The sequence below is a fragment of the Montipora capricornis genome, chromosome 6, assembly GCF_036669925.1.
Source record: "Montipora capricornis isolate CH-2021 chromosome 6, ASM3666992v2, whole genome shotgun sequence".
Taxonomy (NCBI): Eukaryota; Metazoa; Cnidaria; class Anthozoa; order Scleractinia; family Acroporidae; genus Montipora; species Montipora capricornis.
This window is the reverse complement of record NC_090888.1, coordinates 18,905,730-18,977,818: the sequence shown is the minus strand read 5'-3', so window position 1 is coordinate 18,977,818 and position 72,089 is coordinate 18,905,730. Positions and strand designations below refer to the sequence as shown.

At 39.3% G+C, this 72,089-nt stretch overlaps 1 protein-coding gene and 2 long non-coding RNA genes across 5 annotated transcripts in view; 2 read left to right on the top strand and 1 right to left on the bottom strand.

Annotated features, from left to right (window-relative positions):
- Nucleotides 1–25,644: 25,644 nt before the first annotated feature.
- On the top strand, nucleotides 25,645–31,165 carry LOC138051712 (uncharacterized). Its single transcript, XR_011132888.1, has 2 exons — nucleotides 25,645–25,932; nucleotides 30,878–31,165. It is a non-coding gene; the product is annotated as an uncharacterized lncRNA (long non-coding RNA).
- Nucleotides 31,166–34,108: 2,943 nt separating this feature from the next.
- On the bottom strand, nucleotides 34,109–70,067 carry LOC138051710 (coatomer subunit beta'-like). 2 transcript variants are annotated; one of them, XM_068897967.1, is made up of 29 exons: nucleotides 69,955–70,067; nucleotides 69,703–69,723; nucleotides 63,605–63,758; nucleotides 62,424–62,473; nucleotides 61,956–62,000; nucleotides 61,489–61,570; nucleotides 59,254–59,402; nucleotides 57,784–57,837; nucleotides 56,872–56,964; nucleotides 54,882–54,981; nucleotides 54,349–54,491; nucleotides 53,957–54,056; nucleotides 53,205–53,304; nucleotides 52,114–52,224; nucleotides 51,204–51,289; nucleotides 50,946–51,052; nucleotides 49,976–50,119; nucleotides 49,120–49,250; nucleotides 47,475–47,622; nucleotides 46,592–46,698; nucleotides 45,471–45,534; nucleotides 44,651–44,865; nucleotides 43,912–44,004; nucleotides 43,120–43,243; nucleotides 40,730–40,786; nucleotides 40,036–40,107; nucleotides 39,748–39,951; nucleotides 38,849–38,929; nucleotides 34,109–34,367 (listed from the first exon to the last, which is right to left on the bottom strand). In XM_068897967.1, exons 1-29 carry the CDS (start codon nucleotides 69,955–69,957, stop codon nucleotides 34,302–34,304), a joined length of 2,904 nt encoding a protein of 967 aa, XP_068754068.1. In that variant the 5' UTR covers nucleotides 69,958–70,067; the 3' UTR covers nucleotides 34,109–34,301. The 2 variants fall into 2 exon arrangements, with proteins under 2 accessions (XP_068754068.1, XP_068754069.1); XM_068897968.1 differs by having other exon boundaries at nucleotides 38,849–38,896.
- Nucleotides 70,068–71,442: 1,375 nt separating this feature from the next.
- The window catches only part of LOC138051709 (uncharacterized), a 10,666-nt gene continuing 10,019 nt past the window's right edge, over nucleotides 71,443–72,089 (top strand). For both annotated transcript variants that reach the window (XR_011132885.1, XR_011132886.1), the window contains exon 1: nucleotides 71,443–71,723. This is a non-coding gene — a long non-coding RNA (uncharacterized lncRNA). The remainder of the gene's footprint in view (nucleotides 71,724–72,089) is intronic.

Below are 72,089 nucleotides of genomic sequence, written 5' to 3'. Positions count from 1 at the left end.
TAGTAGACAGTTTCGGAAGTGAGAGAACGTCTGTTCCTCTTAAAGAATATGATGAAGACCGTAGTTTAAACGTATCTTTCAAATAGGTGGGATAATTACAAAAGTGCAGGCATTTCAAAACGAATAGAACCATGTTCTGAATTCGCCTATTAGTAAGAGATTGGTTGATTGATTGATTTATTTATTTATTTCTAAGTAAATTTACCGAAGGTAATATTTAAGTAAAGTATAGTACTTTTCAGGATAAAATCCACACTGTTGAAGATGGCGCAAAAGACTGCCACCTACCTTGCATCTCACAATTGAAAAGATTTACTTATCAATGATGACTCGAGGACACTCGCAAAAAGTCCGATTGCACCTAAACAGGATTTATGGCCGCCGCGTCCTTCTGGTTTCTATTTACGATGCTCCGCAAATGAGGGGGAACAAGGTGCGAGCACTCCCTTTCCACAAGTGTTTAATTCCCTGGGTTCGATTTCGTGACTGGTGACGTCATATGTGGCATTTGTTTGCTGCTTTTCTACTCTGCTCTGAGAGGTTTTTCTCCAGGTACTCCGGTCACGTTTTCCCCTCTACTCACAAACCAACGTTTGATTTGCCAATTGAGTTATTTGAGTTGATTTCAATGTATGGGGTCTCCATTTAGTTTTCCAACCCAAGAAGACTCGGACTTGACACTTAAATAAAGTCCAACACTAAAAAGTTGACCAGGGTTTTCAATTTTAGCAGGCGACCGAGGCAAGTCACCGCCTACTTTAAATGTTTGCGCCGCGTGCTTTTCTGTATTCATGTTTGGAAGTAAACTTGGTAAAACTAAATAATAAAGATCCACAAGGAAAAACTAAATACGCGGTGTTATCACACTAAGTTTCTACCTTCAAAGTAAGAGCAATATTTGGCGGAAATATTTCACGGCCATTTCAATGCAATAAATTCTCATTTCTCTTCACATGAACATAGTTAGTGGAGGGCCTCAAGAAGTGCATCCAAATCATCTCCAAAAAGAAAAAGGTCGCCATATTCCCCCATATAGTTTTGAAATGCTGCTCGAATGATTGCACTGTCATTGTCACGTGACCGCCCGTATTAACCTCAAAATCTAAACAATAACCTCTCCCTTGTCAAGGTGATCCTGAACCATCTTCTTTGGGAATCCGGCGGGTCTAAAACACAGGTCACAGGTCCAGGTCAGATCACAGGTCAGGTTGCAGGTCAGGTTAGGTCAGGGCAATAGGAAGAATATTTTCCTGCCAACAAAATTTACTATTTTCAGCATCCCATAATGGGGTTGGGGGGGGGGGGGGGTATCATGCTTCAGGGAACTGAACATCCATCGTTTTAATGCAAATACCCTCTCCCCAAATGACCTGTATTATGGGAACGGTGAAAAAAGCGAATAACGAGAATAAAAATTAAATAAGTAAAATAAATGATGACAGCACTCCACCCGATGAGGTACAGTCATTTCATCTACAACACTTACCCCATCCTCACAGCGGCTAATTTTACCTCGGACCCAAGCTCCGTGTCATCACCGGTTATCAACAGCTGTTAAATTCATCAGCTATCGTGGAATCGAAGCAGAAAATGCTCATTTCCAGCCAAGTGCGTGGGGATTTTTGACTACGAAACATTCACGGAGGTTCGCAAATGATGTGGCTTTAGCTTTGCGTGAAAAAATCGCGGCTGGGATGGATTTTTGAGTCGCAAACCGACTCTGAGCTGACAACGGTCGAAATCTTAGTGTGCAGCCTTGACTTCGTCTCAGAACATTGAAAACATTGAAAATACAGAATTCCCGAAGCGGTGTAATAAGCTCCAAAAGGCACAAGAATACACCAGAGGTGAGTAATTTTTATTCATTTTATTGAATGAACGTTAAATTGAGCGTTTTTAGGCTTCATAATCGACGGTATTTTATTTACCATACAAAGTCTTATAACGCGTTTAAATTCTCAACGGCTGTCTGTAGTGACGCGAGCTTGGGCTGCCTATGTATCCACGAGTTAATGTGCTCGCCAGTGACGAAAGAAATTATGCGCGGTAATTCAAAACCAGGCAAATCTCGTTCCCAGAGCCACGATCCTTTTGGCCAGCGTCGCGGATCGAGAGCTCTGGGGAAATCAATTTGCTAAAAACTGGGCTTCAGGTTTTAGTGCGCATGTTATATTTACAATGTGGCGAGGATCGAAAATTTTCATAATGCAATCCAGTTTGCGTTAAAAAAAACTCGGAAAACCTGAATCGTTTGTGCTCAAAGAGCAACAGTATGAAATTCTGAAGGCAGTCGTTATATAAACGTTATCCCTAGGTTTCATTTTCGATGCTAATGAGCGTGGAATGGAAACCGTGTTCATGGCGAATTTCCAACTTTTCTTCTGTGGTGCTTGTGATATCTCCTTTAAATGCGCTGATGGGGGATCAAGTTAAGAAGTTGAAGACTTTCAAAAGAGTTGATGTACTAAAATACACAGACGCTGATACAACAGATCAACAAATTACAACACCAAGGGTGGAATCGAACTTTCACATTGTTTTTGCACATCGAGAATTTAATTATTAACAACCAGCTGTTTGGTCGGAACAAGGAGTTTGGGTTTCCAGTGATTTTGATATTTTTACCTACTACTCTGGAATTTCCAAGCACAATACAGTTATTGGTGCTAAAATGAGCCTAAGTCATTGGCAGCCATTTTGGAATAAGGATAAACGTTATTTCCGATCCGACAACCTGTACCAAATCAAACTATTGCTATAGCTAGGTGATCCATTAAATTTATTTGTAAACGCTAAGCGATGTTCACCAATGCTAAAACGCTAAGTGATGTTCACCGATGATCACCATGTTCACCGATGTTCACCATTATCCGTTGTCATGAGCCCTTCAGACTTCAAATGGCTGCAGAAATATGCATACAGAAACATTTACTTCTTTTTTTCTTTTATTTCGTACTTGGTAATTTTGGATATCAAAAGTAAGCATCGCTTTAGTCTACTCATTACTTGCAGTTTGCTTCTAACACTTTCAGAATGTATCACCCTACTTCTGCCCAACATAGTATTCTGAGTAAATGCTTTAAAAAGCATCTTGTTTCTCCTAAACGTGGGCAATTAATTTTATGTTTCGAAAGATTTCAAGGCATCCGTCTTGTCATTTGACATAAAAGAGGTTGAATCAATCATAAAGGAAATCGACCCTATTCCAACTCTCTTCCGCCATCTTTGATTTTTATTTTTTAAGTGAGGGTAATTTTCTCTTTGCTTAAGGTCAGCCATTTTGTATTTTGTAAATCTTAGTTTTCTTTTTTGTTTCTTTTGAATTTTGTGCGAGGGAATTAGTAGGAAATCAAGTGACCGGTGGTCAGTGTTTCGTACTATAGCCCACTAAATTGTGGCTTCGAATGTTCCAAATCGAGCAATTAGGCACGTTTATCGCATGCTTTTCAATGTTTGGACATCGTAAATTTATCTAGAGCAAAGATGTCAATGTCCACTCGTATCCGTGTGTGAAAAGAGTGAAATGAACGGCCTTGATGCGCAGTTACAAGCCGCAAAAGCGGCATATATTCACTGGATTTCTCTAGTAGAGCCCAGTACTTATCTCCTTTATTCACGGTAGTTATCCACCATCTTGAAGTGGGAGAAAAAGAAGATTGTCCGCACTGGTGTCGCAGGAGTCATGGGGTGGAAAAAAAGCTACCTTCACGATTGAAATTAATGTGGCTTTGAATCCCCTCCATGCAGAGAACTGTTGCAACCTTCAACTTTGCAATTGGTGTTTCATATGGTACCACGATATTGCAATCCATGTAACTCTGCTTGTAAATCTCTTCCAAATTGTTCAAACGGTTTTACGCAAAGTTGGAGCCAAGAACATAATTGTTACATTATCTACGTTGAAATCCTTTTATTTTAATCTTTGCACTTATTTTTACTAGCATTCGTAATAGATATTAAATGAAAGGTGTTACAACTGAACTGTGTTAAACATTCTCTCACATTTCATTCGTAATAGATTTGTCGGAAAGCAAATACATATTTTAAGCATACAATGTCTTGCTTTAATTAATCCTCCAGTTTCTTCTAATTGTCTTGCTTTGGTTTCTTTGTCCTTCTTTATTTTTTTTTCACGTCAGTGAAGGCAGCAGATCTCAAACTTGAACCGCTAGCCTCTTCCATCTCATTGGGCAGCTCTCTTGAAAAGCTTGTTTCGCAAGTACTTCATCTGAAAAAAAAATAATAATAATTTTTGTTAATAACAATAATAATTTTATTGACCATAATTCAATATTATCATCAATACAATATTAGTTTCAAAAAGAAAAAAATATTGATCGCATTTAATGTAGCTTACCGAATTTAAAAAATACATTTACATGTGTCCTCTTTTTGAAAACAACTTCAGCAAAAATGCACTCACTCTTATTATTATAAAACTGATATATAAAGGAAAGAATTTGTGAATAAATATTATAAAAGTTCGACCGGGACTTCTAACTCTAGATCAGTCTCCTGTATATTTAGAGTAGTTCTCCTCCGAGTGCGCGAGCCTTGCAGGCAAACCAATTGAGACCTCAAAATAGCAAATGAGACTCGAGTCCTGATCCATGCGATTGTGAAAGCGTAGCTCTCCGTTTCTTTACTGCCAGTAGCTCAGCGAGACTGCTGTGGTAACGTTGACATTCGTCAGACATGCCTCCAGTAGTAGTAAAAGCCAGTCGTGTGAAATGCCCGGTTCGACTTCAAGAACTGTGGACGAGTAAAGTCGCTTTTTATCATTCTCGTTTAGCTTGTAAATCTGCTTCGAGGTGAGATTCTGGCATGAGTCTGCGTTAGGGTGGCATACCCTAACATCAAAGAACGCAGACTGTTCTCTCGTCCAGAAGCCCGGCGCACGAACATCCAGCCGCCCGTTGGAGGGCGCCCCTCGGCAGCACTTCCCCAGTAACTTCTTGCCAAATACAACCTTCCGGCTCCATCGCAACGTCAGTAAACACCACTTACAAAATTTCAGCCTCGAGACCTCGAATTTCGTTGAACCGCTGAATAATAAATCCCCCACGCATGCAGATCATGGCATGGTCAGCGTCAAACAAGTCCTCGCAGACATACGTTGGCATGCCATTGAATTCCCAACCATATCTCAATTTAATTGCGTCCCTAAACTCCCTCTTGTTAAGAGTGAAGTTCATTTCTTTTAACGGTATAACTCTGAGCCAACTAGAGACACCTTTCTCCTTTATAAACTCAACAGCCCACTGGGTTTTCTAGGGCAGAGACTTAATCACATATTCTAGCTCACGCAGCGCACTGTCAGCTTTTTCTTGGCGCGTGCATCGCTGCGCGCTAGCAACATCCTCGTCGTTAGATGACCGTACTGATCTCTTTTCAATCCGTTTCACAAGGGGGCCGGTTGCTTTGATGGACGCGTCATATTCCTGTCGGGACTGGTTGACGGGATTTACCCAGACCTAGGCAGCGCGAGGAGGTCACGCTCTGTTTCGGTGACTTGATGCTACAAAAGGGCTGGAATCAGAATATCAGAGATGGCACGTTCTAAGGGTTCTAGCAAGTCGGCGATGTCGGGACGTTTTCAGTCTTAGAACTACGTCCACCGGTGCCGTGGACCGAACGCAAAAACCGCATAGCTTGCCTGGGGCTGAGACACCGCGAATTCAGCCAACTTTGTAACCTAGCTAACCCAGTCCTTAACTTTTTCACCAACATATTCTTCAAAGTAGGATGATGATAATAATAATAATAATAATAATAATAATAATAATAATAATAATAATAATAATAATAATAATAATAATAATAATAATAGAACTACCCGACGACCAGCATATCTGGGAAATAGAGGAGGAAGGCTACAAATACCTTGGCATTTTACAGTTGGACCAGACTCTCAACACCAAGATGAAAAGCAAGATAACATCGGTGTATATCAGAAGAGTGGAGACAACGGAGGAGGTAGCCAAGATGTATAGAAAAAAACTAGGAAGATCTTGGCAATGAATGGCTGTCTGCACACCGGGAGTAATGTTGCGAGGCTGCGCCTTCCGAGAAAGAAAGGGGGAAGAGGACTGATCGGCATCGAGGAGTGTGTAAGAAGGGAGAGCAAATGGCTACGTAAGAGAGAGCACAGAGTGGATGCTTCAAGGTGCGTTGAAGGAGAAAGTGATTGTTGAAGAAGAGAGTCTGCAGGGCTATGAGAGGAGGAGGAAAGACGAGAAAGTTAAAAACTGGAAAGAGAAAGCCCTACATGGTGCGTTTGTCCAACAAATATCAGATTAAGCTGGAGAGGAATCTTGGAGATGGCTCAGGAATGGATTCTTAAAAAAAGGAGACAGAAGGTTTGATGCTTGCTGCTCAGGAACAAGCTTTAAGAACAAACTCGATCAAGTACAGCATAGATAAGACCTCAGAGACACCACTGTGTAGATTGAGTGGAGATGCCACTAAAACTGTACGACATATTGTCAGTGGATGCTAGAAGCTTGCCCAGAGAGAGTATAGGAAGCGCCACCACAAGGTGGCCCTGCGGGTACACTGGTAGATGTGCAGGAAGTATGTGATAGAGTGTAATGACAAGTGGTATGACCATCAACCCTTGCCAACCGCAGAAAATGGAGAAGTGAGGATTACCTGGGACATGACTATCTACACAGACAAAGTGCTGAAACATAATCGGACCAGAACATCACCAGAACTGAAAAGGAGAAGGTTGAAAAGTACCAGGAACTAGCATTTGAAATCAGAAGGATTCATGGAGCCTCGAAAGTCACAATAATACCTATCGTGATTGGTGCTCTTGGAAGCATATCAAAAGGTGCAAAGACCTGGTTTGGCAAGCTAGATGTACCTGACTTTCTTGGAAGTGTACAATTATCGTCCATCCTTGGAACTGCTCATCTGTTACGGAAAGTGTTGTGTCTCTAAGCTACGGGGAGTGTCTGAGACACAATAAACATTACCAGTGGAACAACTGGAGAGAATCGAATCGATAACAAGATTAGAGATTGTAAAGCCCAAGATCAAGCGTTAAGAACAAATTATGTTAAGGCCAGAATAGACAGATCAGCAGAATCTCCCTTGGGCTTAGTTTGTGGGATAAAAAGGTTGAACTGTGACCCATGTTTTGTGTGAATGCCCAAAGTTGGCACAGGAGCAGTACAAGCGAAGACATGACGGAAGCTGTGTTTTAAGTATAATCTGGAAAGATATTATATATGGTATGACCACGAACCGGAAAGAGTTTTTGAAAATGATGAAGTTGAAGATTTTATGTGATGTAGCAATGCAGTGTGACCACCTAATAAAAGCAATGAGACCACACATTGCAGTGATTGAGAATAAGGAAAAGGCCTGTAAGAATATTGATATTGCCGTCCTTGGTGATTGCAGGTAAAGAAAATAAAAAAGTATCAGGATCTAAAACAAGAAGTAGCAAGAGTGTGAGACATGAGAAAGGTGCTTGTCATTCCTGTTGTGGTGTGTGCGCTTGGCTTTGTCACAAAAGACTTGGGTAAATGGACACACAGGCTAGGGATTAAAGTAAGCACGGCATCTCTGCAAAAGACAACACTACTGCAGAGGGCATTGCTAGGATACTAACGAGAGTGCTAGACATGTGAGAATCGAGGAATGAACCCCAAGGATCCAAGGTCATTTGTTAGCACCCACTCCGCTGGGGGAATTATCGGTATAATAAGATGTTCCTGAAAGACGAAGGTAATAATAATAATAATAATAATAATAATATTATTATTATTATTATTATTATTATTATTATTATTATTATTATTAATGGATTCCTTGATTTTCAATTGGAAGCTTGTGGAAGCAGAATCGAGAATTTTGAAACAATTTTCTCAACAAAGGGAGCGACAATTTTCAGAACTTCTCTGGTGTTTAAAACTGTGGGAATGTTTGCCAGAGGGAAGACGGTTCGCTTATGCGAGTGGCCAAGTGTCTGTTGGTTTCACCAACATAACAGGCACTACAGCCTACACGTGAAAACCTAGAAATGAATCGCGATCGTAAGTCCGTAGGGTTTTACCAAGTTAATGAGAATTTTTGTATCGGGAATCACGTGATTTCGAGCGCAATTTGGTATAAAATAAGCATACGAGGAAATTTTTCAGACAAACAAAATTGCAGGAAGCAATGGAGCGAGTGCGATTAGTGTCTGAAATTTACTTAGCTCTTATTAACCGAGCAGGAGGTCTGTATGGGAGAATCTTGACCGAGGTCGTGAGTACAGATCGAACGCAGTGAGGTCTGTACACACGACCGAGGTCAAGAAAAAGATGTTTATTATAGATCGTTTTCACGTGACGTCATCATTTTCTAAAATCCAAAACTAAAGAGCCACGAAAGTTTTTATCCCCATCAGGCATAAGAGGCTGTAAATTTGTATCCATTTGCAATTTTGAAGCTCAACAGCGTGCTTCGTTTGGAAACCAGAGCATTTTGAATTTCTGAGTTATAGCGGTGCGTGACACAAAGCGACGATCGAGTTTGTTGAGAAATATATATTTATCTCCAGGTTTTGAGCCTTTTTAGAATTTAAAGCATTAGGAAAAGTGCTTAGGTAAATAGCTGTCTGTTCAGTACAGATGATCACTCGCCTAGATAGCCAAAGTAAGTAACAGATGTTGACACTATTTTCCGGCCGCCATATTGGTGCACCACAGATGTGCACCAACATGGCGTTTTCATACTGGGCTCTGTAAATTTCTGCGAAACATTTCGACGAATATCTGAAGTTTGGGGAAACGCACAGGCCTAAAACTTGGAGAAGTGACTTCTTCATTTATCTTCTACAACATCACGAATTCTTGACTTTTTCCACTGGATGGTTTTCGATTTATTTTTTTATTGCGTGACAGTGAAAACGATCTATATGGCAAACAAGAACAATTTAATTCGTTTAATTAACTGGTTTGTACTAACTGACATTTTGCTTGCGAACGGCGATGAGTGGCGATGAGCTGAACTTAATTCTATCAAAGTTTGCTCGTCATCCTCTCTTTTGTCATCATGCTGTTTGGCACTCCCATAAATAAATATTGTTAGAAGAAAATACTCAATATTTTTGCATTTTACTTTGCATCTTTTCACCGCAAAACTTTACCGGTCTAGATGTCGGTCTAGATGGGAAAATCTAGACCGCGGTCAATATGGATTTCAGCCAATCAAATTCGTGAACTTGGTAGTTCCCAGTCCTTGTGAGACAAAGCCATATAATAAAGGTGCTTATTGCACGAGCTAGTTTCAGTTCGATGCAACTCTGAAGCATGTTTCTCGCGTGTACAGTTAGGATAAAATCGCTAAGATTTCAGAATGGATCATTGTGTGCGTAAACTCAGATCGCGGTTTCAACTCTAAAGATTATCCTACGCGAAGCATTCAGTGAATGAGGCGACTGAGTGAAATCTGCTCCACCACCACGCCGTTTTTATAATCGGCCTAAAAATCACTTACTTTATTGAATTTTCCAAACCATGGACGGCATAAATGAGAGTCCACAGGACATTCGACGCCCGGAATGTCGTTCCTTGATGAATCCCTGAAAATTCCAGCATTACCAATGCTGAGATCCTTGTTATCTGCGTATTCAATCTCTCTTCTTTCACCAAAAGCTAAAGATAGTACTGTCATGATAGTCAAAGCTACAACAACCTTCATACCATTCATTTTCAGTTTTTTTAAAAAAAAAAAATTCTGCTTTTGTACCGGCCTAAACCAAGCCTAAGAAATCTCAATAACGTGACCTCTAGCTGTAAGGTGCCACAAAAATTAAATAGTACCGAAATATATATGTTTTCAGAAGTAGCGTCCGGATGTTTTTGCGCAAGAACGAAACCTAAGACTCGGAAGTTTTTAAGGACGTGAAAGACCATTTGCGGTGCTGAAATTGCAATAAATAACATCCATGTTTATCTTAAAACGTCTTCCAACTGGGAAGATTCCTAATTAGGTAGACAAAACGAGACTATTCGAATTTTCACGGGATTAAAGACACATTTGATAACAACATTTCACGAAATAAAATGTCGGTGAATTACGCTTCTAGGTTAGGAAATAAATCCCTTCTTCCCTTCCAATTCTACTGAGGACACACGAAATATTACTTTATTGAATTTTCCAATCCATGAACAGCAAAAATAAGAGATCACACCACATTGGAAGCCCTGCGTGTGGATCGTTGATGAATCCCTGAAATTTCCAGGATGACCAATGATGAGGTCCTTGTTATCTGAGTGTTCGATTTCCCTTCTTCCGCCGAAATTTAAAGCACTGCTGTCATGATAGCCAAAGCTGTAACAACCTTCATGCCATTCATTTTGTTGTTTTATTTTTCTTTTCTGCTTTTCTACCGGCCAAAACCAAGCCTAAGAAATCTCAATGAAATGAACTCGAGCTGTAAGGTCCCACAGAAATTATATAGTACCGCATTAAGTCAGCAAAATAAATAAAGTTTTTTTTTAGAAGTAGCGTCCAGATGTTTCTGCGCAAGAACGAAACTTTAGACTCGGAAGCTTTTAAGGAAGTGAATGACCATTTGCAGTGCTGCAATTGCAACAAATAACATCCAAGTTTATCTTAAAACGTCTTCCAACTGGGAAGATTCCTAATTAGGTAGACAAAACGAGGGTATTCGAATTTTCTCGGCATTAAAGACAGATTTGATAACAACATTTCACAAAATAAATGTCGATGAATTACGCTTCTTGGTTAGGAAATAAATCCCTTCTTCTCCCTTCCAATTCTACTGAGGACATCAGACCTTACGGTGGTTGAAAGTACTTCGTTAATCTAGATCTTGGTCCTTTTGACTAAATAGAAACGTGACTTTTTGTTATCTGATAAGTGAGGTCAGACTCTTACAAGAAGTTCGAGTTGAGAATACCTATGATTCATACCGTCCCCTGAAAACGGCTGTTTTTTAGAGAGGGAAGTTCCAAGTTTCCAGAGAAAAATTTGAGCAATGGCGAATATAATCGTGAAACCCCGAATTAATTATTACATTGGCTGGAAACGTTTTTACCAAACAGTTGGCATTTCCATGCTTTTAAACACAATTACACTGCTATTAACTTCCGACAAAAATTGTTTATTTTTTGTTTCATGTTTGGGCATGTGCTTACGAACAACGCAATCTCAATAACATTATCGACGGTTATTCTGAAAGAATCCGGTCTCAAAATGAACAAGTCTGTGGCTAAGATCTCTGAAACCTAGATCAGGGAAAGACGAACCCTTTGGGATTTCATGGCCGCAGCAGTACGTCTTAAATCTGGGTGTTGCTTTTGCTTACGAAGAGCACATTGACACAATGAACTTTGATGATCGACTTGCAAAAAAAGTACTAAACGTGTGGTCCAGTTGACATTTAACCATCTTAGGAACAATTGCAATTGTTAAATGCGCCCTCTGGTTTTGCAAAGAAAGTTAATTCGCACTCTTTCTCTTTTGTATGGAACTTTAAACCTTACAATATTAAAAGGAAGACCTTAACTGGCCAAGTCGACAAAGGTGGCCTTTAAATGGTGAATTTTATAGATGTAGAAAAACCTCTCAAAGCCGCCTGTGTAAATTGTTACAGCAAATCGGCCGAAAGCCACTAATGTGCTCTGAATGATTCAAACTTAAAGGAACATTGTCACCGGTGGCGCATGCGTGACAGCATGCCAAAATTTGTGAAAAAGTTTGCCAAATTTTTAAAGAAGTGTGTGGGGTGTGAATATCTTACACAATCAAAGCCATCTGTGGTCACTTTAGTAAACAAAATGTCCTGTGGCTTTCAGAAACAAATTCACTATATTTTCGTTGTTGTTCTTTGCTCCTTTTTGCTTTGATTTTGTTGTTTGGAAGGGGTTTTGATCGTGTGTTACCGTGTCAAGTCGTGCGGCCATCGAGCTGGAAGCGGACAAATAGTGATTCAGTATACTCAAGAAAGCAAAAGAAGAGCAGTCAAAATACCAATAAAGCATCTACAACAAAGAAAAACTTTTTAAGACGTGAATTCATCAGAAATCGACTTATGGTGTAACTGTGATCGAAGTGCAAGCTCGATCATGCTGGCATCGTCGCTGCAGTTCCTAAAGAATGGAAGAATATTTTCTCAGGCTTAGACTAGCGCCAACGAACCACCCGATACCTCATTATGTATTCAGAAGGTGTCCGCTAAACGAGTACGCCTACTGCTCGCTAAGAAGTCCTTCTGCCCTCCAGTCACCGTGGCAAGGCCCTAGTTGTGTATGAACTCCCTTTTAAAATTACCGCCGAAAATAAATTGAGCACCTTTTAGTTCAAACTCTTGCATAACATCTTTCTCCCACTAATCAACTCCTTTGTAGCCGAGCACTATAGTTTAGAAAATATGGTAACCCATCGATGCGAGAAATATAGCCATGACGTAATCGACCGTACGTCCGTACGTTCGTACGCACGTCCACTAGCTCATGTATGCCAATGTGACCAGTATCATGCCAGTTTACAGCATACATCTTTCATATTGGACATGTTTTGTACATGTTTTGATCAATTCACACCTGTCAAAACAAGGTATCTGCTGGCCAGTATCACGTGACCATATCGCAGGATCAAGCTTAGAGCTCACTAAGGTGGTTGTTAATAGGCGCCAATATGGCTGCCACGAGGATTTTAGCTCCTCTTCTTCTGTTAATTTATCTCCATTTAGACAATCATAGAAATACGTCAGTCTCTGTCCCTACGATCCACACTGACAGATTCAAGAACGTTTTTAGTAACAGAATAATTTTTAAATATGATATGTAAATAGTTTCTAGAGTTTATATATCTAGATGATCTTATGAAAACCGGGTCCTTCCCACGTATCTTAATTTGTCTTTAAATTAGACTAGAATAGCTGGGACGGTTATATATTGTCAGTAACTAGACTCTAACCTTTCCATTGACAACATCTTTTAATTTAAGAAGTCAGTGTCATTGCCATTTAGCAACTTGTGACTTGGACCTGGAAATTTAAACAAAAAATGTATATGTGTGAGAAAAAGGCTAATATCATCAGCCATTAACGCAGTTAAGGCTATTAATATGTCTGCTATATTTCGAACTAATCTTTCAAACATCACTAAGGTGACTTCAGAAGAAGTAATATTTCATATCCCATGGAAGCCTTGTTGCCTTACCAACACGTGGAGATTTCCTTCCGTCACCCTCCCATAGAGAGGTTTAGTGACTTGTTTTGGCTATGGACTAACACCTCATACTTGTTAGACTTGCATGCGACAAGCCATGACGCAGCCCCCCCTAGGAATTTAAAGCTCACCGTCAGTGCAACTGCTGCCAAAGGCAGCAGTTGCACTTTGGATTTTGCAGCCAAGTTTGACCTTGTTTTCAAAACTTCAGCCATATATCTCACATAAATCAGACATCTTGTTTTAGCATGGGATATCTTTAACCGTTTTTCAGACCCTATAGGTCATCATTTACTTTTCTCACCCTCCCATAGAGAGGTCTCGTGACTTGTTTTGGCTATGGACTAACACCTCATACTTGTTAGACTTGCATGCGACAAGCCATGACGCAAAGGCAGCAGTTGCACTTTGGATTTTGCAGCCAAGTTTGACCTTGTTTTCAAAACTTCAACTATATATATATATTTTTTTTCTTTCTTATTGATTCTTATTGCTTAGGATATGTATTTTTATCTTAAGAAATAAAGATTATTATTATTATTATTATTATTATGAGGTCAGCTTTTTTAAGTTGACCACTGACCAGGTACTAGTTTTCGATTGGATTGCAGGCTCAACCCAGGTTAACTCACCTAAACATAAGCGAGGCTTCATTTTTCACGCGCTTTCTGTGGCTCGACGCGGCTACACGGCAATACTACGTCAGCTATAGTTCTTAAAGAGTCAACTCTTCGTGTTCAGGTGGAAAACGGTTTGGAAAATGTTTTCTTTCTGCATTTTTCGCTGGTTTAAATCACGTTTGACATATCATGATAGCTGTGGTCCACACTGGTGGCATCGGAGGTATATAAGATTAAAGCTGAGTTTTTATTTTTAATTTGAGCTGCTTTTTCCTCTGTATTGCAATTTTTGGCATATCTTTAGAAGCTCTGATAACGTTACATGATGCGTGGAAGACCTATGACTAGAACAGAAACGAAAGGAGAGCGAAAGAGAACGACAACGACAAAACAGAATACCAGTAATAGCTCATACAAAGTGGAAAAAAGTACTCCACAATTTCTTTCCTTGGGCACTAAAGCGCTTGTTATTTTCAAAAAGTGGTTTAATCGGTTCTTCCTTTGTTCAGGAAGGAAACTCGAATTTTCATTGTCAACTGGAATTAAATAACAATTCTCTGTACTCTTTTGGACGTATAGCAAAAGTTTATTTGTGTTTGTTTTGCTCTAAAATGCGAGCGAGCAAGTGCTTTTTAATCCGTTTCCCAACTGGTTTTCGATGTGCGTCGACAGTGACACGAAAATTTTGCCCTTATGTTATAAACACGTAATCGCATTGAGTTCTCGTAAAATAAGGGGAAAATTTCACTAGCTTATGTTGTCAAAAATTTGTGTAAAGCACCTAATTGTTATTTAAGTGATGGGGCGAATCTTGTTTGAAGTTCGTCCTTTCTTGGTTGCATTGCCGTATTTTGCCGATTCTTGTTCCAAGCCAACCTGGCGTGTTTCAACGAAATACATCAAAATGTGAATGATCTCGTTTTCAGAGATAAAGTGGAATAAAGTACATCAGTAAAACCTTGAACTGACAAAGTGTTTTTTTTATGGCTTCTAATTTTAGCGTGATTTCTATTCGCTGGCTATTGACAGTTGACTCTGAAATGGCTTTTTTCCTTTTGCATTCGCTCGCTGAGGGTTTGCTTGTTTTCTTATTAAAACTCATGCAGTTCAAGAAAAATTCATTGCCAAACTGGTGAATTCCAAAGTAAATTTCACTCGAAAAACCGATATCGTACTCATCGTTTCGTGATTCATGCGATATCGGTTTTTAGCGTAAAATGTACCGTAGAATTCACTAGTTAGGCAATGAATTTTTCTATAGAAGAAAGCAAAGAAGATGATTTCATTATTAAAGCAGCAACCGGAAACATCAAAACGTGGACAATTCGAAACCTTTTTATTATTTACTAACCCCACAGGCAGTAAGAATAAATAACCAGGGAGCTCCGCTTTTAGGCTTGGCTAAATCTATATGTTAAAATGAATATCAAACCATCCTCTCAATGTGAATATTGCAATTCTGTTAATGAAACACTTATTCATATGTTTTGTGAGTGTACCGTTGTCCGGGCCAGCTGTCCTGGAGAGATGTCCCGAATTGGTGGAACTTGAAGCGATCTGACAACTTAACTCCTAGCCCAAACGAGATCCTCTATGGCTACAAACCTGAATTTCTGAAAAGCGTCTGGTCAAGCTACTATCTCAGAGCAATTACCACACCATTTTCGAAGTATTGAAACAGAACATTAAAATGTAAATTATCCTCAATTTAATTTCCTGACCGCTGTAAAGTGCTGCAACACTTACATTATAGGCTACCATAAACTTCACTCCGAATTGTCTGGCCATTATTCCAGTATCGGGAGTCATAATTCTGCGTCCAACTGCGTGTGCTCCATCTTAGTCTCCGCGTGGTCACAAAATTCGTAACAATGCTTTACCTCAAAGAGCTTTGAGGGACTGATTTAAAGAGAAATAAATTCCTCTTTAGCCCTCGCGGCAGGATTAAACAATTAAGAGTCGCCAGATTTGTGACTCCACCTATACTACTTAATTTGTTAATGCTCTACAAACCTTTGTAACACCATTAAAAACCTTCTTGCCAAATTAAAAACGTTTTTCTGTCGTTAATATGGCGGAGGCATGCAAATGTTGTTTCCGATGCGTGATAGTCTGCCTTTTTTTAATGGGAAAGAAAGAAAAAATCCCAAAATGCGTCTTCTCTAGCAGAAAAGCGACAAATGGCTAAATGTAGCAAAATGATTGGTGGCGCAGAAATGGGTGCAATCAATGTTGGATAAATCGCCCATTGAAAACGAAAAGCGACATTCTCACAGAAAAATCCTCTTAATTTTACGAAAGTATATGTGCCATCGCACTCATGGGATTCATTACTTGGGCCACTTGCTAAAGTATATTTCGAGAAAAAGGATTCTGAAATAGTTTCGGTGATACAGTTTTTTGGGCATCCATGAAAAACCAATTAAAGCAAGACATGACACAATTTAAAATTCAACTGAGAATTAATTCCTCGAACATAAAGCACAAAGCCCCTTGGGGAGTCTTATGATTATTCACTGAATTTTCAACAAAGCCTTCAAGTTGTAGGCTAGCCAACACCAGAACGTCTTCAGTCAAACCTGAGAAGGTCCAGTTGGTAGAAAAAGACATTTGCTGTGACCACGGCCAAGTGAGAATTTAAGAAATACAAAAAGAGAGCAAATTAAATTAGAGAGAGAATTTTGTCACAAACAGCCATCAGACGCGTGGGCTATTTCGCTTGAACTCGGTTAGACCTGCGCGAAATCTGAGTGAAAGAAAACTAAAAAAAATTAAACCAGTGCCCAGCAGTGAATTATGCCCTCGAATAATGGAAAAATGGTCTGGTAATTCTGGAATAAAACTTATGTATTGTGTAAGAGAACAAATGTAGTGGTAATTGCTCTGAGAAAGCAGCCTGACCAGGCGTTTTTCAGAATGTTATTGACTTTGAGTCGGTGGTATTAAGCACAAAAACACACCAGTTTTTGGCGACAGTTAAAAGCAGTGCAATTGTGTTTAAAGGGAGGGAAACTGATGCCGAATGTTGGTGGCGAAAACCATTTCCAACCAATTTAAAAACCGTTTCAGGGTTTTCCGATATTCGCAGGTGATATCAAATTTCAGTCTAAGAACTTGAAACTTGCCTTGTTCGAGCTTGGAAGTGTTTGGTCTTATTAGGTAGTAAGCTCATGTCCCTGTCTAGTTAAAAGGAACACGATTAAGTTATTTTCAATTGGCATTAGGTCTGATTGCTTAAGTCGTAAATTTAAGGCGAAGGAAGATTTTTCCTCAACCTCAGGCATAGTTTGGCATCAACGTTTTGCTTGGTTATAAATAAATGTTATCATCACATCTGTCTGTAATTCGGTGGCTTTCGGTAAGTTAGATTTCGGCTATTCTCGTTTTGTCAACCTAATTAGGACCCATTCCAATAAGTAAACTTCTTCTGAAAACAAACTTGAATGTTATTTTGCAATTGCAGCTCCACTGCCACCCACTTCATTATAAACGTCTACAGTTCTGGATGTTCTAGAGCTAGAGTTTCCTTGCTCCACAAAAACACCTGGACGCTACTTTTGAAAAGACCCTAAATTACTCCTGACTCTGTATGGTACCATTTAATTTTTGTGGCAACTTACAGCTCGCGAAAAGTCCGTAAATTTCGCTGAGTTTATGTGGTACGATTTAGTATTAGTAATTACTGTTGCGTATTACAACTCGAGCTCATTTTACTGCGATGATTTCTCAATTTTGGTCAAGTTGCAAAAACAAAAGAAAATTAACACAAAAGGATTGGTATGAAAGTTGTTCTTGCTCTGACTATAATGATTGCAGTAGCTTAAGCTTTCGATGAAAGAAGCGAGATCCGCCGAATAGACACTTAACGCGTTCTCCATGTACGACATCCTGGAAATCTGAGACTTTCATCTGCGAAGTACGTGAAATGCACATGTCGTTTTACCTCTCCTTTATACTGTTTTGACAATGGCAATTTGTTAGGGTGAAAGATTTTTCGGGCTGCCAGCAAAAAAAAATTAGTTGATGTTAGGATATTTCACTCGGTCTTGTGATTCAATCAGCTTCGTGGAGTATAATCATAATTTTTATAACTACAAAATAAATAAGAACCCAATGTAGTAGAGTGAGTTTCAATCGAGTGTCGTAAAACCAAAACCAAAGTAATTACTTTGGCCAATCAAAAAGGACGGAGACAATCCAGTAAACCAATCAAAACTCGAAATAATTACACGTAGCCGACACAAAGCGCGGGAAAATGTGCACGCGCGAGCCACGATTGGTTTTGGTTTCACTTTTGATTGAATGAAAATGTGGCGCGAGGACTTTGAACCAATCACTGAGTGAAGTAATGCAAAATCAAAGAAATTCGCTAATTACTTTCGACACTTAATTAAAACCGCTCTAATCAATGTACTATGCAGACGATTGACTGGCTGAATATAAATTTTAAACCTCTCATTGTTGTCGCGAAAATTATTTGTTAAGCAGTTCCAAAATGCTTTCTTATTTCTCGTAAAAGTTAACTCTCCCCAAAGGCTGTGGTGGACACGAATTATGCAAAGTGAGCCTTAGGGAAAGCTAGACTTCCGACAGGAATCAACGTCAACACGTCTCGCGTGCCTCCGCACAATTAGAAGAACAATGGAAAGTAAAAATAACGGTTCGTGTCGGAGTGAGTTGGGAAGGTTGACGTTTCCCTTTCCGCTCTCTGAAACATTGCAACGTGAAATGACAAACGTTTTACGGGAAAGGTGAGCCCATGGTGTTTTAATTTGCACAAATTCGAATAAGACCTGTGTGAATCGACGATAACATGTGCATTTAATTTTAGAAAAGTTGTTAATGACTGACGTTGCCGTCCTACCCCATAAGGGATCTTTCTGTTCAGCAAAACAAAATTCCCGTTTCACAACCTTTTAATTCTCTTTCTACTTTTGCCGAACTAGGGAGAGTTTTGAACGCTTCAATTTGATGCGACACTTGCTTGAATAAACGTCAAGTGCTTTGCATTCACCGTTTTTACCATTTAGTTTATTTTTTTCTTTCATCACCAATCCATATACTTTCATATCTGCCGAGGCAATTTGCTGCCGGTATTTTTTTCTAGTGAGTGCTTGGCCTTGTATTAAGTGTTGAAGGTGCAATATTAGGGAGTTTAAGCAAATCACTACGGATGGTGCTACTACGGCTGCCGTGACTGAAAAGGTCTGGGGAGACTACGTCTCGGTGGTCTGCTAAATTTTAAGTTTAGCAAAGCAAAATACAAGGAAACATGGGCTAAAGGTGTTTAAAATCTCTTTTACTTAGTTTCTTACCTTCAAATGGCTTCGCTGAAAGGACGATGGCCGTTGTTCGCCATGCTAGGACGAACAGATTATTTCTGAGCAAAAGCAAATGCTATACACCTTGTACAATAACAACAATTTGATGGATGAAATATACAATTTCAGAGACAAATATCTCAAAGAATATCAAGTGAAAAAGACACATGTATCTATACTCAAAGAAGCAAAATAGCATCGTATAGTATCCAGATATAAAACATCTTCGCTAAATCCTCAAAGCAAACTTAACCGAAGAGAAACAACCGCGTGCTGAACTCACTTCGCCATTCCAACACCTTTGCCAAAACTTATCGTAAGTTTATAATACGGATTTACAAGCTTATGAGAGGCAACCTTGACACAATCCTTGACTTAAATTGACTTTAAAGGATATAGTATCCAACAGAATTCTTAAAATGCCGAGATGTCCGTTGAAAAGGGCCAGAGAAGCGAAATAAACCCGACGTAGTAGCTACTACGGCAAAACATCGCGACTTCACACTACAGCTGGATGCAACCGACGTACATGCGCAGTGTTTCATTTTGGGAGAAATTTACTTCCGGCAGCCGTACTAGCGCCAGCCGTAGCGATTTGCTTAAAGTCCCTATTATAACTTACAGAACGGATCGACAAAACAAAAAAACCTTGTCGTGTATAAACAGCCTGTTGAATTTACTATTTAGGGGACGAAGGCTAAACTTTTTGCTGCTTGCTTCTCAAATGTGGAATTAGTGCAGTCAAAGGCTGTCGGTTAGTATCTCATGACATTTTATTTTTTTACAAACTTACATCGTACGCTAAAACAAACGACATTGACTGATAGATTGATATAATTTCTCCGCTAAGGTCACATTTAGATGGTTTTCATCTGACGGCACTGCAGCCATTTTGGTCCAAAGAATAATAGAGAAAAAACTTGAATCTTCTAGGATTTTGACTCTATTATAGTGCAAAACATGAGCCATAATTTCTTATTGTTTTGTGCACAAACATGGCCCTGTCATCACGTGATTGAAAACCACCTATTCTCTACTTTCTCAAATCCCATAATACACCTCTTTCTCCTCCCAAAGTTTGCATAATCATTGTTTGCAATTTCTCCTGGGATATGAAGAAGTTCTAAGAGACATCGAAAACAATTATTATGCTTTTTTTTTTTTTAGGAGGGTTGAGAAAATAGGGAATATAACTTTTCGCGATAAAATCGCCACGTTGAAAAGGCAGGCCATGACTGCCACCTATGAGTCACCTATATTTGATTTGAAAATGGATGCTCCACGGCTGATCTTAAGGAAACTCTAATGACGTTGGCTATAAACAATGTTCGGGCACCATACATGCTTTGAATACTGCTCGGTCAGGAATGTGAAAATTGTTGGAAAACAGCTGATTTCCACTTAACAGAGCTAGTTTCATTTCGTTTGAGGCCGGACGATACGTCCGGTTGTTAACCAATTTATGTTAGGTACTTTGGTGCTACAAATTTTCTAAATTTGTTAGTGTTTTTTTTTTTTTTTTTTTTGTCGATTTTGCCTTGCAATGAAAAATTTCCAACAGATGAGAAATGCAATGCAGCTTGGAGTTTCATCCGTGGATTAGGTGGTTTCAGGTGCCAATTTCAGATACGGTACAGGGGCCCGTTTCTCGAAAGTCCCGAAACTTTACGGGCCATTTTCAGGTGACACAATTTCCTCTGTATCTCAAGAACGGAGAGGATTTGAGTAGTTAATTTTAACAGTCAGTTTGCTCTTTTTACCTTAAAATCATGTTGTAAGATCGGTTTTCCTGAACAAGCGGTTGCCAGGTTCACAAATGGCTTTTCGGGCCCGAAATGTTTTCGGTTGACTCAATGGGTCAATTCGTACGGAAGCTCAATTCAATTCCATTCAATTCAATATCTTTATTAAAGAGGGAGACGTAATAACCTGTTACAGTTTTCTAACTTACGGCCCTCTCCGAGCATTAACTCTCCCAACCATGATACACCATAGAAGACAGACCACAACACCGGGAACTACATGCCCTCCTCTTTACGACAAGTGTGCTTGTTCTTTTACGTCCCACAAGATTGTGAACATTGAAGGGCTGTGAGACGAGACCTCCGGCTTATCGTCCTTATCCGAGAAGACTAGAGCGTATACCCATTTGCAGATGTAATTACAAAGGCAGCACTTTCTCCTCGGTTATTTCAAGACCCTGAGTGTTGGTCCGGCCGGACTTGAACACACGACCTCCCGCGTAATAGCGCGGTACTCAACCAACTGAGACACCGGTGCGCGGTCAGTGAAGCTACTCCTAGTGTGGTGATGTCTCTCTTTAGCTCGGTTTGTTCGTTCGTCATCCGGCAGTTGCACACAGCCTCTCTTGAGGTTGATTGAAAACCTCCTACAGACCCATTCCCCTCTTTAGTTCGACCTTGGGAACTCAAGGTAGTTTTGTAAACTTTGCATAACTAGGTGGTGGCTAGAGCGTCGGAGTGACAGATATGTGGCGAAAAAGTGAGTATATGTTTACTTAACGATGCAGGGCCCGGCTGTTCAAAAGCCGATGATTAAAATAAACCAAGGAGTTTATTTCTCTACTCCCAAATGCTGTTCAACGCTGATATTCGGCAAAACTTTACAGAGGGGGACATGGGGGGGGGCCCTAAACACCGCAACACCGCAAAAAAAAATTAACGATCACCGCATCACCGCAAGAAAAGTCGACGAAACACCGTCACCGTAACAACTATTTTTAGCTACATGATTTTAACGTCTACACTTGACATAACACTTTTTTACCTAAACAATTTTCCACAAAATAAACACAACAAAATGTACTCTTGTCAATGCATGCCTACGCGTCGATACTGTTGATACCCGTTAATCAGTTTTCTTGTACTTACCCGGAGAGGTCGTTTGTATGAAGTTCCATGAACATTACTGAGAAGTTAACCCGAAAAGCTGCCAAGAGATAAAACAACATTTCCAGAGTGTGGAGCGTCCTCTTAGTAACAAGTATTGTTACATCAATAAACTTCGGCGTTCAGTTTCTTTGATCTCTAGAGTATTTTGAAAGATCAAAAAAGAAACCACAGCACCGCAAATAATTTCATTTCACCGAACATCGTAGCTTGCGAAACACAAACATCGCACACCGTTGGGTTTGCGATCACCGCAACACCGCAAATTGAGATCATTTATTCACCGCATCGCCGCATTGAAAAAACCATCAACACCGCAAATCCCCATGTCCCCCTCTTTACATTAGAAGAAGTCAATCTTGAAAAACAAAAATAAGGAAAAGAAACTCTAACCAAAAAGTTGACAACATGAAACAAAAGTTTACGCTAATCCTGGATTAAGTTAATCGGCTTTCGAACAACCGGGCCCAGGACATCAGGAAAGCCTGATTTCACGCAGATGAGAAAGTAGGTTCTCGAGTAGGTGTAAGGCATGGGGAAACAAAGATCTTCACGATTAGATTCTAAATATTTGCTCACATCTTTTCTACCCACGACCGAGCGTGGACAGCTATTCTTAGAGTTATTTTCATAGAGTTATGTCGAAGAGTTAGAGAGTTAAGTTTCCAAAATCCTGAATTCAAGATTTTGGATTGCCAAAATCCTGAATTCAAGATTTTGCAATTTAAGATTTTGGACTTTCAAAATCTTGAATCTATTGTTTTCAATAGATTTTAAAATCTATTTCTAGGCAATCCTAACATTGAAATTACCGAAAATGTGTTAATTCCGTCAAACAATACATTTCAGTATTAAAACTACCTAAAATGCCATCTGCCAACGCTATTTAAAGATACTTTGAAAATTATTGAAACTAAGGCGCAGTAACTAGAAGAACTAAGTTGAACAATTCTAAGAATTAAAATCCTAGAAACTGAACTTGTGATCTCAGTTAATTTTTATAAGGAAACAGGAATTGCCTCTTTAATTAATTATACGTCATAAAGACCTTGTCTAGATTCTTATACATTGTTCATGGGGTCACGGCGGATTGAGTTCACGATCTCCAAGATCTAATGCTCTTTTGACCATAGGTAGTAGACTATGTTTTGACAATGCGAATGTCTCAACAAAGAGATTTACAATACATGCCCAGTTATTTGTTCAGTAAGGGTGAAATAAAATCACAGCTGCATGATTAAGAAACGGTTCCTGTCGATTTCACTCTAATGGCTGATTCACGTATAGATACGAGAAATATAGTTCATTTTACTTTTTTGTTCTTTTCAGAGTTACACACAACAAAAAAAACAAACAATTAGCGCAGCACGTATGTAGAAAATACTCTGTAAACATTGCCTCGAGGTAGATGGAATTGAACGTGGAAATTAAAGGATGCGTTCGATTGACCGCAATCCGAAATAGGAATACATGGAATAGAAGTTGGAAATCCTTCGTTTTTACGGGGATTCACATTAAAATTGCCAAACACCTACTGAAATGCTATTTTAAACATATCTTTATTATCCTTGTTGCTTAAAACGCCAGAGATACCGTTTTAAATCATCACTCCACGTATTCTTGTTCAAGAATAGGCTCAATCGAACGCATCTTAAATGTTGCTTTATCACACACCTACCGTCAAAACAAGTTATTTCTTCATTAAATCACTGGAAAATGTATGACTCCTTTTCAATTTTAAGAAGCGATTTTGTCGTAGAAGTTTAAACTTCCAGGAAAAAAAATTGTTCCAGAGAAAAAAAAAGATCCTGCAAGATATTTTGACAAAGAAGGATGCAACCTGTGAAAACTAACGGGGGAAAGGCGAAGAGAAGAAACAGAGACTTAACTGAGTTGGAATGTTTCATGCGATATTCATTTATTTTCATCAAAATGTCATTTTAGTGCAAAATCTGCAAATAACAAGGTTTGTTTTTCAAGACCAGGTTTATCAGACTAATATATTCTATCTTTCAAACATTGTTTTAAGTCTGTATGGAGACATTTTTCTCCAAAGAATTGAATTTTCCGATTGGATTGATTTTTCAATGTGTTACCTTGTAGTCACATAAAGTGCTCTTGAAATATAGCAAAGAGGAACTAAAGACCTCTTAAACTAAATTTCAATTATCGGACTCTTCTTTTGTAGAATCAGGTGATATGCATTACTTGAAATTCTTAAAAGGCCATCTTAATTTTAAGACTGTGGTCAGGATTTTCCAGTGTCATAAAGCAATAAAGTTTCCTTTTGCCTGTATAATATCGTTACGTTCATGCACAATTTTTTGTGAAGGTTACATTTTAAAAAGACATTCTTGAAAGCATTAAAAATCATGCCCAAATTAAAATATATTGCTCCTTGAGACTATTTATTTAAAGATGCCCTCTCAATTTCTTGTTTCCCATATTCTTTTTTTAATTTAATAAGGTAAAAGCTTTTAATTTTTTTCCGCCACATTTGAGAATTTGAAATTGGAAACCGAAATATCAACCAATTTCTCCAAAAACATTAATACTAAAAAAAATATACATTAAAAATGCTGTCTCTCCAACAAGCAGAATGAATGCCCAATTTATCCTCTCTCCTTGACTTCCCGTATCTCACCCAGCTTCCTTCTTATGCAAAATCCCACCTGCCTCAGGATTTTCGTCAATGTACTTTGGACCGTTTTTCCCCCCTACAAATCTTCCTAACCTTTTCAAAGAAACTTCCAAACCCGATCATTCAGTGAAAACTATTTTTACTGAATTTAATTTTCGTTTAAATAACGATCCGTTAACAGTGAAAAAAAAATGCTTACAACTTTGGCTGAAATTTTCAGCAAAATTACCAGTTTATACTTGAAGTGTTTAAGGCCAAGTTCTAATGACCTTCCATTTAACTCTCTGCGTGTTTCCCTCAAGTTGTTCATATCAAGTTTCGTTAGCAAATAGTAAACATTGGCGAAATACACGCCATATAAACCGGAAATGTCATTGCTTTGATTTACTTTTATGTCGTTTCAATCAATTTAGCAGTCTCTATTTCCGCCGTCTTTTCACCAAACCGGTGAGATTAAAAATGTGCCGTTTTAATAGCTCTTAGGCACGGAAAACCATCACCATCTAAAAGGAAAATGGAATCAGATTTGCCTTTAATTGTCATTTGGGTTTGCACAATTCATTTTGTTTAAATGTAGACAGAGATAAGGTTGAGCTAGAAAACAATACGTGCACAGCCTGCTAATTTTGACTGTTAGCATCGTATGGACACCACAAGGAATTAAATAATTAAAATCTCACTTCAATTTTTTACCACGCATTGCTGAACCTGTTCAATAAGGCTCTGAACTAATCTTTTGTCAATTTAGACAAGCAAGACCTTCTTTTGTTCAAAATGTCCAAGACATCCCGTAACACTTCCTCAATGAATTTCAAATCGCGCTTTTGTTCAAAACATATTTTTGAAGTGACCGGGGGTCTTTCATATTCATAGAAATTAATACGACACGGATGTTTCCGCTAGCCACGCCGAACGTCATCTCAAAGATCTTAAAAGGTTTGCATACTTCTATTAAATGGAGTGCGAATAGGTTGTTCGACACTCTTGACCTAACGAACCTAACCTTAAACATCCCTTGAGGTTTTGGTAGAACAGACCACCATGTGCCAGACAAAACGTTACCTAATTTTCGCTGTTTTACTACTGTTCCAAACATCCATATTGGCTGGAAATGTAGACGGTGATAATGAATGGACCATAGATGATAGTACTTACTATAAATTGCAGAGTGATCAAAGGGAATCAACGCTTACGCCACGATGTATTTGTGGATTCTCGTCATGGAGCTGCTGTTTGAAACAAAAGGTGAGGTGATTTAGTACGGCGGAAAGCTCTATCTGGTTGATTTCAATGCAATTTAGTCATTTTTTTCACGTGGAAAATGTGAGGTTGCAAACTTTCTTCTGGATTTACTAGGCAAACTCAAACTGCATGATATCACCGGTGTGTGTGTGAGGCAGTGTAGCGTAATCGCACGTTACTGGGTTCGAGTCCTGTTCAATCCTGGATTTAAGTTGCTTTCATATGCGATGATCAATACTAGTCTCGCTTAGAAACATTCTAACCAGTTTATCATATATGGCTTTCATGTATTTCATGATCTTTTAAATTCAAACTGCTTCTGCAGTCAGAATTTCGCCACAAATACAGCGAAGTGGAAATAAACGGCGTCGAGTTGTCAATAAAGTATTGTATTGTATTGTCTCCAACTAAGACACCGCGAAAATTCTTCACTGAGCATTGGATGCTTCGCGAAAATGTCACGCATCATTAGAGTAGGATCAGTTGGCGAAAACGTGTTCGCCTGAGAATTAAGAAAACCTCTGTTTCGTGCCAAAACTGCTAATAGACCTTTGTAAGCTCTAGATGTTCCTAGTCCAACTCGCTTCTTGACACAATAATGACAAGATCTCTTGAAAAACTTCAAGTACACGTCACGGTGGTAAAATTCTTTTCGCTTAAAACAGTTACTTTAGGCTATCCAAAATATTTAGCAGAGAATAACCCTTTTTGCATCCCGAATCTATTACATGAAAGAATTAGTAATTGTAACGATAATAATGAACTTGATGTAAGTGTTAATTGTACTTATCGCTGTGGCACAAATTAGGGACACTGCAAAATTAAATCACTCTCAAAAAAGAAACGACAGTTTTCAATTCACAATACATGTTTCGACATACTCATGTCATCTTCAGTTGCAAATGAGATTTTTTTAACGGTTGTACACTTGAATTTATATTAAGGCCGTAAAAAAACTTCCGTACAATTTGAATATGAAGTATGAAATGCGCAGGAAACAAAAATAGCGCACATAGTAATAAAATAAAAGACAAAAGAACAGCGTAATTAACTGAAAAGAAAGAGACAAATCTAAATGCTCAACTGCTGATTAAGAATGGAATTATGAGAACGAGTATGTCGAAACATGTATTGTAAATTGAAAACTGTCGTTCCTTTTTTGAGAGTTGTTACCCTGCTATCTTTACGTCCGTTTGGAAAAATTAAATCACCTCATATCAAATCGTAGGCTGGTTTTTGAGGAGAGGGAAAAATCGGAGTAACCGCGAAAACCTCTCGGAGCAGAGTCGAGAATCAACAAACTCAACCTACATGTGAAGTCTGGGAATCGAACCCAGGGCACATTGGTCCGAGGGGAGTGCTCACTCTAAATGACTGAATATAATGTAATGCCACTTATTCACTGATTAAGGTATGATAATACGAGCAACAAAAACGTTCAACATGTCTCGCAACATTGCTGCGAAACTAGTCGAAACGCGATGTTGCGCGTTTTACATCGAAAAACACAACCTGTCTCGCAACAAAAAGAACGAGATGCTTCTGTGAAGCATACACTGGGTTGCCTGTGGTACGTGCTACAGAAAATCAGAAGGCACTGAATTGTGTGGTATTGAAATACAGCATTCCAGTCTCTGAAGAATAACAAATAAAAGAGAAGCGAGAAACATTGGCTTCTGGGCTGACATGTTGATAATTTTCAAGTTCCCTCACAACTTCTTTTTACCACAAGTGTGCCCTCTGAGCATCTGAAGGCTTTCTAATACTAAAGTTCACTGAAGTTAAGCCCTGCCGGGCGGGGTTAGTGTTTGGATGGGAGACCGAAACAATGTACCCCTCTTAAAACAGAAGCATCGGACCGAAAATACTATTAACTCTAACAAATGCGAACTCAGCAAGGTACAGATCTTGTTAGCTTGCTTTATGCAAAACAAATATTGATGAAAAAGCAAATAACTATTGATACACAGTTTTCAGAAAGAGCAGAAGGAAGTTTCCGGGACGGTCGATCGAGAATAAAATATTTACGACATCAAAACAACATTAATTTTGAACCGTGAATATAGAATATAAAAAGTTACGATCAGCGACAAACATTTTGGGAGATTTTTGCTACGTTCAAGTAAATTGCAAAATCGAAAAGTGACATGGCCGGAATTCAGCGGGCGCCGTGATTACGTTACCGCTGCATGTTACTCGTCAAACAGTGAAGCATCTGTGTCAAATGATGGCAAGATACCGGGTTTTTAAAAAGTTTCTTTTTCTGTCAAGTGTTATAAAGTTTGACAATGAAATGAGCGAAGTCAAAACAAAGATCACAATCGCCCAACTCTTGTTTATGCAAAGTCAAAATTTACTCTCCAAGACGCGTACGACGTTATTATCACCAGGTAATTCCATCATTTTGGAAATAGCAGCTACTTTATTATTCATCTGCGTCACAAGTTTTCACTGATTTTGGGGCTCATTTTGTTGAAACTCGAGCACGCTTTCAACAGGCCTGTGAACCCTTCCCGCTTACAGAGCAAAACTAAAAAACTTCTCGCATATCACATTTCAACCTTAAGCTCGAAAATTCAATACACAACATGATATTATAATTCACAAAGGCAGAAAATACCACAGAATCCTTTTCCAGCGAAAGTTTTATTGAAACAAACAACATATTTGCTCTTAGAGGCGAAAACCTCTTCCTATTTCATTGCGTGCGTGAAGACAACAAACTCAATTGTGTCAAATTACCTTGTACTTCAGGTAAATACTGCTCACTTTGATTTCGTCTCCACGGGCGATAGATTGTTGTCGAAGTCCAGTACTCGTCGCTTTTGAGATTCATGCCAAGTTTATCCAACTGACTTTCCATTATTGAGCTCCATAAGGGTATATTTTGTTTAAGGATCCACTAAAACGCCATTCGCGTTGCATGACTTTCGACGCCATTGCAGGCTAAGTTAATGATTCTACTGTGTCCACCAGAGAAATCTACGCAGTTCCACTACCCTCTCGATCCTACGAAAATACGCGCAGAAGGCTCTATCCACAAAGACACCACTTACCAGGGGAGTGACAGGCAAGACTTTTACCGACACGGAAAAAAAAAAAAAAAAAAGAAAAAAAAGAAAAAAAAGAAAAAAAAAGAAAACAAACAAACTAAACGCAGACCTCGACTGGGTTTGCCTTTTAAGGCAACCCAGTAATGAGTTGCAAGTTGCTGAAGCGTGTTGCAAAAAGCCGGCATAACGGAGCTCTACTTTCTGAGACACCCTGCAGCCACTTGCGACACAGGTTGTGCGTGGGATGTAAAACGCGCAGCATTTGCTAAACCAGTTTCGCAACAATGTTGCAAGACAAATTGGACGTTTTTGTTGCTCGTGTTACCGTACCTTTAGTTATGGATAGCAAAATGGACCAGAGAAGTGAAGATGCGTTGCTGCGACGAAGTACACGCTTCAGAATTAAACTTAAAAGATAAACTTATGGCAGCTCTCAAATGAATTTGGTTCTTAAGAAGACTGAAACTTTTTAAGTCTGTAATAAGTGTGTTCACATAAAGCATCAGATAAACTCGGTAGGCTACTCACGTGACTATATCGGGTCGTAGTGGCCATGTTTCAACAGAGTGGTTCTTGTTCAACGCTTGATTCAATTTGCTGTGTTCGCTAATACATTCTACGTCCGTCCGAATTTTTCTAATTAAGTTTTAATACAAGCAGAAAAGTGATCCTTGCACTTACCTTGTTAATTTAGGCATTTGTCTCTTATAGACACCTGAAAAATCCAGGGCCCGGTTGTTCAAAGCCGATTAACGCTAATCCCAGATTAAAAATTAACCAAGGAGTTTATTTCTCTACTCCCAAGTGCTGTTCAACGCTGATATTCGGCAACTGAGCTGTGAAGCCACACAGTTGGACTCATTTGTTCCGGTGAAGGACTCTGAATGAAATGAATGCATATTTATCCCTTTGGAGCTCCAGCCACCAAATAGGTGGCATATGTAAGGTGCTTTAATCAGTCAGTGGCTATCCAGTGGACACCCTGCGAGCAGAGCCTCCTCTTGTCTTTTTCTTTACTGAGGAGGAGAAAAGTAGGCTCTGCCCGAATCGCGTCAACTCTTTGAAGCCGCCACGGCCTGCACTTCTGGACTAGTCAATCTTGCTTTCTTTCGTCAAAGCGGTTTTTCCAGAGCGAGCGTCAATTTAGTGACAAGATGGTTATAATTGAGCCCGCTGTACCATGGCGGCGAGATCTGGCATATTAGGCTTGGGTTCGAGACTACATCCTGGCAACATGCAGCGCATACGCAATAAAGATCTTACTCGATTCATGCAGTCTTTCTCGAGAACGCCAAAATCGAGCAAGCAAAAGAAAGGCTCTGCTAGCAGGGTGTCCAGTGGATAGCGCTACCCACCCTTTGAACAAGAAGGGCCTGAGGTCCATGTTTTGTACACGACCGTTTTAGCAACTGTAAAGAGTATTGGAGTCTTAACGATCCCGTTTGATCCTCCTCGAAGTACGATGGCAATTTCTTCCACCTTTTCATATGGAATATGGATAAAAACTGATTTAGCAAAGAAAATCGCACGATCGCGACTACAATTCGGAAAAGGTGCGATAGGTGTTTTGAAATTCTCAAAATTGGACAAGGCTTTAAGCCAATCTAATTCGAGAACCTTGAAAACAACACAACACCGACCCTTGCCTCAAGACTCATAGGTGACGGTGGTTGCCGTAGAAACTCGATTGGAGCACAATTTGGGATCAAATTGTACTGTTCTTATCTCGTCAAAATAGAGTAACTTTGTGTGCATTACGACGTAAGTGAACTTGGAATACCATTTTTGTGTAATGAAAGCGATGGTTCATCTCCGTGAACATATACCGATTGTTTCAGTAATTCAGTTATGGCTGCTGGTCACGTGAGTGACTCGTTTTTGATTTTCTTTTTCAGCCCCAAAGAGTACAGGGCATGCACAGCCGGATAGAAGACAGAGGCTATAGAAGATTACCCGAAAAAATTACGCAGCGTATGACTTACTCAAGACAGAAGCGAAAGGCAACGACATCGTTACAAGAAACAATGGGTAAACAACCAAAAATGAACTTTCTTTAAAAGATTTACCAAGATAGAAAAGAAGCGAACAAGTCGAGATTTTTTTTTCGTTATTTACAAGTTTTCATTTCGATAGGCGAACTTTCATTAAATTTAAAACAATAAAATAACACTTATCATTCGGTAGCTTGCTGGTGAATTGCACCCTTTAATAACCTTCGTTTAATTAACTGTACCTTTTAATTCACACTATTCATCGTGAAGGCTATTTCAAAAATATCCTTTTCTTTGCTCTTAAAGTCAGCAGTGTAGCGGCTCTCGTAACCTGCTTTTGTTTGGTATTGTAAGCAGCTTCTACTGTTTTCAAGCCTAAGTCATTGTTTCAATAGGCCATTTCCGAGTCCATGTCTGCTTCCTCTTTCAAAGCGAGTCAAAGTGCAAAGTTTTTCTTATGGAAATTAGCTTTCATTCATACGTAAAGAACAAAAAATTACCATCACAAAAACTTTGACTCAGCTCCTTGACTCGGAAATGGCCCCTTGTTTAGGTTGTTTACCGTTTAGCAAAAAAATCCGGTAATTTCGGTTGGAATGCAAACGGTAAGCCTATTTTGGTCTTCCCAAACGGAAAATTTCCGGAGAAAACGGGATTTCTTTAAAAGAAGTACAAAATTCCTAAACGGAATTTCCAAACGGAAAACGTGTTTACCATTTGCATTCCCCCATGATTTTGCCTCTCTCTAGACTCTCTCGGTAAACTTGAACGAATTGTGTAAATGGTACAGGCCGATCCCAACTGAATTTCCCATTCGGGAGTTTTTGCTTACAATTTGAACAACTTAGTACCAACCGGTTTCTGCTTGTAAATGGTAAACAACCTTAGTCTTTTGTTTTGGACTAGGGTAGCGAGCCAATCACATTATCTGTTATGAGAGCTACTAAATACCCCTTTTTGCCAAGTCCCCGAGGTCAAAGTTCAAAAGAATACCTTACCTTGAACGAATGCAGCCGGCAGCCAGATTGCTGAAAGATTGCCAACTGAATCTCCCCAAGTCGGGGAGTCAGGACGGTTTAGTGATTATCAACCGTGCCTTCCACCTCTGCGACCTGGGTTCAACCCTCGGCCCCGAGGTCGTATATGGGCAGAGTTTCAGTCGATCTGATTTTTCGGGTACTCCGGTTTTCCTCCCTCATCAAAAATCGACTCTTAGCAGAAACCCAAAAGAGTTGAAACGTGTAACGGCCCCTTGTTTTCTGGGAAACAAGCTTCTCAATATTCAATTTGCTAAGTACCATATTTGGAACAACAAGAGCGAGGGATTTCCAAATATGGTACTTAGCACTGAAAAATTCAACCAATCAGTTTCGCCCTGAATATTAGGAAGCTGTGAACGCGCGTTACACGTTTCAACCCTTATGGGTTTCTGCTCTTAGTCAATTACATCCAGCTGCGGGCGAAAACCCTCCAAAGGGTTTACAGGTGGTATCCTTCCCTTTCATTGAATTGAATGAATGAAGTTGAATAAATTTTTTATTTTAACTTTAACCCTCAACGACCCTACTGCAACTCTCTTATCGTTTTGCATGTTTATGAAAATCATTGCTGAGATCATTGTTTCGATGTTGTCGCATTGACGCACGATTTGTTTCTGGTAGGTAGCTTGCTTTAGTCAAATTGATTTCAAAAGTTGAATAAATCTCTCCCCTAGCCTTTACGCCTCGATAATCAGCCAAATGTATCAAAACTTGACAAATTAGTGTTAGGGCGCTGTTACACTGAAGTGTTTCGTGCAATTTGTCTCGCAATGTTTTGGCGACATTGTGGGGGGACAAGTTGCACGAAACATTCAACAGTGTAACATACCCTGCAACGGCCAAAATCGTTGCGAGACAAGCTGCACGAAAAGTAGAACTTAATTCTACTTCCGGCAACGACTCTTGCAACTTTTCTCGCAACGATTTTGGCCGTTGCAGGATATGTTACACTGTGAAATGTTTCGTGCAACTTTTCCCGCCAAAATGTCGCCAAAACATTGCGAGACAAGTTGCACAAAACATTTCACAGTGTAACAAGGCAAACGCGCTCTGATACACCCATAAATTTTTAATCCAATCTTCTTTAGTACAAACTTTGTCAACAGCCCTCAATTTTTTTTTTAACCCACACCAATAGGCCATTTCCGAGTTGCTGTTTTCCTCTGGTTCAAAACGAGTTACGGTGCTAAACCATTCTAATGATAACGAGTTTGATTTGCATGAAAATACACCCACATTTCCATTTGAATGGTTGTCCACCAGGACTCGCTTTGAAAACGAGGCAAACAGCAACTCGGAAATGGACTAATGTGCACGCCCTCTGTGGATGCCACAACAGGAAAACGGATCTAGTGTGACTCGCCAAAACTCCCCACTGAAAACCGATGGTACTGACAAAGAGATGCAATTCATTTGATTACCAGTTTTTACAGGCTGGAGGATCAAAAAACTGACCCACACGACAGTTTGCATAACTCGTAGCCCGATTTTGTGGGGGATGTCGACACCCTTTCACCCTTCTGTCATCAATTTGGCAAATAAAGTTGTCATAAATAAGTATGAGAAATCAAATGTTGACGAGTAAGATTAGGAAATAATTACACGCGCGTAGTTTCCAAAAGAACCTGTGGGGTGCGTCGGTGGGGAGTGAAAAACGAAAATTTGATTTTATTTAACAATTAGACCCGTAGGCTACGGGTCAATAGCCTATGACGCGAAGTCAACTAGTCGGACAGAAAAGGCAATTATAATAAAGTTAGCAGATGCAAGTTGAAAATATATTTATTTGGAAATAAAACGAAAGAGAGCGTCACGCTTTTCGCTACTCGATGACTATTACTAATAGTCCTCTAGTAGCGTAGCCAATCAAAATGCAGCATTTGCATTAGTCCACTACTTGGTTGATACTAACAGAAGTTAGCCCATCGACAGAGCGAATTCGATTCTCTCTGTCGAGGGGCTAACGTTAAGGTGCCTATAATTTACCTTCATAGACTCCCTTAACAAAACCGAGTTTTCGTGATTAAGGCCAGCAACATGCCGGTTTTTTTTTCCCGAACCACTACATTCTACAAACAACACAGTAAACCAAAAATGCATAAGGACATTTGTTATTGTTATAATTCTTATTGTGATCATTCCAAATCTACAATAACTCTCTCTCTCTCTCTGTCTCTCTCTCCAATTTATCTCTCCGGCAGTAAACAAAACAAAATTACTTTAACACTTTGACTCTACTTGCGATTCACAAATCAAGTCATACGCGATCATGGCAACTTTCACAATTGTTAATCGTTGAGAAGGTCGTCGTCATCATCATTTAAGAGGTCGTCATCATCCAAATTTAGGTCATCCTATGGGGAGAGAAAATTATTCCAAATCGAATACAGTATCTAGGATTCTAGAATTTTGCACTGCACCGCAGTTATATAAGAAACTTTATGACATCCATTTAGAAATCAATGGTGATCCTTGCAATCTGATTGGCTCTCAGCAGTGCGATTCACTCCCGAATCGCAATTTTTTTTTTTGCTCTAAACTGCACCATTTTCCCAGCCAATGAGAAAGAAACACTAAAACAAAACAAGCAATCAGATTTCAAGGCTTCTTAAGCTAACCAATCAAATTGCAGGCGAATTTTTCTATTTTTGTTCCCAACTGGATTAATAAAAAATTGGTACAATTGTACTCACTAAAATCCTGTATCTGAGAGAGTAAATAATTCTTGTGTGATTTCTAAATGGATGTAATAAAGTGGTAATTGAATTTCGTGTCGTGCAATTTTGATCTGAAATCAAAATTGTGATTTGAAATCGAACTCCCGCATCACATGTATGATTTCACACCAAATTGGACTCCACTCAGTCTAATTACCATTATTGATCAATAGCACATAAATAAAGAAAAAAATCCAGCCTTGAACGATACTGGAACCCATAGCCGTGCGAAAACGTTGCACAATAGTTCATATAGAGAGTTTTCACTCACGCGATCAGTAACCTTGTTTTTCCACCGAAACAAAAGAAAATATTATAAACAGAATTAACTGAAGAGAGTGTAGTGTAACGTGAAGTGCTAGATTTGTATAAACGTAACCTTTCCTTGTACTTGTAAAAGAAAATGTTTGCATGACAATAGAGCTCAATTTCCGGAGGAATAGTTGGGGACACGAACATCGCCGACGTTCTTTGTTTAGGGACACCAATACCGCCGCCGTGACGTCACGTGAAAACGCGTAATAGATGGACTGAGCGAGGACAGTACTGTCGCGCTTCACGTTAACTTGACCTTGACCATGCGCGACTGTTGGCTTTCTTTTGAAAAATGGGTGTGGTTTGTGCAAAACAACGGACAAAATTCAAAAACTTATGAGCGAAACAGCCAATCAGGTCATCGATAAAGCGTAACGTGCACGAGTATCTATTTTTAAACCAAGTTTGGCGGGAAAATAAACAAGACTAAATCGGTTATGTTATACCCACTTCAAACCCCCCAAGGGTAAAGTGCCCTGTGACCAAAAAATCAATTTTTATTTTTCTTTGGATTAAGTAAACACTAAAGGACCAAAGTCTTAAGCCTTGATTTCAAAAAGACAGCTGTTTATTTTAATTGCTCTTTTCCTATTTGATGGACCGCCATTACAAACTTTAAGTTCCTGAGAGAGGTGGATCGAGGAGAAAATGACACCAAAGGCTCACTAGTTTAAGAGTGAAATGCATGGCTGAGCCACAGAATTAATATGCAGCACCGGAGTTTTGCGCTTTCAGACTTTTTGAACGCGCGTTTTGCATATATAAATAAGCCGCATTCACACGCTAAACGTTTAAGCTAGTGAGCCTTTCACGTCGCTTTTCCCTGGATCCAACCCTCTGAGGTCCAACCGGTCAATTTTGAACGTGAGTAATGACGGACCGTGAAATCCAAAACTTACAATCAAAGTAAACGGCCTTAAGCAAACACACTTTCAAAATCTGAAGAAAAAAGGGAAGTTTTTTTTTAAATCACAGGGGCACTTTGAGATACTTTGAGTAATTGTACTTGCATTATAATGTAGCATCCTCATTTAAATGATATGGAAATACCTGGAATAAAACGTTTTATTCCCAAAGGGTTTGAATTGAGTACAACATTGAGTTATCTGATTCGCTTATTTTTTTCGCAAAACTTGGTTTAAAAATGGACAATTTCCTGACGCTGATGGGGACCTGGCCAATTTGGGTAAATCTTACTCTTGGTTAATGAACTATTGGTCATAACAGCTACTACAGGGAATGGTTCAGAAAATTGAACGAACACCGTCACGAATAAATTTACAACCCAAACAATGAACCCTAATCCCGAACAAAACTATAGAAGCGTGTACTATAACGATCCAATGAAAGACGACATTGTAAAGCTAAGTGGTATCTTCAATAAATATGAAATTTCTAATTAAAATGAACTAAGCATGACCAAATTGATAGTAAATGGATTAATCCATCTGCGAGAAAGATGATAAGCTATTAAGCTATTGTAGTTGCTTGGTAACGGGCAAAAGGACATCTGAAAAAGTCCAAGACGACCTTTTTAAGGACGGTGCCTACTAATTCAAAGGAATTTATTTTCCCGGTTTATGAATATGAGGGAAAAGCAGATCTTAACAAGTGTTATTGAAATCCAAAAGGGAAATTGTGGGTAACCACGCAGTTTTCAAAGATAATTAATTCACAGTATTTGTAAACGGTTTTACAATAACTTCTTACTAACCGAGCGCGAGGGCCGTACTGGGGAATATTGGCCCTCGGTCGTTTTTGTACGGACCTCGCTGCGCTTGGTCCTCACAGCCACGATCTCGGGCAAATATTCCCCAGTAGGGCCCTCGCGCTCGGTTAGTAAGAAGTTATTGTTTCGCTTCTCTACGTTCGTTTGGATAAAGTGTCTCAGGGGACTGCAGGCTTGACGTGTGTGTTTGGGAGGTCGAAGGTTCGAATCTTATATTGGACGTTTTCAACCAACCTCTAAGAGACACCCATAACAATAGACCTCTTTAGCTTGTACGTTTTGTTTTCCCATTTCAGCCACGTGATGCTGCTCTATGGAACTGTTTCTTTTAAATGTCGTCTTATGCACGTTCATATGTACGCGTAACTTATCAACAAACAAAAGGAAAATTCCCTTGAGAACATCACGTGGTCTGAAATGGGACAACGAAACGTGCAAGGTAAAGAGGTCTATAGTGAAATGTACGACTTCTGGTGGGCGAACAAAAGAAGCTAAGAGATCTTTTGTTTTCGTTCACCAACATGGTGGCGATGATATCACGTGATAATCTCCAATAGACCTCTTTCGTAATGGCGACCAAATAAAATCATTTGTTGTAATGCTAATAAGCCTTTCTAGCCTCGCTACAACGGGCAAATTTCAAAGAATATTTGTATCAAAAATCAGGCCAGTGGATCTAATTAACACACATCAGTACAAAAGAATGCAAAGGTGGTCGCCATTTACGAAAGTGGTCTGTTGGACACTGATTTTTCAGTTGTCCTTTCAACCGTTGGGAAGCAACTATTGTAGCTCATAAAGTTTCAAAAGCTGTGTTCACAGTGAAAGTGTGGGTTTGGCCACGGTGCTGCATGTTTACCGTGACACCCTTTGAATTAGTACTAATATGGTAGCATTGCAAATTAAACTTATGGTTTCAAATCTCCAACTGGCATGGCACAACCCACTGGCCATTGACAAAGTAAATGAAGTTAAATTCGGCAAAATAAAGAAACGACAAAGTTATTTTGTTTCTCGCCGTGAATTTTCTTTCAACCTGAGGATAGCGTAATTGTAGCGTAATTTAGCTGCGATGTTGCGCGCACAACTCCATTCCTTAGATTGTTCGCCATGTTTAGAGGTTTCTTTACACAAAACACAAAAGTATTGCGGGCTCATATTTTGTTTTGCTACACCGCTGACAACGCAATGAAGTGCAATGATTTTGCGACTAGATTTTCGTATCTCATCGCAATTTGTCACTAGATTTATGGTTAATTTCGAGCCCTGCTGATGAATGAAATAAATTGCATTTTTCAGGTGCCTATAAAGACAAATGCACAAATTGTCCATACAACTGCGAGGATCACATCTATCTTTTGTCCATAACCCGCGCTTTACATGTATACGTAACATGTCAAACAAGTGCGAGTGTTTCATCAGAGGTTCCAAATATCAAGAAACAGATGAAAGCACGACGCCGTAGGCGGGGTGCTTTTATTGTTTCGTGGTGTTCGAAACTCCCGATGAAACACAAAGCACGAGTTTTTGACATGACTTCTCAACCTCCTTTTTTTTTTTTTCAACTACGAGTGTAATGAGATGATCTTTTGTTTTAGCAGACAAGTGATAGTAACTTGCAAAGAAATGAATATTCAATATTTGGGTGAGTATGAAAGGTAGAACTTTTGAATAAATTTAGACGCTAATGATAAGAGGTACTGCGAAAGTTTCATATCGAATAATCGGGATATTTAAAATGCACTGTGTGCGATAAGTTGATTTCTATGTGTTTTTTCCGAATTTTGAAGGTTCATTGGCATAATGGTGGATTGATCAGTTTTTGAACTAACTCGGGCGTTTCTTGATCTGTAGGTTCATTCGGCATTCATGCACCTGACCAAAATGAGGCATTCCGATTGGCTAATGGCCTTATGAATTATTAATGAGTTTGAGAAATTTACTTCAAATTTGCCTCTATTAACTCTGCCTTTTGAAACTTTATACGCATTCATTCAGTCATAAATATCCTCATTTGCCCTTCTCTTTTAATAAAGCATTCACTGACTGGCAGAAACAGCTTCGCAAGACTTACGTCGTCGGAAGGCGAGCCGAAGTCGAAATCCTCGTCGTCCTCTTCATCCTGCAATGCAAGGCACAGCAGGAGTTTTTTCAACTGTTACAAAAGAAACGGATCGGAAATTAACCGATCAAGAGAAGCAGATAATAAAAGAATGTTCAAAGAGGCACTGGTATGGTCAGCGATCAAAATAAATGCGTATGGAAATATAAAACAAAGAGAGAGACTTAATACAGGGTTCGCGCTGGATTTTGTCTAAAATTCCAGGAGTATTCAAGGAGTTTTCAAGAACCAGGAATTTAGTTTTCAAGGAGTCTTTATAAGAAGAGTTCTACGCCATACAAAGTGTTTCAGTGTTTTCTTTGCTGAAAAAGCATACCTTGATATTCCTTACCACATCCTGCAAGTTAAGTACACGCACGGGCATTTTAATTCCTGGTTTTAATGTTTCCCTAGTAGTCAATTTGGGCTCAATTCTTGAAATGTCTCTTTAACTTGGCATGATGCAATTTTCACCCAAGCAAAACTTCAAGGAGTTTTCAAGCAGTTTTTCACAAAATCCTTTTTTTCAAGGGCTTTTCAAGCGTCCTTGAAGTCCAAAATTAAATTGCAGGGCTTTTCAACGACTTCAAGGAGTAGCACGAACCCTGTTAATAGCGAGTGAACAAATTGTACGTGCAGATTCTAGAAAAAAAACCCATGCTATCCGTGTCGCCTTATTTGAACTCAAGGAAGTGGTTCCCTCAGTCTTCAAAGCTGGCTGTCACTTATAAAATAAATCAACCGTCTTGTAGAACTGAGGTGGAAGAAGTGTAAGGACTTTAAAAAATAAAGTTTTGCATTCCAGAAGTCGTCATCAAACGTCAAGTGTCTCGTCACAAAAATGACTGATTTAAGCAACAAACTTAACTCACCTTATCGTCCTCTATGTTTGGCTTTTTATCGATATCTGGCGTTTTCCCTGCTGTCGGAGATGTCGCCGCTGGTGGTATCCCCGTGGGCGCTGAAGGTGGCGGGGATTTGGCCGACGAGGCAGACGAAGTAGTGAAAGTGGGTTTAGATGGCTCCATTGGCTTTGACGCAGACGGCTCATTGAACGTCAGGTTTTCCACAGCAGCCTGCAATTTAGAATGCACCTTCATCAACGATATAATTTACAAGTTGACCAGGTATACTGTGAGAAGCCAGTCAGAATATCTTACAAGAATAGAATCCAGGGAGCCCTCTTCCTTTGCCGCTTTCATTTCTTCAAACACCTCACGATCGGAGTTACTCTGAAAAGAAAGAACACAGCGGGAAATACATAAGTATGTTTTCCAGAAGAACACGCACCAGGAAAAGGAGCGAGGAGCGAGGAGCGAGGATGGCACATTCGGTTAGTGTGCGGCCTTGGTGCAAGAGGTCCTGAGTTCGATTCCCGGATCGCATATCCTTGTTTCGACTTCTTTCCGTTCTGTGTAGCTTAAGTAGCTTTAAATACCCGTAAAAAGGAGCACTGATGGAGAGTGGGGGAGTAAAATGAGCGCGTCGTCGACCTCAGGTTTGTCAGTTGAATTACTGTTACGAGTTATCGACGTTAAATATGGTTGCTTTACTTTACTTTAAAGACTCCAAAAGACACGACTGCCAGAACACAATTGCGAACGAAGTTAACAATACCCTTATACCATCTCGGAGCGTACTCTGTTGAATGTCGTCTGTCTTTCCTGCCATTTAAATAAAGAACCCCCGCGAGGACAGCGTAGCTTCTCTTCCTTGCGTTTGCGTCCTACGACTGAACGTTTGCATTCACAGGCTTAAAAGTCCTTTGTACTAGCAATGGTTACTAATGAACGAAATCTCAGTAATGAGTGTGTTGCTTGTAAATATGCTTGCATAGTGAAAACTACTACTCACCGGAATTTGCTTGTACTGGGAAGCAGGTCTCATCTGAACTCGTTCTCTTTTCAGAAACTGCAAAATTAAGGCAAGTTGAATTTCAATGAGACACTGGTAAATTTAGAGGGAACCGCTACTCCTCTAAAAGAATAAGTTTAAACCGGAGAAAATGTTTGGAATCACTTCTTTTTTAAATTTGTTAAAAAAATTGTTTGTGTCCGAGAAAAATGAATTTCTAATCGCTTATTTCCATTTCTAAAGATTTCGCGGCGCCGCCATTTTAATTAACCGTCATGCGTTAAAGGCCTGGCCAAACTATGAAATGTTAAACAATCTAACATGTTGATTGCATGTAGAATCGATCCAACATGATGAAGCTTATGGGGTGGCCGCACGATATCACACATCCTTTCACTTTGCTTGAGGGGCATTAGCACTGGCGCCGAACGAAACGGTGTCTATCAAAACCACCTCATTTGTAGTAACAACAGGCCATTTTCGAAATCAAATATTCAGCTTGATAGTGAGACAGTGACGACAAAAAATAAAAATAAAAACACGGAATGAATTTGAAAAATAGTGGCGTATCATCCACTTTAATTTGTCTTTGTCCTCAGAACCACCCTTTCAAGCTGAATTTGAATATATCGAAAAAAAGCCAATTCGCGCGCGCGTGCAACATGTCGGTTGAGACCGGCCAAAGGAAAATAAATTCACATATCCAACATGAGCACAAACGAAATGTTGGAAGATGTTGAATGAATGTCTGATGCTGTATCAGACATGTTCCAACATCATCTAATATGTTTAACGGTCGTCAAACACGGCGGCCAAACGCTAAAATATTGGTTCACACAACATGCTTGATCGTTCAACATTTATCGTTTAGCCGGGCCTTCACGGTAGACCCACTGTTCTGACACAAAGAAATTTTGAATGTTAACAATCGAGCAACCGTGACACGGTACAATGATTCAAAATGGCGGTGACCAGGCAATTTAAAATAAGAATAAGCTTTTCTGACATTCACCTATTTGCGATACAAATGCTTTCTTCGAAAAAAAAAAAGAAAATTCGACCAAATTCGGTAGTAAACTTTATTTCCTGTGGGTTAAAGTCATTTTTTTGTTGGGAGTGGTGCACCCTCGAACTGAAAGATACCTTTCCACGACACAAATATCAATGTTTGAATAACAATTCCGCTACTGCCATACACCAAATGTCGTTTTACCTACAACTTGTCAAATCACTGTCTGTGTCACACCCATCAAAGTCCTCCATGAACATATTGAAGCTCTATATTAGTGCCGGTTTATACAAAGTTCCATTTGATAATTATGTGAATAAACCTATTAGTTTAGACTAGTCTAATTCGTTGGTATAAGTAGTCTTGTGTCGCCCAGCAATGTACATGTATTATGAAATGTATCATCAAGCTGCCCTTAAGAACAGATACGATACAGACCTGCCATTATGTAGTGAGCTTTTGTTATTATGTTTTAGACACTTAAAGTTAACTGATTGATTTTTTCCAAGAGGTAAATTTTATTCCTGCGCCCCACCTCTCCCCCAAAAACAACGTTGAGGCACGGCTAGGTTACTTGCGTTTCGTTCTGAACAAGACTGCGTTGGGTGGGGTAGAGGTGTTGTTGGACGACTTCTGTGGTTATTGTCCAACCGAACGAAACATGCGGAAGGGCTCTACTCTTTTTAGTGTAGGATTAAGGCCACGGCATGAGACAGAAATGCTGTAGCAACTTTGTTTCGCTTCCTTTACCATCAACGCTGGTACGAAAGGCGACGAGCTGCAGTTTCTCTCTGCACTGTTTGTAGATAGGAGTCTGTGCGGATGGGAAACAAGCGACTGCAAACGCAAGTCCCAACCACAAGTGCATACCCTGGTGAATTAGAAGACCACGGCAAAAAGTCCATTCGAGTTTCGCAAAGTGCCACGCCCTTATCTACGCCCTTGCAGCAGAGATAAAAACTGGAATGTAAGAGAGATTTGCATATCTAGTTTTCATGACTTTTTCTTCATGTGCGTTTTTTTCCGATTTTGTTTCTGTAGTTTAACAAATTCGTTTACAGTATTGATTTGTTACGACGGCCAGTCACGCAAATTAAGAGCAACCCATGTGAACTCTCACGATTGGGTGTCTTTGTTACTGCTGCTCAGCTAATGGGAAGGCGTGTGAATTCCGTGTCAAAGAAATTCAAAACACAAATTTTGCTTATAACCGTTGCACGATTCTTGAAGAAAAGAAGTTAAATTTACAAAATGCGCTTGCTCTGGTAATTGCCAGGCAATTCTATTAAAAAAAAAAAACAAACAAATCCTTCGCTTCACAAAATAACGTCACAAATATACGGCTTTACACCCAAAGTCTATTGCAGCAAGACAGGAATACCTTTTCTGCTAGCAGAGCCTCCTGGAATTCAGGAAACAAGTTTTCATATTCCAAGGGATCTGCAAGTGAGTCTGCGGCCTTCTTGTTGACTTTTCCTAGATCTTCTTTCCATAATTTCACAATCCTGGAAAGAAAAATCACACAATGCTGTGATACTGCAGCTTCTGAATACGATTTGCGTACAAAAGCCGGGACAGACGGTAAATTTTTCAAAGGCATGCCGGGAAGCAAAGAAAGCGAAGTAGGCCAAAACGCGTTATTGGGCAATTTGACTCCTCACATCACCCTATACGTGATTAAGTCCCTTGACTGATAACGTAACTGCTTAAAAATTATTAATTCACAATAATTTGATCCTTTAGTTTATGGCGGCAACGATACAGAGGAAAGGTCCCTTCAGGCACAGTTGGTTGAGCACCGGGCTGTCACGAGGGAGGTCGTGAGTTCAACTCAACACTCAGGGTCTTTAAATAACTGAGGAGAAAGTGCTGCCTTTGTAACGACATCTGCAAATTTTTAGACTTTCAAGTCTTCTCGGATAAGGACTATAAGCCGGAGGTCCCGTCTCACAACCCTTGGGTATATACAAAATCTGTGGGATGTTAAAGAACCCACGCACTATTCGCAAAGAGTAGGGCATGGAGTCCCCGGTGTTGTGGTCTGATCTATGGATAGAGGGGTTAGGTGTCAATTGGGACGAAAAGTTCTGTTTCTCTCCTCTGCCACTCCATAAATTGTGGCTAATAAATTAAAGTTAAAGTTAACAAAGATTTTCGTTCATGTTCAACTCACTTGGACACATGACTTGGTAAATACGTGCGAGCCATAAATGCTGCTTCAGGATAGCGACCCGTGCTACAGAGTAACTCGATTCCCTCTTCCAGCCTTGTAAAACCAAACAAAAGAGTCAGAAATTAATCTCTTGATGAGCTGAATTTTAAGCTACAGTGTATGTAAATCGAAGATTCCCGCCAGATTCCAGCGCCTCAATCATAAAGAAGAATTTCAACTTCAAGAAGGTGGAGCAGTATCTGTAGTGTGTGAGACTAGTTACCAAAATGGCAAGTGTGCTCACTCATGTGTTTGCTGTTCCATTTTTGGACACCAAGCGCAATTTTAAAAATAACACCTCCAAAAAATAGGTAGAAAAATTAAAACAACTGTTATTCGTAAATGGTTTGAACCCAGGAGTCCTGTCATAATCAAGGAGGAAAGTACGATTGTCCGGGCGAGTGTAGACCTGAGAAGGACTGTTTGAGATGACACTGAATGAAGTCATTTTCAGAGTCAAGTGATGTGTGTAACGTCAGTAGATACTATAAAAATTCCGGCCGTATATGTCATTGGTCAACGTATTCGTATCCTAGATGTAATTGGCTGTGAAGACTGCGCAATGATTGGCGCATTTCGATCCGTCTATAGGTCAAAGGTCTGTACGTGTACCAATACGTCCGCGAGTACTGCGAAAGAGTAAATCAGTGTGTGTTATTTGTCTGTTGTTGATGTCGTTGATGAGTCGTTTGTTACTTACCTCCCAAGCAAGAAATAGGCCAGGAATGCCACGTTATTCTTTCCCTTCTCAGCTGACGTCTGAGCAAGTCGTAGGATCATATCCGCATCGCCAGCGGATGTGGCGAGAAGTAACAAGCCTCCAAAATCTTGAGCGTTAATCAAACATTCCTGCGCAAGCTGGAATTGACACTTGGAGATGGCTAGTTCAGCAAGCTGCTTCCACTTATGTTCACTCTGAAGTAAGATAAAGTATGCATTTCTCGTATGAAGTAAAAAAAAAAAAAAAAACTGGACTGGACCGGACCACTTTTACTTAGTCTTGTTAAAGGCATAGGGTAGCAGCTATTGTACGCTAGAAAATTAACAATTATTCCATGAGCGCACGTTGGATACGAGAGGGCCAATTGCACACCGAGTTGGTTACAACCAGTCCCGCATCTAACAAGCGCGTATGAATAATTTTCATTATATTGTTAAGGCTTAGACACATGAAAATTAAACCCAATCAGTTTTCAGCATGGCAACACTTAACGCACTTAGTTTCCATATTGGGTCATACGGGTATATAAGCTGATAACCAAGATTGAGTGAACCAATCAGAAAGCTAGAAACGCAAAATATAATTCTTTCTGATGTTTAGACGCTTGTTTTTAGTTTAATTTGCGAGTAAATCTTAATATACCTCCCTTGAGATGCTACAATACCCACAAGCAGGGAGCATTTAAGTGTCAAAAATAAACTGCGCGACAATTAGGAAGCAAGAGCAAGTGTTGTGCCCTTGTGTGACTGCTAACGAACCGGCATGCAAACAGTAAAACAACTTCTATATGTACGCCTACCTCGGACTCAGATGCAATTTCGTAAGCAATTTTCAGCTCAGACAACTGGATTGCCAGATCAAATCTATCATTCAAGGGCAAGAGAAGATTGTTAGTACAGTTTAACGCCGCATCATTTTTAATCATAATACGTGCAAACCTACCACCAAAGTTTATAGTAAAGGCAAAAACTATTTAAATAATTGCCTTAAAATACAACAGATATAGCAAAAACGCATGGTTGAGACACCGGACTACAAACTCAAAATCCCCAAGTTTAAGTTCCACTCTGACCACGACTGATGCAATTCCACTGAAATATCCCACTCGAGCTTGTAAAAAGCCAGCCGGTCTGCCTTTCCGCTAGTTGGGTTTCTCGCATGTTACGTTCTTTTCTCTCACTAACAGAGGGATTTCGGCATGACTATTGCGGGGGATGGGGGTAGGGGGTGAGGGGTAAGGGGGGAAGGGTACTATAGCTGAAACAACCCAAACCTTTACAAAAATGCTAACCTTAGGCCTAAACACTACGATTTAGACAATGACTAGACATACGGTTTGCATTTTTGCAACGGTTTGGGTTGTTTCAGCTATGGTACCCTTCATCCCTCACCCCTCACCCCCTACACCCACCCAGGGATTTCGGGTGGCGTTTACGAGGAACGGCAAACGCCCGGATGCCGTTCGTTACCAAATTCGCTTATTCTATACCTTTTCTCTCTATCTCTTTCTCTCTCCTTCGAGAAATTGCTCGTTATCTGTAGCTAACAGGAAAGATAAGGGGAAAAACTCAAACAAGCTACAAGTTTCGTTTACCAAAACTTGATGAAGTGTCATCGTCCGTGTGAAAGTAGTCCTGAGAATGCCTGCCACAAACTTTAGTCATCTTCGGTGTCCAGTGTCACTAACTCAGAGTCAAGACATCCTCGCAATCACTTGACCCCTCAACTTCCACTCAGCTTGTCGAAATGCAACCTCGTTCCCAGGGTCTCTCTTCTCTGCATCCTTTGTTGACAAAGAAGGAAGAGAAGAGAGACCCCGGAAACGAGGTTGGTCGAAAATGTTTGTCTATATCACCGACAACAGTCTTTCTAAGGTTACTTTTATTTCACCTTTATGCTTGAGATCCTGGCTATTCTTACCTGTGTTCGGGATCACACGACACCGCTAATGCCTGTTGTTTAAACCCTTGTTTTTCCAAAAAGTGAGCCACGCGGTTCCTTTGCTTTTTTGGAATTGTCGGCAGAACCTGGAACAGACGAGACCATCAAAATTCGAGGCAATCAAATCACATGCAATATCCTTAAAGCGCGGGAAAATGCCCGCATGCAAGTCGTACTTGGTTTTGGTTTTTGCTTCCGATTGGCTGGAAAAAAGTGGCGGCAAACTTAATTTCGGGCAAGGATAGTTTACAGTGTCTCTCAAAGAGACAAGAAGCAAGATCTTTCCTCGCCATGAGTGCATGGTCTGCTCTCTGCCGTGTGCACTTGCAAATACGTAGGTTCGTATAGACTTATGCTGTACCTGGCATGTTTTTTAACCCAACTGGAAAGATAAAGGCATTTCATAATTTTTTGATTATTGTTGGTGATTTCCAAAAGACTATTTCACAATTGTGAGATCGAAATGTGGCTGTTAAAAAAAGAGGTCGTCATATTGTTGATTTTAAGCGCACGGAATGGAGTGGTAAAATGACGCCGTGTTGTGTTCAGAAAAGAGGGGCTTGTGAACCATAAAGCACAAATGAAAGGGACAGTTTGGACTAACACGCAAAGAACTGCTTCCTTGATGCAAACAAAAGCATTTAATTTCAGCGGAATTCTCCGCACGCGTTCTATTTTTCCGCGGCTAAAAACCTTCGCATTGGACACGGTACCTGGTCGCTTCTTACACCTTGCTGTTGGCGGCTCAAACTTCTTTTTCACTAGTAAGATTATTGTAACAATTTCCACACTTCAAGTAATAAATATACGTTTTGAAAAAACAAATTAATTATTTAACAAATGTATTAGAGGAGGCCCGCACCTGCTTTGCTGTTTCAAAGTCCTGTCTCATCACAGCAGTCTGATATTCCAGCACTGACAGCAGCAGTGAGTAACCCACAACATTCATGTCTTTATCACTCAAGTATAGCTTATTGTCTTTGGGGATGTAGCCAAGGATATACATGGTCCTAACAACAAAGCGAGTAAGTCAAAACCTATTCGTACTTACAACAGAATAGCAAAGGAGGTAGAGTAGATTCGTATCGGTGCCAAAAGGACTCCTAACCTCGTAAGCTCGGGATTTTAATTTTCCCGCTTGTTTGCGATTCTGACCCAAATTCCATCGTTTCCGATACAATGAAAGCGACCTTTAAATTGGGAATTCAGGAGAACGACAAGTTCGAGTTTTTAGTTTTGCGCACGCACACGAGAAAACAGGACTTCCAAATCCAATGCACATTCTCAGAGCTGTAAAACAAATACTCGTCCTTCAATCAAAGGGGCGCTAAAACTAGCTGGCCAGATGGGGAAAGCGAAAGAGGAAGGATACACCAATCTTTGCACCTTCCACAAGAAGTCCGACTCGCTCGCATATAAAACTGATTCTAGACATACTACACTACTAAGATGACGTGTAAATCTTGCTTTGACAGCTTTGCTTCGCTTCCTCAACCATCACAAAGGTGACAAGCGGCAGTTTTTCTTTGCTCTGTTTGTAGATGGGAGTTTTAGTGGATGGAATCAAACCACTTCAAGTGTTAGTCCCATTCACAAGTGCACCATACCAGTAAACCGCGTTTGCTACCCTTGGCGTTCAACTTGGACAACAGGGTTCACTAACTTCCCAGAAATTTCAAATTACGTACTGAAGCCATTTGAAGTCTGAAAATCCCAGAGCGCATTCAAGCACCAACCTTAGTCTTCTCTATTGACGATTACTCTTCCTTCAAAATTAAATGAGGTTAAACGAAGTTTAACCAAGTAAACAACTAGGAGCGACTGCAGCCAGTTGGTCAGTGGTTTTAGTATACTTGCGCATGCGTGGAATACCTCGTGCTTTGGGCTGTATCGCTTATTTATCAGTGTGGCGGGAAGTAGGAGCATTGTGTGTGGAGCGTTTAGCGGTTTTGTTCCCCCCCACCCTCCCCACCCTCAGCTTTCCACTGTCTATCAGTGTGACGGGTGCCTGTCCTTTTCGGGGGCGTGGGGGCTCATGGCTGGGTTGTCAGGTTTTGCCAGCCATCGGTGCAGTCTACAGTTTGGAGCTGGCTGCCAATAGTGGAAGCTCCAGGATGTTTCGGGCACCCAACCTCCAAAGAGCGACGATGTTGTTTATCCCATTGCATCCAAGTCGAATCAACTTAACGCACAAATTCGTAAGAAAATCAAACGATAAATGTAAGGCGAAATGACGCATCTATCCAAAAAAGTAGGCACTCCGGGCCATAGACGATTCAAAACAAATGTTGAGAGAACATTTAATATTTTCAATGCCTGTTGCAAAAGAACTTCCACTTCAGGAAAATTGTAATGGTTTTCACAATGAAGCAACCGTAACTAAAAGCAACATACGCTGGCGTATTTTCCAGGTACAAATGGCCACGTCGCTACTGAGTCAGCGTACGTTGTTCGTGCTTATAGTTGTGAAGCTTGGGACAACCAGCCCTTTTCGTCAAACTACAGACCTGTCTAGATGAGCAATGGTGACTATTTCTCCTCCAACGTAGTAATTCAGGCGGTTTACAGCATTGGTGTAAATGAAACAATCTCCAACCCAGATACCAGTCTTCACACAATCTTCGATTTCTCCACAAACCTACAATTACAATACGTATACAAATACATGTACACTGCAGCAAAAACATAAATAAACCATAAATAGCGGATATTACATGGCAGCGCGAAGATAAGAATTATATTTCGAGCGGAGTGGTAAAAACAATATTTCACGAACGAGAGCAGGGAGTGCGTACAATATTGTTTTTAACACAAGAAAATAAATTTATATCTTCGAGCCACTGTGTAATTTTCTTTTATTATCTAGACTGGACTGTTAATTTTACTTACCGTTTCTCTCTCTAACACCGAGCACAAACTTTATCGCAAATTCTTGCAGCTCGGCGGCAGCCATTTCTTCAATTTTCGTATTTCTTCTTCACCCACAAAAAACTTTTTGAATAATTTTAAGTTCTATGAAGTTTTATTCTTCGTGTTAGCATTTTCTTGTTTCTGAGATTACGTCAGCTTCAGGACTACGGACGCACGAATCTATTGCTCGCCATTTTTTACTGAATGTTTGCACGCACAACCATGCAAAGGCGGGGAATGACGTCATCAATATTCTCACTGTTGTGAGGAAAATATGGAAAATACGCCACTCGATCAGGTCCCGGATGTACATGTAGCTTCGTATGAATTTTACGAGTGGCGAATTTTCCAGTAAAACACTCCTGTCTATACAATAAGGACAAATAAAAGCAGCAAGTAACGGCCACTGCATACTAAATAAAGGGACGACCAATCTATGTAGTGTTTTCTTACATCAAAAGCATCCTCTATGCCATCTTCGGTAACCAGCTCTGGTGATTCCTGTGCTTTAGCCACATTTTCAGCAACATACTTCAGAATGAAAAACGACTCCTCGGTCGCTATGCAACAGAGCTCACCACTGTCAGCCCAATAAATCTATAATAAACAACGAAAGTTAATAAGATCTGCCATAACATATATAATTTTCTGTATAGACTATATTGTACAGTATGCACTTACAGTACAGTGCATTTACACGTAAATTTGGGGGCTCTGAATTTCAATTTTAAATCAATGATTTTGCTTCTTTCTGCTTCCAATCCTGTTTACAAGGACAGTTGACAAACTGTTAATAAAAGGACTACGTCAGCAGGGGCGCATGCGCTGTAGGGTCTGGCTGGCTCTAATATTGCATCGAGTGAATCAAACGTGTTTTGCTATTCATCCATTAAAACCGTCGAGCTGATTACATATGAATGAAAACTAACTTTCATTAGAAAATCTTCGCATTTTGACTCGCTTTGAAGAGGAGGCAGACATGAACTCAGAAATGACCTATTTTGTGTAAGTATCCTAAACACTCATAAAAGTGGCGACTCACCAAATTAAAACTGGACTCTGAAAAATTAAAACTGGACTGTGCAATATTAAAACTGGACGGTGCAAAATTAAAAATGGACTGTGACCCTCCTGAGCCTTCGTAGAAAGTAGAACTAATTACCATCACAAAAACTTTGCACTTAGACTCGCTTTGAAGAGGAGGCAGACATGAACTCAGAAATGGCCCATTCATGTGAAACCGACTCACTCTGCTATCATGATTCAAGCAGATAAAATAAGATACTCTAACTCTTTGACAGAATTTGAAAAAAAAAACGTTTTCCTTCAAAAAAAAAAAAATAACAAAAAAAACAAAAATTAAAGCCATTGATTGGAGTGGGCAAGTTAGTGCAAGAAACATTTTTAAAAAAAGGACACTAACACTCTTTGGCTGAATTTCGATCCGGCGCACAAGATCAGTGCTCTCCCAGTCAAAGAATGCCAGTCCACTAACTGATCTTACACCAAGAAGATGCCCACCATAAATACCTGAGAAAATAACATTCAAGAAGAATCATTAATGGTGATTACCTTAAATTAAGAAAAAAATTTACCAAGGCCAAGAACACAAAGGACTACCTACAAAATCAATGTACTTTAGATGACGCACAATTATTTCTTGAACATAAACATTTCTTACTTTCTGCTCCATACTCAGGCTTAAAAGATTTCCTTTCTTTAAAGTTCTTGAAGATCTTGATCTTGTTTCCATCTCTGATTGCATATCTACATTTTAAAGTAGGAAATAGTTTACAATGCACAAGTTAGAAAAGTGTTAATTAAGACCGAGAAATTTAAGACGCGTCATCTACACGATGCGCCTTGTAAAGGAAGCAAAATGCCGTTAATGCATTTTTGTCGCTTTTATAGATTGTACAGATAACGTAAAAAGGCTCACGTCCTATTTTGATACAGCCTCGTTTACATGCAATGTTACCAATCGCAACAATATAGGCTGATTTAGCAACAGAACGGGAACGTCAGTGGTGACGGCGCGCGAAGAAAAAACACCAATGAGAATTCAGAATAGAATAGACTCCACTCTTTTCTTCTCTATTCTAAATTCTCATTGGTAGTTTTGCTGCGCGCGACGTCGCCACTGACGTTCCCGTTCTGTTGCTAAATCAGCCTAATAATTATAAGAAGACGCGATGTGGCAAAACACAAAAGCGAGAAATTTCGATCCCTACGAAGATTGTTGTTGGGGAGAACTAGGTATTGTCTGACAGACAAAACGACAGAGATCCAAGAAGAGTCGATGAAAAGGGATCGACGGCCTGATGCGATCATGATAACGCATTCCTCTGTTTTGTCATTGGCCACTTTGTTTGGCGGTAGGGCAAGTGGTGCCACGTCTTGTTTAGAACACAAACCGTTTACAGCATATATGACGAAGTCGCCATCTTATTTAAGCAACTCCTAAAATAAGGCACTAACGTTTATTTTGTACTATTCAAGCAAAGAAAGAATTACCTGCATGTACACGTATTTACATGTATTTACATGTATATCCTTTTTTTTAAGCCAGTACAGCAAACAATAATACATACTCAGATGAATCAGATGCCCAGACAAACTCTTGAGCTGATCCAAAACTCTTATTCCTGAGGGCCATGGCAGTGTAAATGATGTACTCTCCATCACCACAGACAACAACAAACCTAAAAAGGGTGTAAGTGTTACAATGAAATTCTCAATCTCAGATGTTGCGTTTCTAATGATCTGGGTCCGGTTGTTCAAAAGCCGATTAACGCTAATCCCAGATTAAAAATTAACCAAGGAGTTTATTTCTCTACTACTAAATGCTGTTCAACGCTGATGTTCGGCAAAACGTTCCATTAGAAGCAGGTGATCTTGAAAAACAAAAATAAGCAAAAGAAACTCTTACCAAAAGTTGAAAACATGATGAAACAAAAGTTTACGCTAATCCTGGATTAAGCTAATCGGCTTTCGAACAACCGGGCCCTGGTTGGCTCCCTCAATCCCGATTATCAGCTCTCATGCAGTATGACCTTGCGTGGAAACTGGTTGTGCAAGTCGTTTTGTACACTTTAGAGTTAAAGCAAATTTGATAGAACAATTATTCCACTTGCGCGTGTGTGATACAAGAGCGGTTACTGCTAAAAATCAAACTGAGCTCATGGAATAACTGTTACATGAATACTTTGCAAGTAAGAAGTTATGCAGAAGAAATGCCATTGGGAGCAGGAAGTGACCATATGGATAAAAAACAATAAACGCAATTAAGGAAAGGAAAGGATTAGCGACAGAAATGATGATGGTGGGACTTTTTTCACTTTGTTAGTTGAAAGGTGACAGATCATAAACGTACATAAATGTACATGTGTGCATATGCAAGGGAATCAAATAATCAACAATAATTGCATTTTTGGGAGGCGGGAAAAGCATAGTGCACACACCCGGGGAAAAGAAACTAGCAGAGAACAGACCTTTAAAAGATGTCATTTATAGAGTGATAAAAGCAATGTACAAATGTACAGCACTGAAAACCTTGCAACACTGTCGGGTTAAGTGAATGCTCAAACCATTACGCCAGCTCTGCTTCCCAAATAAGGAAAAGGTCTTTAAAGAATGAGTGATGGGCTGGAGGTGTAAGGAAAGAAGCTTCGACAACCGATACCTTCCATTAGGATTGTGTGACAAAGTTGTTGGAAACATTTCACATGGTCCCATATCCTTGATAGCCAGAGGCAGTCTCTCGCCATCCTTGGCATCATGATCTGAAATTTAAAAAAAGGTACCAGCAATAATGACTTCTTTCTTGTTTTAGGAAATTTGGTGGTTCTTTCTTGTTGAATATTCAATATTCCTTGATACAGGTAAGAGAATTTTCCACAAATCCGGGACAGTAGTGTAATCAGACTATGAACGGCTGGGCCCAACAACCAAACTGCTCATTTAACTCACAGTCAAGATGAGCTTAGGGTCAAGTGCCTCAGGGAGTCATGCTGGACATGCATGCTCACACACACAACAAGGGGCAGACATGGTATATGTAAGCCTACTGCAGTCCACCAACTGGCACCTGTCACACTGACACAGCAGACAGTGGAATACATGTACATTTGTACTTACCAGTACCAATTCATCCCTGCCAGTGGGAAGAGGTGGGCAGGAGCAAAGGACAAGCCAAAAAAACACTAGCTGAAAGATCCGCAACAATCTGCAACATTAAGCACCTGAACCGCTGCAGAATGCAATGGGTGCCCCCTATAGCCTTTGTGTAGTTTACAGTACATGTATGTAACACTAAATTAATGGCCAGCAACAACTTGATTTTAAATTTGCCTAAATTTCATTTAGCCACATTTGGCCAAGGATTACAATGTACTTGTACATCGTAGACGAGATAATATTATTACTATAACTCACCAGCAATGTTCTTAAGATTAGCCTGCTGAATTTCACTATGTTTAGCAAATATTATCTTGCCATTGGAATCCATGGACATGGCTGGCTCCTCTCTACCAAGCTGCATAAGACAAAAGAATGGCAGGTGCTCAAGAAAATAAAAATGAAATGAATTATTTTCCAGGAAGCACCAGATCAAACAAAGGGAGAACTGGCACTAGAATGCCGTCTTTCCACCTTGAAATCACTAATAATTGCCAATTTGATACATACATGTGCTACAAAATATACAACCATTCTTTAAAACACCATTAGCTTAACTAATGTGAGAGAAAGGAGATGCATTTGTAGCATTTGTTTCAACAAGTTGTACGTACAATTGAGGTGCAGAGTAAAATCAATGCACAACAAACCTTTATGAGGATGCTGCCTTCATCGTAACCAAGAGCTACATTATTGGATCCCTTTAGCATAGCCATACTCCATGCTCTCTCCAGACCGTAGTTTAGAGTACTTTCTAAGCGATAAGTGTTGGATTGCCAAATACGAACAGTACCTGCAGCATGCAAGAATTAATACACAACAATCATATTATTAGAAAACATTCAAAGGTCTGTCAGAGGGAAAAAAAATTGCATTAGGTAAAAGGAAACTTCTCAATTGGCTGAGTAAAAAAAAAACCACAATACTCTTTGTTTGTTCCCCAAAATTTGGCATTGCTGGATACCTTAGCCCTGATTTTGTCAGAACCTCGAAGATACGGGTATTACCCAAGGCTCAAGACTGAAAGCATGGTAAAGAACGGACATTGTAACACTTGCCATCCCCATCCAAGTCAGAGGAACACGAGATTAATGAAGATAAAAGATAAAAATAAAAGATAAAAGCTGATTCTTTTTCTTGCATAATGCCATACATTTACAGTACATGACTTGAAGTTACAAACCATCCTCTGATCCTGTTAAAATTATGGGCAGTTCTGGGTGAAATCCCACACAGGAAATATTCTGAGCATGTCCTTCAAGGGTCTGCACACAGGTCTTGTTCTACAACCCAACCAAAAACAGAGCAACTGGTGTAAAACAAAGAATTTAATGCATTTATCATTGTACTACTCTGGACTCTGAGTTGAGGTCAAACATACAGTGTACATGTATAAACAAACCAAAGCCATATATTTTAACAAAGATGAGTAGCATGATAACCGTACCCATTCCCGTAACATACCTAAAAATTGTGAAATTGTGTTCATTGGGGTGAAAATCACTTATTTTGGCTTATTTCACACCCAGACTTTCATATCTTTCTAATTGTTCGGAAAATATTAAAGTTTGGTCTGTTAAAACTGAATTTTTGATTTACCCATGACCCCTTGCAGGCGTGGTCTTTCATACAGATAGTCAATTTTGAGGCAAATAAAAAGTAAAAACAGAAAGCTTTCACTACATGGAGGATAGCATCCCCTCATTTAGTTCTATTGACACCCTAAACGCTGGCTTTCTGCTCCACTTTTTCGCTCCACTTTACAATTTGAGGTCAGAGCAGATGTCTCTCTCAATTTCTGAAAATTACCCAGGGCTGAAAAGACATTGTGGACTTCCCAATAATATCCATAGAGGAAAGGTTACCAAGCCTTGTGAAGCACATGGAAATCATGGCTTCTTTGCGAAGTAGGTTGTGATGTTTACTGGCACTCAAGACTTGCTTCAATATGGCCCACCATGTTAAAAAAAACGTAGCGACTCAGTCAAAGGCTAATATTTTCGGGACCCTGAAAGCTACGATGACAAAACTGTGGAAATAGCTAGGGGAACTTGTGAACATTCAGAAAATGCTTGGTTGGAACCCAGTTATGCCTTGGTTGGATCAGGAGCAACGTTGAAAGAAGTGGTCTCGAAAAATATTATTGCGTAAATGCGGAACAGAAAAAGCGTAGCGACTGTTTTGAGAAGTGATTTCTCCATTTGTAGTGGATCCCTCAAACTAATTTTTCTGTAAGTTAAAGCACAAGATATGAGCATTTAGTTGAGATGGTTTTGAACCCACAGATATCAATAATTGAAGACTTGTTTCAAAAATTCCAAAACACAGCGTTACAGTAAGGAAACTACAGAAATTTGAACCCTTTTAATGTGTTTTAATAAACTTGAACTGTTGAAATTTGGCTCATATGTAGTATTTACTGCGTGTTATCAATGGTTATTGTCCATTAATCCACATAAGTGTTCTCTCTTATGAAAAATTGTAATCAAGACTTTCAGTTTGAAAAATGTGTTAAGCGATACACTCAATTTATCCTTTTCCTTTGTTTTCTCAAAAAAAGAAAGTCGCTTACCCTTTTTACACCCTGTATGCTAATCAGCAAAAATATAGCTTTATTGAAGACGTTAAACTGAATAAATCAGGAAATGTTTCCGAGTTACAATTGGGTATGGTGATTGTGCTACACATCAAAGCTCTTGTGCCATAGACCAAAATAATCAGCCAACTGAATGTTGTACCCAATTCAAATCTCCCCAGGGTTAAGATTCTTTGTGTAAACTGTCTTTGCACCATAGTGCAGCATTCACATTTAACCCTTTCACTCCCAAGAGTGACACTTATAGATTTTACTCTGTCTAACGCCAGACGATGTTACTCGTCAATGGGGAACCCCACAGGAATGAAAGGGTTAACAACAGGGTTAACATGTCCCCATTAACCCTTTCACTCCCCATAGTGCCACTTATAGATTTTACTCTGCCTAATGCCAGACAATTTTACTCGTCAATGGGGAACCCCACAAGAGTGAAAGGGTTAAATGATATGGAAATACCAGGAACAAAATGTTATTCTATTCTCAAAGGGTTTGAATTGGGTACAACACTGAGTTACTGTAGCTGATTTGGTCTATTACTTTCGGGAAGACAAAAATTAATAATAACAATGGCACAAACCTGATAATCCCATATTTTCACAAGCCTGTCATCAGCACCAGAAATAAGGTAAGGCTTTTCTCCTCCGTGGAAATAGTCAATGCAGTTAACTCCCTGCAGAGTAATAAAATTAGTGAAGTGAAGAATATTACACATGTACATTAGGAGTAGGGTACATGTACTGAACATCACTGGTTTTGAATTCTACACAAGAGGCTTTGCAACCTGTTGTCCAACAGAAGGGTTTTAAGTTGCCTGTGCAGGTGGGGAACCAAGAACTGAAAAAGAAAGCAGCTTGGGGGTCTTTCTGTAGGTGGGCTTCACATTCGTAGACCAGGGCCTTTTAACCCATTGACCTCTGAGAGTGACACTCCATAGATTTTACTCTGTCTAACGCCAGACAGTTTCACTTGTCAATGTAGGGCATCCGAGGGCATTTGGGGCATGAATGGGTTAATCTGTACACAGATTACAGGGCTCAAAATTCACAAAAAAAACTTGTCACAATCTTGCAACAAGATACGAAAACTAAGTCGTGATTTTGCAAATTTTAGTCACAAATTTGTCGCACTGCACTGTGTTGTCAGCGGTGTAGGAAAACAAAACATGAGCCCACAATACTTGTGTTTAAAGAAACTGATGTTAAATGGCAAATGACATTGACATAATGGAGTTGTGCACAGAATGACATTACGCTATCTTCAGATTGAAAGAAAACTCACAGCGAGGAACTGCTACATGTAACTGTCAGTTTTGAAAGAGCGAAGGTTAAAACAAGGCGCAAATTTGCAGACATTTTAGTCGCAAAGGGAAAAAATTCAGGTGCAAATGCGACTGTATTAGTCAGAATTTCAAGCCCTGGATTAATAATTAATATTAAGATACTTCTTTACAATGGATTCTAGAACAGAAAAGAATCTGGTTTCATATTACCTTTTCATGTACATCTATTGTGAAGTTTGTTGTATTGGTACGATGTTGCCAAACCTGGGATATTACAAACCGTGAACCAATAATATTATACAATGTCCATGTACTGTATACATCAGAGATGTATCCAGAGTGCGTCATTGCGTCCTGGGACGCACTCGTTTTCCTTTTAGACGCATAGAATATCGAACAAAGGGTCCAGTTGGACGCAGAAAAAAATCGAATGTTTATGCAAATTACGAACGCCAGGAAAAACAGCGGCGTATTTCACAAGGAAATTGAACATTCCCACTTCTCACATCGGAGAAATGATCGAGTTCCTTAAATTTCAAGGTAAGCTGTTATTTTCGGATTTTTGAAGTCGAATAATTTCATTTTGTCAACCATTATGTCCAGCTTCAGAAGTTCAGTTTTGAATTCGCACGTGTTGAGTGACATGATCTGAGTTGTTTTTAGGTGAGACAATCGGCGACACTTTCGATCTGACGCCAGTGATAATAAAACATTTCAGTCGAAGTTCAGTTTGTTGCATGCTTTCCAAGTGAATTTCAAGCATTAGTTCGCTTATCGTGAGCGAAATGACAGAGAATCCAAAGGCAAAGTATGTTAAATTTTTGTTTTGTGCGACCCTGTTGATATTAATTCCGGGCGCGCACGTGTCATCGTCTCGGTTCTTGTTTTGCACGTAACTTGTCTGTTTTGCAAATTATGCAACTTTTCTTCGGAGTTAAAATTAACGTGCTAAACATGAAACTTGAATGTATTCAATCGCTTGGTTATTAACATTGGCCATGGCGAAGTCAAGGCCGCACGGGCCGACGATGAACTGCTTATCGATCGCTTACATTTGTTTACTCTTTTGTTCCTAAATTACACCTCAAGTGTAGTTAAAATAAATGATGCTCTTTTACGGAAAATTGAGATTCAGTTCTGTTTTTTTTCGCTGTGGAGATCTAGATCATTTATCAACTGGAGCCAACAGTTCCTACAGCTTACGGATTCGATTCCTCGAGACGTTTTCAATGTGATCGATGGAGCTATCGATGAATCAACAGGCACAACAGTTTAAAAGAAATTAATCATTTTAAGTACATATTCGTTGGGAGGGATAAGACTTTATTTTTTTGCAATTAGAAATCTGAAAGGGTACTGCAGCAGCAATTAAGAGGCAATAGATTGCATATTAATTCTTGAATATTAATTAGCTGGACCCCCAAAATTTTGCAATGGACCCCCAGATTTTTCAAAAAGGGGTCCAGAGGACCCTTAAATTTGAAAACCTGGATACATCTCTGATACATGTACATACAGAGTCAACAAATTAAGAAACATTTCAGCAATGGAAACAAGTAATTAAAATCAATCAAATATTCAAAAAAGAGGATCTGCTGCAAAGGTGCATTGTATTTTGTCAGCACACAACATACTGCTATAATTACTGCCCGACTTCCACAAGTCAAAGTTACAGGTTACCTTGATAGTCCTATCAAGAGAAGCACTGGCAAACTGATTGTTATCCTTGGGATTGATAACAATCTGCATAACATAATGCGTGTGACCTTCAAACACTTGACTGCATTGCCATTTCTTGTCCCAGTCCCATAGTTTGATCAGCATGTCATCTGATTTCAACAAAAGAAAACCTCATGAACTTAACTGCTCCAAATGTAAACAAGTTTGTGGGACCCTTCAAAAATACTTTTACATGTAACTACCCACGATCTTAGAGCTGTACGACAATTTAACTGGTTCGGCAAATGAGGATACATGTAATAATTATTAAACAGTACCAGTAAAAGGTAAGTTTTTCTTTTGGATGCATAGAATATAGAAAATGAAGTCCAGTTGGACACAGGAAAAAATTGACTGTGCATGAAAAATAATTACAAAAGCCAGGAAAAACTTGCGAACGGCATATTTCACAAGGAAATTGAACATTCCCATTCTCACTACGGAGCAATCATCGAGTTCATTAAATTTCAAGGTAAGCTGTCATTTTCGCATCTTTGTAGTCGAATGATTTCATTTTGTCAACAATGATGGCCAGCATGAGGAGTTAGTTCTTGTGACTTAATTCCCACTTGTTGCGTGACATGATCTGAGCTGTTTTTGGGTGAGACAATCGGATACACTTTCGATCTGCCAATGATACATAGTTAAACATTTCAGTCAATGTTCAATTTGTTGCATGCTTTCCAAGCAAATTTCAAGTATTGGTCTGTTTATCGTGAGCGAAATGACAGAGAATTCAACAGTCAAGTACTGTATGTTAAATTTTTGTTTGGTGCGACCCTGTTCATTCCGGGCGTCCACGTGTCATTGCATCGGTTCTTGTTTTGCACGGAACTTGTCTGTTTTGCAAATTATACAGCTTTTTCGGAGTTTGTGTTAAAAACATGTTTAACAAGAAAACTTGAATGTATTCAATCCCTTGATTATTAACATTGGCCATGGCCAAGTTACAGGCCGACGATGAACTGTGTATCGATCGCTTATCTGTGTTTACTCTTTTGTTCCTACATAATTCAGGCCTTCTGATATTATGCGATGGTGCAATTTCGCACAATCAACCTCAAATCGCATCCGATGGCACAATTCACAAAAAATCGCATAATTCACAAAAGAACACAAAATTCATAAAATAAAACAAATCCACAAGTTTCTTAGGAGTTCCTAAATAAATACCCCATTTTAAAGATGATTTTCCTTGGAAAACGCCTAAAAAGCCTTTGTTTCCTTCAATTTCGTAAATAATTGAAGTTCAAAGCATTATTTTGCATGTGGGGGGCCTGGTACGAGTCGTTGCCAATTGGTGTAACACAAACACGCCCTTTGTCTAGTGTTCAGAAATATAATACTGCACAAAAAAACAAAGTGTAAGAAGCTACACTGTAGTCATAGCATACAGGAATATTAATAATTATTGATCATTTATAACTGTTGACCCGGATCTGCTGAAAAATTCAAGTTTGTGGGGTCCTTCAATCAATACCTTTCACTCCCCACGATCTACAGTTGTAGGACAAAACTAGTTGGGAAAATGAGGACATTATTATAACTACATAAGTAACCTATATGAGATACATTGTACATATCATTAACCTTTTTCAAATCTCCCTTTTGCCCCATTAAATGGTTGTTTTTGTTGCACAAATCAAGGGAATGCCAAGACAGCATGTCTGCGCTTTTTCGACATTCTCAGTATTCAATTGCACAAAAAAGGTCCACCACCGTACACTACTGATTGAGAATTCAAAACTATGTATGGGGTTAGCCTGATGTATTACACACATACTTGTACATGTATTATTTTCTATATACAAGTATTTATAAGCAAAAAAAGTGCCTTATGAGTAATCCCAGTTGTAGAGTACAGTGCTACATGTACAAATGTACATGTATTCAGTAGTAATACCTCTTACCAACAATGTACAAAAAAAAAAAAAAAAAAAAAAAAAAAAAAAAAAAAAAAAAAAAAAAAAGTGAGGCTTCAAAAAAAAAAAAAAAAAAAAACAAACCCAAAAAAAAAAAAAGAGCAAATGTAACATGTAAAAAACAGTGAAACCTGAAAAAACAATCAACATGTAATTCCAGTTGCAGTACACCACTTCATTATACCAATTACATGTATCAGCAGTATACAGTACATGTACCATGTATCCAGTATGTAAAGTTGTATAAGTACTAGTATAAGAGCAAGTAACTCACCACTGCTGGTAAGAATGTATGGCTGTGTTGGATGAACAGCTATTGACCGCAAGTAATCTGAATGAGCTTCAAAACCATACACCTATCAAAAAAAACTACAACAAGTTAGACCATTACCTGATGAAGTACAACAGTTTCCACAATGGTAAAATTTAAAATCCTATAGTGCAGAAACCAGAGATAGATACTTTGTAAAGTAGCAAAACAACTCACAGAAATCATGTATGTTCAACCGTAACTAATACTAAGTACAAGGAATTCAGCTGACTAAGGACGCTTTCCATACAACAGAACTGACTGGCCAGACTTGGCAATTGGAAGGACGAACTCCACAGCGCCTTCAAAACACATTTCGAGGATGATATGTACTCCCCCAAAGAATGGGATTATCAGTCAATTCTTACAAACAAAAATCTTAATGAAAAGGCAATAAAACAGCTGTGCTTTGTGAGCATGTGTACATGTACCTTCTCCAATGTGTTATAGTTAAACACTCTGAGCATCATATCGTCCTAAAAACACAATGGAAATAAATCCTTAAAACTCGTGTAAAATTAAATTTCGGTTCTACACAATACAAAAATGTGAGATAATCCATTTTCAAAAATTAAGCTAGAGCGTGTGTGCATTATTAAGTAAAATAAATCAATGAGTTGAAATGAGCTGTAACATGCATTTTGCAAGCTCTACAGATGCATACACTGTATGTTTGCATAATATACAGTATGAATGAATGGACTGCTCTTGAAGTTGACTTGACTTGCATTAAAATGCGTGACTTGCATTAAAATACACCACCTTTATTCTTCCCATCTTGCACACTTGCACATGTACAGTATGTGAAAAGACCAAAAAATAGCATTCTAGACCTGCAACCGTACTTAAGACAACCAAAAGGGATAAGTACTGTACATGTACATGTAAACTGTACTTACAGATCCTGTAACCACCCAGTTCTTTCTTGGAACAAACTTAGATGTGCGCACTAGAAAATGTCCATACAGAAACTGTTAATTACAATCATGTACACTTGTACAGTAATTACACATTTTTACCAAGCTTACATATTTGAGGCAAAAACAATCTGCCCATTCAGAGACTGGTAATAATTAACAATAATCATATACTGTAGAGTTCTGATAGTAGGGACTCTCGTTACTTTTTGGATTAGCAGCCTTTGGGGTTGGCTACATGTACTTTCAGGGGGGGGTGGGGTCGTTACTTTTGGAGGGTCACTACTTTCGGGGAACACAAATCATTTACAAATAGAACTGGCGTGAGATTTTTTTCCAAAATAAAAAATGAACAACATAACTGAACATGAAAACTGATACCCTGTCTCCTACCAGGCCCTCCATTCAGTTTGAGATTTAATTTATGGCCTCTTTCCCGAGCTCAACTGACAGGAAATACATTTAGTCCTACATGTACAGTATATCCATAAACTTTTTGTAGGCGATGCATGACACTTTAAAATGAATAAACAAGTAGAGTGATATAAAATTAATATCAAAATGTGTCAGTAGATTTTTAAAAAATCACAGACATTTCGGGTGCAGAACCCTTCTTCAGTGTGAAGAAAACCGTTTCATGTATTACATTACATTACATATTTAATTGACCGCTCCCCATAGGGGCTTTTCAGGGCAAATGAAACACAATCAACGAAACAACAGAACACAACAACTACAACTGTTAAGAATCCTAACTGACCGGAGGCAAACCAGTTGGCTATTTACAAGTGCAGCTGGGAAGTTGAACAAGGGACAACCAGGAACAAATTCAACGAGTGGTCAGAGCGGGCCTTGAACCTGGGATCTCCGGATCTCAAGGCAAGCGCCCTAACCACTGGGCCACACTGCCTTGCACATGTACTTTACTTTGCATTGTACATGTACTTTTTACCTTCATGCACCAAAAGGCAATTGGACAAATATACTGGTATTTTTGCTTGTGCATGCATGAGCAGAATTCACTTGCCTGGACCAAATTGAAAGTGATTATTCAAAGCTGTGTACATGTACACCTGTAAATGGCACTATGGCCAACCAACATCATCCAAAAAGATAGAACTCCACATGCAAAATTGACAACACAACATCATTTTTAACTTTACCTGGCAAATCTGTGACTTCAAAGGTCTTGACCAGAGTCTGAGACTCATAGTTCCATACATGAACATTACCATTATACAAACTGGCCAGCATCCATGGTTCAGTTGGATGCACATCCACACATTTCACACGATCCGAACGTGCTGAAAGCTTGCGCTGTTAAGAGGAGGTAGGTAGTGATACGTGAGTATTGACGGAATGCAAAAATGGCCGCCAACAAATTATTCTTTTGTCTTTGTGTTAATTATCCCAACTAGCCTCGTTTTACAGCCCAAATTCTTTCAATTTTACGCGTGTGAATGAGGCTAGTTAGGCTAATTAACAGAAAGACAAAAGTATAATTTGTTGGCGGCCATTTTTTGCATTCCGTCAATTATAAGTACATTTTTAAAAAATGTATATTACAGGACAGGCCACGAGTATGTCAGCATTACGCACGTGTTTCCTGGCGAAAAGACACCATATATATTAGGCCATTTCAGGAAAATACCATAATACTCTTTGTTTGTCCCGGCCCCCAAATTTTGCATAAGCATTGTTTTTGTTTTCTCTTGGGACCGTTGTAAGTCCCAAGAGAAACTGGAAACAATGCTTATGCAACGTTTGGGGGGACAACCAAAAAGTATTATGGTATTTTCCAAAGTGGCCTATTGCACTCAATTTACATCATTTAATATCTTGTAATCAAGCGACAAAAATTTGTGAAAAAACGTTGACAGCAACAACACGACAGCGATATGACACAAAGTTATTTGTGATAAACAATAATTATTATTCTTTGTGCTTGTAGTGAAGGTCATGAAATCTGACTGCCGCTTATGAGAATAAGATCAAAAAGATTGAATTCACAAACAGTTTCCATTGTGCTTTATCTACATTTTGCAGTTTCTGATTATTGCGATAGTTTTCATGACAATTATCGACTTCCAGCTGTATCAAACTAAATGTAGACGTTGATTTATTCATCAAAAAAGTTACGGCTTTAAACCTTTGGGTTTTATTTTCTGTGGGTCCAGTTTGCGGCTGAAAAGACAATATCTGAACACTCTGTTTCTTGTCAACTTTATTTAGGTCAAAACAAAGCGTTTCCAAACAGATTGGTCAACCTACGGAAATTTGCAATTTTTCGATTACCGAAATTCGTAGTGTAATCCGTTTTCTAATTTTGTGTTCGATTGGAAATTGGAAAGATCCAAATTTTAAGATAAATCAGTATATCTCAATCAAACACACTCTTAATTTGTGTACTTTTGTGAAGGAAAAATATGCGCAGTTTGTGTGTATGAATAACAAAAGATGCCTTGCTTATCAGAATTACATTCAATTTGCGTGTAATTGAGGTGCATGTAAAGCTTTTGTAAATAATTATTTACGCTTGTGTTTTGTGCGTGTATTTCACGTGTATTTAAGAAAGGAACTTTATTTAAGTGTCTAGTTGTTCTAGCGCTGGAGCACTAATTGGGGACACTGTAATATTTTTCGCATTTTACGAGCGTGTACATCTAAGTGCTGCTATTTCTGCAGCCTGTACTAAATGATCACTGTCAACGTGGAAGCAGAGCCTCTTTTAATTTCACCAACAAAAAGATAACCAAGGCTCTATTACCAACCAGTACTGTTTAACTGTTACAGCTTACGTAGTCTCCATCAGACTTGGTACCTTTTTCCCCAGTCTGAACAAACCAGTGTGCCTTGGAAAAACCATTTTACGCCACTTCCTCTGGAGTTACATGTAGCGCTCAGAAATATTTAAGCAAAGCACTTGGCCTAACCAATTTTCCCTGTTTCAGTAGCCCTTAGACTTAGAGCACAACATAGAGGAACCCAAAGGTGAACATTGTGGTCAGCAAAAAATTTAAGCAGTAGTTTCACTGAGATTTTGTACAGGAAATCATAACAGTTTAGCTGCCACATTTTATCATATTTAGCAAAAGAAAGAAAGAAAGCAGAGGTGATTAAAAAAAGAACAGGAAAACTTGTGTTCACAACTAGCCATTTTCCCTGGTCCCCAGCCCTTTATGAAACCCTTATACAAAAAAAATTATAACCACACTTCGGGCATACCTAAGAACTGGAAATTCTACACATTGTTTAATGCCAGTGTCTGAGCACCTGGCAATGGTACAACCAGTACCTTATGAACTACCCCAGCACAACAAAAAAGTGACCTTCATATTTTGATTACAAGAATGACATAATGATTTATCCACACACCTTAAGTAATAAACCCCTTCTTGTGGCAGAGGCTTAAAACCCTTGCAACAAGAAACAAGGATTTACAATCTTTTGACATGGCAACTTTGAAATTAAAAATCCTTTTAGGACTTAATCCTTTTAGGCTAAAAGGATTAAGAGGATGATTAAAAGGATTAAGATGATTAAGACTAAAAGGATTATTAATTTATCCTTAATCCTTTTAGGCTAAAAATCCTTTTAGGCTCAAAGCTAGGATTGAATATAAGATTATACTTCTGACTTATAAGTCACTGAAGGGACTCGCTCCACATTACTTAAGATCGCTACTGTCATCCTACGCACCTAAAAGAATGTTGAGATCGTCGGCAAAAAACAATTTACAGACGCCTATTGCTAGAACCAAAGCATATGGTGAAAGATCATTCTCAGTTGCTGCGCCAAAATTGTGGAACAATCTCCCAGATACCATCAAAAACATTGATTCCTTAAAGATAGTTTTATAAAAAACCTGAAAACGTTCCTATTCAGGCAGCATTTAAGCTAAGAGTATTACTGACACTTTTAATGTATTTAAATTATTCTTTAATTGACAGTTATATTATATATTATATATTTTTTGTATGAGACCTAGTAGTAATTATGCATTTTTAAGAAAATAATAAATTATTATTATTATTACTTTTAAAATCTTGCAAGTGAGGTTCACATCACTACACCAAAGGACTATCACTTAAAGTGTTAAGAAGCAAAAATAATTTTTACAGTGGTTTCAATAAGTACTGGCACGCGACAAAAAGCTTCAGCTACCTCACTCAGAGAAGTTGGTTGCTTTTCCCCCTAAATTACAGAAAAATTACAGACAGATGCTTTCAAACCTACTATTAAGACATCATTTTGAATGACAACATGAGGTCGTAATCATCTAAACTGGGCTTCTGATAGGATGCGGAAATATTTGGCCAAATTTTTGGCATAATTTTACACCAGATTATGCAGAAATTTAAGCAAGTTATAAAACTACTAAATGAAGGGGGTAGTTTCTAAAGAAACTGTGGTGCTGCGTCGGTGGGGAAGTACAGTGTAGTAAGAGCAGGGCTCGAAATTAATTTTTTTGCCCAGGTGCCAGCTGGCGACTAATGGGAAAAATTTGGTCGCCAGATCACAAACTTTGGTCGCCAACTTACTTAATATATGACTTACGTAAGAACATGATTTTAAATGTTACTTTGCATGCAAGGAAAGTCGTAATTATAAAACACCCAGGAAAAAAAAAACAGCACGAGAAAGACCTCTAAAGCCACTGTTGTTTTCGGCTTTTGTCTGTCGTTTGGTGATGGTGTTCTTTACGGTTATTTTAAATGGACCGAAGTACAGAACATTTTAAGGCCGTGTTTTCCGTAGCAAGGCAAACATGGGTCCTTTAACCTCTTCAAAACGTAGTTATTTATTCTCCTACGGCTTGCGTGGCAAGCAACTTACCTTTATTGCGAGTAAACACAATACTATTGCGGCTCCGCGGTTTCAGTAGCCTCTAGAATCAGAGGAACTTGGTTTCTTAAAGTATTTTCTACCAATATTTGTCTCCACCTATTTTACACCTTGTGTAGTCAATTTTGCAGGTGTCCGCTTTCTAACAGAGGGGACAAGTTCCCCAACCTACTTTCCGTTAAGGATACAGGTTGCTTTTCGAATTCTTGTCATGACAAATTCTTGTCATGCTTTATTACTCTCTTATCTATCCTTTCCTCACTCACTCAATATCAAGCTAGTTCCGAGGAGGTCCTTCGGTAATTTGGCTAAATCTCCGTCTCTAGCATTCACAACTGACCATGGATTTAAATTTTCAATTAACCTTCTGGCTGAATCTTTGTCGTCCGGCCGCAAAAAACTCACGTAACAGACAAGAAGCACATGGTGTTTAAGTGCGACCACGCGGTTATCGAAGTAGCGAAGTACATTTTGTGCTCTTGATTTATAGTGTGTGAAACCGATTTTCTTGTAGTATTGAGACGTAAGTTTTTCGTGGGAAAGGGAAGGTGAGTCGTGTTCTCGCTACCAATTCCGAATGATTTCATCATAAAAAGATTCAAATACAGTAACTAAAATAAATAGAGCGAGAAAAAAGTATTTTGTTTCTTGTCATGAATTTTGTTCCAATTTGGAGATAAGGAGCAAAATTGTCATCTGTTTGGACCACGATCCATTCCCTCAATCATTGACCATTTTCAGTGGTTTTTTTACACATGCATGTATGTATTGCGGGATCCTATTTACAAATTTGCGACATATTTGCAGCTATGACTTGCACCTTAAATTTTATATATCTTCTAGCATCCTGTCAGATGCCATGCCTAAAAGTGATTATAAATTTGGCTATTTAAATGTGGCATGCATTCTTTTGAAAAATGGTATGCCCCCATGTAGACCCTGAGAGAAAGGAGCCATTGAGGCCCGTTCTTGATACAGTTAGTTACACTCCTGTCACTAGTGCAAGGCTGAAAGAATCCAACATAAAAATAATGGATTGTATTGGTGTGATGTGTAGTGGCCATGGAATTGTAATCATGGGGTAAGAGAGCGAATACCTTTGCTCCTTGATAGTTATATCAAATGAACTTTTAGATTTTGCCAATGCAGTGAAAGTTATACCTTAATCTGCTGTTTCCATGGCCGCACGGGTTAATGTTATAACTCAAACAATAAGATGAAATGAATGTACATGCATACTTGAAGTGTGGGTTATAGACGAAAGAGAGAAGTGATCGTCCTCGCACTTAGGAAGACAATTTCAGAAAAGTTATAATACATTGTAACAGTTGCTTTTGAGACACCTGAAAAACTCTGGTGGCTCCACGCAGACTCAAACCTACGACCTCTGCGATGCTGGTGCAATGCCACCTGAATTTTTTGGGTATCTAAAAAACCGGCAATTTATTGCTTAAATTGTCCAGCTAAGTCCGAGGATCACTTCTCTCATTCGTCCACTCAAAAAAAGCGACCAACTTCAAATTTTATTGAAACCTGAATATATTCTGAATTTACTCACAAACTAAAACACATACCTGCCCACCCCAAGAGTACAAAAGTCTGGAGACATCTAAAAATCTTTGCATTGTAAGAATGTAATTTTCGACAATATCTGAATACTTCCCGAAAATCACCCGAAGCCCTTCCAAATGTTCTCGACGTTTCTCGGTTAGAACAGCAATTGCTATTGTTCCCATAACCGAGCCAACTTTCTACCACATATTGTGCAATTTGATCGGCTGATTTCTGACCAATTATTATGGTACTTGTTAAATATAGCCTACATCAATTCATGATTTTTCCGTTTTACGTTTTCCGAACTAGAACAGCTCAAATGAGAGCACTAGAATCCAGTTCTTGCTTTATTTCCTTTTTGACATCTCGGAAGATAACGAAATTAATGTACAAATGTTGAAAAAGGCCACCGTAGGTATTTCCCAGGAGATTTGGTGCTCTAACCGGGATACCGGGAGATTTGATGAAAAACTTGGAGACTCCCGGGAAAACCGGGAGAGTTGGCAGGTATGAAAACACGTCTCTCCTATTCCTTGCAGCTTTTAACCTGGCTAATGTACACAGTTTTACTTGTCAATGTGATGACCTCTTACTACTTATCAGCCTAATCAGGCGTTCCCTGACTGGGTTTAAAGCTTACATGTACCTATAATTACTTAATACAAGTAATGATTGCACCGGTATTAAAAAATCGATGCCTTGCATAGGTTTACAAGAAGACAGCTTCCCCAAAAATGCTCCGGAAGTAAACGAATTGAAGTAACTTCACATAATTTATACAACAGCTACTTTTCAAGAGATAGCAGAGAAGTACACGTTCGCATGAGTACAAGTAAGTATGCAATACGAAAATTTTACCCACCTTCACATCTAACCTCAACGGCTGATAATTACATGAAAATAGAAGTAAAAAAAGAAAAGTTAGTTTTGAACCGTGAATACGAACCAGAAACACTGAAGGACATTGTTAAGCTTCGAACGATTGAGATAACCGGTTAAACTTCTTGCACAGAGCCGAGCCCCCAAAAGGAATTTAATTTCGTTGCAACAACATTGAAAGTACAAAGATAGTGTAACACATAACATACGGACGGATAGACATACAACAATTTACCATTTTTCCGACGAAAATAAGTTCAAATTGCTGAAACAGAATAAGACCTTCTGGTCAAAATGGCCGACGTGGCACAGAACACTAGCCTCGTTCACATGCCGTGGAGCAATACCGCTGGTCAACTTATGCGTAGCGTGCGCGCCGTCAATCCAACTGTGCAGAGAGTGACAGAGAGTGTGCAGTTAGCGTCATTCATCAGCTCTTTGTGACGTCATTTTTATAGATTGCTCTTTGACTTTGGACCGACAGTGGAGCTTACGTTAATACTTTGGAGCCTACTTTGGGTATTTCTTTTTTTGCTAAGAAAGTGGCAAGCCAAAAAGCTACTTAAATTAGAGGTAACTGACGAAGTAACTATACTGGATGTCTTTTTCTTTTTGTTCGATGTCGGGGCCTAAAAAAATGAACCCGTAAGACTAAGTTACCATGTTTTGTTCTAGGTCTAGATTTAATTGTCCATAATAGAAAATAAACGCAATGTTCGATCTCATTTCCTAAACAACGTGACCCTGAGTAATGTTTTAACGTCACAGGCCGCATACCGTTGAATGTTGCAAATACTTTGAACGGGCCTACTGTGAATGTTCCACATCCCTCCCCGCCCACAGGAATGCTTTAAGGTATGACAAGTAAAAAATATAAGAGGGAATTATGCTGTTTTCTTCAAAACATCGGTGGTCTGACTTGATGTCTATTTCGAAAAGCAAGAATGTTGAACATTTCCTCAGCGGAAGACAAAAATATTGAGCAGTGGTTACGTTGTAATTGTGGAAAAAATCCACCGGTCAAAGAAGACTTCTTTCTTGAATTGAAAACGATTTTCAATGCAAAATATGTTTGCTGTGACTATGAAACAACAAGCATTTCTGTCTGTTTGCGTATTAAAGGAAGCCCGAAAAAATCCAGGCTTGAAAGAGACTTGAACACACGACTGAGCGTTTTGCGCACAAAGTTTGCGTGAAAGGTGTCCATCTCAGATCTATAGGTTGCCTTCCATTGCTGTATGTCGTCTTCATGAAGGGTGGAAGTTTGGAAGTTACAATCAGTTGTTTTCTTACTGACTTCTAATAATTGCCCCCTCCTCCCCCCCCCCCCCCAGAACAATGCTGCTAACAGTGAACAACATGCATTTCCTTGTCTATTCCAACATTGATTGGGGGAGGGGGGACATGGCACTTTAGTGGGATTTTGACAGTTATCCTTAGTTTCTGGCGTGTGAGAGGTTTTGAGGCCCATCTTGACATTACCGCCCCAACTACTTTTGCCACTGACTGTAACATCCCGTCACTGTCCCACGAAAGACTTGACAAAGATATTCCAACGAAGAAAAGTAAAGCTTATTTATTGGTTCAATAACAAGCAAACTCGAGCAGACCACGTGCAACCGTAATCCGGCCAATCAAAGAGTGCCATGTGGCACACGCTGAGAGACCCAAAGGACGACATGACTTTTGAACTTTCTCCTTTACAGCTTTTTCGTATCTGGAAGATATTTTTTGGTAAATTATGTGAACGGTTGGCTGTGTTCGTTCCTTGGCCAATTTGAGTTATTTTTAAGTTTCCGTCGGATGATCCTTCGATTCTTAAACAAGATTGGATCCGGCGCTCAATCGTGATTGTTTCCTTTGTATCATCGGTATGCCATTCAGTTGACGGAATATCTTCGATCTTCCAAGCTGAGAAGTTACACAAGCAGCTACTCTCGTCAGGCATATCAAGAGGATATTAAGCCGCTGTCGCAAAGATTGTTTGACGTCTAAATTTTGAAGGTATGTAAGGAGAAAACGCTGTTTAAAAGACAATATGAGTGCATGGGAGATATGTCAAGTAAGCGGTGTAATGGCGAGCTCTTGTACAAATCTCATTCAGATCAGACGTGATAAAATGTGATTGACCTTAAGAATACAAATCAATCGGTTCCCTTTAATTATCTGGAATAAACAGTTGACTAAAGTTAGATAAATTTAAGCTTCAGCCGGAGAACCAGGCTTAATTCGAATCTCGACCGAAATGGAAGAGACATTACGGAATGAGGGGATGCCATCGCCTTCGCTTTGTATTGGTTTAGTAAAGAGACAAGCACAAGCAACTCAGCATAAGCAAAGTGCCTCGCCTTTTGTGTAAAAAACCTTTTA

Bases quoted from the DNA above. Each gene is read 5' to 3' on its own strand.
- LOC138051710 (XM_068897967.1), bottom strand. The intron at 61,571-61,955 runs GTACATGTACAC...TTTTTTTGATAG, and splicing joins ACTATAACACATTGGAGAAG to GTGTATGGTTTTGAAGCTCA. The intron at 51,053-51,203 runs GTAAGAAATGTT...TTATTTTCTCAG, and splicing joins GCCTGAGTATGGAGCAGAAA to GTATTTATGGTGGGCATCTT.